This window comes from Ranitomeya imitator, chromosome 4 (assembly GCF_032444005.1).
Source record: "Ranitomeya imitator isolate aRanImi1 chromosome 4, aRanImi1.pri, whole genome shotgun sequence".
In the NCBI taxonomy this organism is placed as follows: domain Eukaryota; kingdom Metazoa; phylum Chordata; class Amphibia; order Anura; family Dendrobatidae; genus Ranitomeya; species Ranitomeya imitator.
In genome coordinates, this window is record NC_091285.1 from 624,569,264 (window position 1) to 624,641,352 (window position 72,089).

At 42.8% G+C, this 72,089-nt stretch overlaps 1 protein-coding gene across 1 annotated transcript; it reads left to right on the forward strand.

The window, feature by feature from the left end:
- Positions 1 to 7,746: 7,746 nt before the first annotated feature.
- LOC138674620 (snake venom metalloproteinase atroxlysin-1-like) lies at positions 7,747 to 50,893 on the forward strand. Its single transcript, XM_069762436.1, has 6 exons — positions 7,747 to 7,953; positions 15,257 to 15,319; positions 35,768 to 35,839; positions 35,941 to 36,110; positions 36,475 to 36,556; positions 50,756 to 50,893. Exons 1-6 carry the CDS (start codon positions 7,747 to 7,749, stop codon positions 50,891 to 50,893), a joined length of 732 nt encoding a protein of 243 aa, XP_069618537.1.
- The last annotated feature ends 21,196 nt before the right edge of the window (positions 50,894 to 72,089 follow it).

Below are 72,089 nucleotides of genomic sequence, written 5' to 3' on the forward strand. Positions count from 1 at the left end.
CCCCCCCGCTGTATATTGGGGGGATTATTACTAGTACATGGTCTCACCCCCCCGCTGTATATTGGGGGATTATTACTAGTACAGGGTCTCACCACCCCCGCTGTATACTGGGGGGATTATTACTAGTACAGGGTCTCACCACCCCGCTGTATACTGGGGGGATTATTACTAGTACAGGGTCTCACCACCCCGCTGTATACTGGGGGGATTATTACTAGGTCTCTCCGCCCATTATTACCTGCTATCAGGTATTATACGTCACTTCTTCTTATCTTCCAGGATAACGGTGATAAGACGTGTCTGGACCATGCTGAGACATCTTTTCCTGGTTCTGGTGCTCCTGGGTGAGGACAGTCACCATTTCTGGAGGTTTTCTATGAATGTGGCGTCGTTCTCCCCATGTGTTACTTCTGCAGGTTGTGGGATGTGTCTATTACTGCCATTCTGTAATATATGTGTGGTGGTCCTCACGTCTTGTCTGTGTACGTATAGACCCCGGTGTGCTGTATATAGCGCTCATACAGCCGCTGTACGGGAAGTGTAATCCCAGGTGGCGGCCGCTCCCGTCACCCACATCACCTGGTGCAGCCTATGATTTATAGGATTTATCCGGGATAATAAATCATGGCCGCGTCCTCCCTATTACACTTCATTCACTTCAATGGGTCCGAGCTGCAGTACCAGGCACAGCCTATTACCGGTCTGTGGTGCTAGTGTAGGAAGAATGTAGCCATGTTTTTTGTCAGACAGTAACCAGACGGCCCCGGCACCAATTGTCTCCAAATAACATAGGATCTGTGATTCTGACAGTAGATATCAGGGTACAGTCAGGCCGCCCCAATACACACCCGGTTATTGAAATCTGCCACTATATGATATGTTTTAGATCCCCTATATCTATAATCTGTGCCCGGTCATGGTATATGTTGACCCTTTGATGACAAACGCCCCGTATAACCTACCCTCAATGCGACAACTCCATGTGTGTCCAGATCACATTTTGCCCCCAAGCCCAATAGTCCTTGGCACCTTCCCAGCTTTGCCCGATGCAGATGCCGGCCCCATTACTTCTACTTGTTAATGTCTTTGTATTTTTCCCTTTTAGTATTCGCTCAGTTACCAGGAGGACAGACATATGAGGTCGTCTTTCCTCGGAGGTTGCACACTGTCTACAAGAGAGACACCCAGGTATCTCCCACTCCATGTGCCCAATAATTATGGAAGAAGCTTCTAATCAAGGGTATCACTGTCATAAAGTGACGGTGGTAAGAAGTCCGTTCACATCTTCATCAGAGCCTCCATCGCAGATACCATCATATTTCAAAAGAATAATATTATTTTTACTTTCTTTTTATGTTAAGAATATATTTTTATCTTTTATATTGATTTATTTTCAGTCAAAATTATGGACATCTTGGCAGAACCCAATATTCCCCATTATTAGTGAATGGGATTTGTCAGGCTGGGTGGTATCCATAATGCAATTGATATGGCAGAGGTTTTGCTTTTATTTTAAATGGAAGTTACAACCCAGATATGAACTTAGCCGTATACATATAGACAAACTTACCATTGCCTTCAATTAGTCAGAGTGAAGAGAACGAAAGTCTCTTGATTTTAATATAACCCGTGTAGTACCCGATTTCTCCTTTGGGGGTGCTGTGGGTGAATTGAACTCTTTCTGATTGGCCCTCCAAAAGAATAGAGCTGATCTATTTAAGTCCCATTATTAGGGGCAGCCTGCAATCAATTAGTCTTCAAGAGACTTATCTAATATGTAAAAATGTAAAAAAAAATCTTTATTGAATTATTAAAATAGTATTTTTATCTGTTTATCTAGAGCATTTATCCAGATGTTCTTCAATATGAGATCCACCTGCGTGGGAAGCCAACAGTCATTCACATTGAGAAGACAGAGTGAGTGGTCACAGTGTGGGTTATGTATATCTCGGGTGGTGAGATGACCGTATATACTTGTACATATCCCTTATAACAAAGGACGTAACTATAATAGGTGCAGGGGATGGAGTCGCACCCCAGTCCTGGAGCCTACGTGGGCCCAATCGATCCCTTTGACCTATATTAGTGGACCAATATTGGAGATTTTGCATTTGGGCTCACAAGTTACGCCACTGCTTATAGCAGGAGGATGTACTGCAGATTTCCACTGACGTCATGATACATTAATACTGACTAACTTCTCTGTTTCTGCAGGGGTCTGTTTGCGGAGGATTACACAGAAAGCAATTATCTAGAGGACGGCACTCTGGTCACCAGGCGCCCTGAGCACCAGGTACCGTAAGTCACCAGTCTTCAGGCACAGATTTATTAAAAGCTTGAAAAAGGATGATAAAAATATCACAAGGGGAACTTTTTTTTTAAAATTTATTTGCATTAAATTTAGAAATAGGAGGAGTTATTTCTCCTCTGTACAATGACTTTTCTCTATCCAGGACTGGGACGAGGGGTAGGCAGGGTAGGAGAAAATGCTACTACCTTCTGCCTACCCAAGAGGGGTGCACTTTGAAGAAAAAATTGCTGAATGTCTGTGGTCGCGCTACGTCTTCACAGATATTCAGCACCGTGACTGTTGGGGCACAGGCATGAAGGTGAGTGATGTCACTGACACTGATCACCGATCTCTCCTGCACCCTGGGCGTCACTCCCTCCCTGCTTTCAATTGCCTTTGCGTCTATCAAATGCAAATGCAATTGCTGTGTGCACCGCCCGGGACAGGAGTAGAGGAGCTGTACTCTCCCCTGCTTTGCCGAAATCTCCAGCAAGACATAGGCCACTTCCGGCCTGCACCTTGTTAAAGAAGGCGCACGCAGGGGACTTTGGATGGCGAGTTACAGTGACGTCAGTGCACCATCCAGCGTCCAGTGCGGCACTTCAAAGAAGAGGAGACGGTGGACCGGGAGCCGGAATTAGGTGAGTATGACCTTTTTTTTTTTCCTTAATTCTTATATTACTGTGCAGGGGCCATAAAATGAGGGGCTATGCAGCTGGGGAGCAGATAAAATGAGGGAAGGGGCTGTGCTGATGGGATGATAAACTGAGGCACTGTGCTGATGGTGCGGGAACAAACTGAGGGCTTGTGCAGATTGGGAGAGTAAACTGAGGGGCTGTGCTGATGGGGGGAATAAAATGAGGGGCTGTGCAGATCAGGGGAATAAAATGAGGGTCTGTGCAGAGGGGGGAGAATACAATGAGAGGCTGTGTAGATGGGGGAATAAACATAGGGGATGTGCAAATGGGGCTGAATAAACAGAGGGCTGCGCAGTTGGGGGCATAAACTGGTGGGCTGTGCAGACGGGAATAAGTTGAGGGGCTGTACAGAGGGGGATAAAATTGTGGGCGGTGCAGATGGGGGGAATAAACAGAAGGGCTATGCAGATGGAGATAAACTGATGGGCTGTGCAGATGGAATAAATTGATAGGCTGTGCAGATGTGGGGAATAAGTTGTGGGGCTATGCTGATGAAGGAATAAAGTGAGGTGCTGTGCAGATAGGTGTGTATAAACAGAGGCTGCTGATGGAGGGAATAAATTGACTAGCTATGCAGACGAGGGAATAAACTGACAAGATTGTGCAGATTGAGGGAATAAGCTCAGGGGTTGTGCAGATGGGGGGATAAAATAATAACCTGTGCAAATGGGGGTAAAAACAGGCTGTGTATTTGGGAATAAACAGAGGGGCTGTGCAGATGTGGGGAATAAACAGAGGGGCTGTACAGATGGAGGAATAAACTGGAGGGCTGTGTAGATGGGGGACAAACTGAGGGGCTGTGCAGATGGGGAGAATAAACTCAGGGGCAGTGCAGGTGGGGGAATAAATTGAGCGGCTGTGCAGAGAGGGAACAGCACTCACTCTCGGGGCCGGATAGTAGCCTCCTCCTGGAAATGCCATAGCTGCAGGCTGGAGAGAGAGATGAGGACTGGGTGCACTGCAGCTTCCGGTCCCAGGGTTGGTATGAGCGCAGGACCTGTGATGACGTCGCGGTCACATGACCGTGACGTCATGGCAGGTCCTTCTCGCATACCATCCTTAGCACCGGAACTTGCCACTTGCACTGCCAAGGACAGGACGACACGTCGGAGGGTGAGAATAATGTTTTTTTCTTATTATTTGTAACATTAGATCTTTGTACTATTGATGCTGCATACGCAGCATCAATAGTAAAGAGTTGGTCACACAGGGTTAATAGCTGCGTAACCAGAGTGGGTTACACCGCGCTCCGGTAACGCTGGCATTAACCCTGTGTGAGGGCTGACTGGATGACTGGAGTGGAGTATGCAGCGGGCACTGACTGCGGGGAGGAAAGGACGGCCATATTGCCGCCGGTCTGTTGCCGTCGCTGATTGGTCGTGGCAATGGTCGTGGGCGTTTTGCCACGACCAATCAGCGACTTGGATTCCATGACAGACAGAGGCCGCGACCAATGAATATTCGTTAAGACGGAATAAAACGGAAGTGACCCTTAGACAATTATATAGTAGATATGAACAAATATTTTTATGCAGTGGGCATTTTAATAACACTCTTAACGCTGTGTCGGGATGTGCTGCTAAAGACCGGAGAAGAGAGAGGTCTGCAGAGAACAGCTGTGAATGTGAAAAGTCATCAAGAAATCTAGACAAGATGGAGATGAAAAGAAAGAGACGACTGTAAGATGTAATCCATAAGGTAGCTGGATGTAAATGTTTATTTGTGATACTGACTAATTCTAATCAGTGCTGTGGTTCCTGTATGGTCCATGGTCTGATGATGGCTGTTAATAACAATTCCCAGTATCTCCTTACCATTGTTAAGGACATACTGGGAGTTGTAGGGTTATAGATTCATGCAATAAAATTTTTTATGGGGTTGACTTGATATTACAATTGTTTGTTGTACTAAGCTTGGTTCTTGTATTCAAGTACTCTTGGTTCTAGTCATGTATTTATGTACTTATGGTGGTCCCGGTAATGTATTCATGTACTGTTGGAGGTTCTGGAGACGTATTCATGTACTGATGGTGGTTCTGGTGACATAGTCAAGTACTAATGGTTGGTCTGTTGATGTATTCATGTACTGATGGTGGATCTAGTGATAATGTCACGGCCACAAGTGTCGGTCCAGCGGACGGTACCACAAACACCAACAATGGGATGGGAAAAGGGGGAGGAAGGCCCTAATAGTAGGGACGAGGGATGGGGCACCTCCCAACTCAGCCTGTGCCTATCCCTAAGCTCCAAAAATACCTTATGCGGGCCCCCCCCCCGCCGCTATCATGAACCTGGTCCCTAGTTGTCACCTCACTTAACCCTGGCTAGTGCAAAGGCCAGCAAGGATGGCTCACCACTGCAGATGGTACAAATACAGGGGGTAGTGACAAGTGCGAGACAGACAAGGTAAATACACAACTAACATAGCTCCAGGTGCAACATCCACTAGGGCTGTGGTGCACTCGGAAACGAGTCGCACGGCTCTTAAAGGGGTGGTCACAGTAGCAGTGACCCGATCTGTGGCCCTGGGCGCGCAATAAAAGAGAATGTTTGTAGGGGATTGGGATTGAGGCCTTCCTACTGTGCTGTTCTCTAGGTGCTTGGTGTTTTTAGTTCTCCTCAAGTCCCTTTCTCAGTCTGTCCACTAAGTGAAACACCACCCGCATGGCAGGCAGCTTGAGCCTGTTCCTCGTGGTGACTCCGGGTTCTGGTATGCTGCTGTGCCTTTGGGTGACATCTAAGGCCAGGAGATTTGCAATCTACACAGAAGTAGCAGATTCAGAGTTGACAGAAGAGAGCTGCAACTCCTCGGCTGGTCTCCATAGAAAACTCTATCACCAATAGTCAGCTGATGCATCAGGTGGCTATTTAAAGGATGGTGGGAGTGGTTACCACTCACATCAGCTGACCAGCTACACATCAGCTGCCAGCAAGGAAACTGACATTAACCCTTGCTGGCAGGAAAGCAAAAACAACGTTTAAATTAAATCAGAGCCAGACTGTCACGAATACAAAAATAAATCATTATACTAACCCCCCCTTTCAATGAGGGGCTTCCTTAACACCAGACCTCACCAGAAATGTGGTACGATGAAGACGCCTCAACCCACAGAGGTTTTCCCCCGTGTCACCAAACACATACCCTCATTACATTCAGGGGGAACCACCACTCTTCCCTGATCCCTCCTCCTGAGAGGACACCAAGACTCAGGGTTTACTTGTGGTGAGGGTTGAATCCTGCCCTTATTCCCTGGTAGCACCTTATCTGCCTACGTACACCGGAGAAGAAGGGGCAGGTTTGAGAAGGACGGCAGAGACAGTAGCTCCCAGGCAACAGTCTTTATAAGACTGGTCCCAGCTCACTACTTTCTTGGACTGCCAATCTATGACTGAATTGTGTCTCTTCAGCCAGGGAAGACATAAGATAATGGGAGTTTGCGTACCTTCCAGATGTAGCACGACATGGACTCTTCATGAAGAGTCCCTATATGCAGGTTAATATTGTCTGCGACTTGGGTCAGACTCCTCTGACTGAGAGGAACAAAGTTAATCGCATGAATGGAAATGGGTCTCACCAGCATCCTACCAATCAGACCATGGGTCTGAACAAAGTGAGAATCCACCAGATTGACCCCAGCTTTACTATCAACAGGAACCGGTACCGTCTCAGTCTCCCCACCAATCACCACTTCAGAAGAAATGGAAAACTGAGACGTGAAGGTGGAGTAAATGTACACACCCTTGTCGCCTCTCTCCATACGACCAGGGGAATGCGGCTTCCTATGACCCAGGAGTAGCATAATGCACCAGTGTATCCTGAAGCCTAGCTGACAGAACCTTACAAAAATGGCCATAAGAGCAGGGTCGTTCCACTGTGTGTCAGTGGCCCATCTCTGAAACTCTGAGCAGTACTCCTCAGCTGGCCGGCCGCCTGCTTGATCTTACAGAGTCAAGACTCTGCCAGGGAGATGCCATCAGGATCCCCATACACCAGCGCCAATGCCGCAAAAAAACCTATCCAACGACTACAAAGATGGTGAATCGGTCCTGAAGAACAAGGGCAAAGCCTGAAATATAACTTACAGGCCTCCTTAAGACCAAAGATTTATATCTCCCTCCAGAGAACCTGTCAGGGAGAGATATCTTGGGCTGCAGTTGAGCCAAGACATGAGCCGAGACCATGAACCCAGACAAGACACCTGCTGAAGCTGCTGTACCACCTGAGACCACAGATCCGTTAACTCATCTGTGAGGGTCTGGATCAGGTGAGCCAAAGCCTCTGCTTGTGCCATAGGTTCACCGGAAGAATTGTACAGTTGGTGATAATGTCACCACCACAAGGGTCGGTCCAGCCGATGGCACAGCAAACACCAATAACGGGATGGGAAAAGGGGGAGGAAGGCTCTAATAGTAGGGAACAAGGGATGGGGCACCTCCTAACTCAGCCTGTGCCTATCCCTTAGCTCCCCTAATGTCCTATGCCGGTCCTTCCCCCTGCCACCATCTTGAACTTGGTCCCTAGCTGTCACCTCACTTAACCCTGGCTAGTGAACTGGCTGTCAAGGATGCTAGCCTCACCACTGCAGATGGTACAAACACAGGGGATAGTGACAAGCGCGAGACAGACAGGCCCTGCGCCATCTTCCTGAAGCTGTGGGCCACCAGAAGCTGCGCATGTGCAGATTGAGATCTCGGCGGCCATTTTCCTGAAGCCGAGGGCTGCCAAGATCTCATTCTGCACATGCGCGGCCTCAGGAAAATGGCCGCCAAGAAACCAGTGATGTACTGCGCTCTGTTCGCCGTGGACACCGGGCCACAGCGTCGCCACATTTCTGCAGCTGGTATCCTGAGGAAGGGAACCTGCTCCATGCTTTGTCTCACCGCCGACACCAGACCCACAGCATCGCACCGCTGGGATACCCCGGGACTGCAGCATTGCCCCACTTCTACCACCGCCAGCCCTCATGTAAGATACCTTAAATTCAGACAATAAGATGGACCCCCATCTTATAAAAATCTTTTTTCTGCTATTTTCCACCCCAAAATGTGGGGTGCGTCTTATGGTCAGGTGAGTCTTATAGTCCGAAAAATATGGTTCTAGGTAGAAAGGCAAAATGAGCAATTGTTAGCACACAGTGCTATATAATATGATGACTTCAGTATATTAAGAGATTAGAAACTGTGATGGGAAAGCTTTTTTAAGATCAGACTCATTGATCTCTACAATCATTATAAACTGACAAAATCTAAGATAGAAGTAAAATGAGCATATACCCTGCTGTAGCTAAATAAGTAAACAGAAATAGTGCATATAAATAAGTGTACTTAGTAAACACTGTTTTTGATTTAAAAAAAAGCGAAGCCATCACACAAGTGACAATGGATCGATTGGTCATTTCCTAGTAGCACCCTCCTTTGCAATTAAGAGTTTTCAATACTTCGTAAATTCTTCCAGTTCTGTGAGATTCCTGGGTCGTCTTGCATGCACTGCTATTTTGAGGTCTAACCACAGATTTTCAATGATGTTCAGATCAGGAGACTGTGAGGGCCATTGTAAAACCTTCAGCTTGCGCCTTTTGAGCTAGTCTATTGTGGATTTTGACACGTGTTTAGGATCATTACTCATTTGTAGAATCCATCCGCTTTTTAACTTCGTTTTTTTTTTACCAATGGTGTTATGCATTAACGTCATTAACTTCATTAACGTTCCCGATGCCTGCGCTGTAAGTTCCTTTTTCGGGCATGCGCAGTTTGCGCTGCCCTTCTACTACATCACATGATGGGAACTTACAGCGCAGGCGCCGGGGACTTTAATGAAGACACAGGAGGCGGTGCCCGGCACATGGAGGGGCCGAGTGATGGCTGGGAGGCATTTGTGTCAGGGGGGAAAAGACGTGCCCCCCGGACAGACTACAGGTATGGCGGGCAAATAAAAAAAAACGAATATTGCAGGGTTGGAAGGGACCCCAAATCAAAGAGCCACCTTGACAGAATGCAGCATTAGTGCTGTATAAGTGGCTCTTTTAGTTGAAAACGCCAGGGGGAGAGGGGGGGTGACAGGTTCCTTTAAGCACTTTTAGGATTCCACCAAGGTCAACATCTGCAAGGAGCTTGTATGTTCCCTATTTTTGCGTGGGTTTCCTCCAGCTTCTCCGGTTTCCTCCCACACTCCAAAGACATACTGATAGGGATTTTAGATTGTGAGCCCCAATGTGGACAGTGCCGATAATGTCTGTAAAGCGCTGTGGAATTAATAGCACTATATAAGTGAGTAAAATAACTAAAAAATAAATAAACATATTTACTGTATATAAATAAACAAATATACTGTATATACATATAGATTTCTAAAAATCTCTCTTTCTCTAGGATCATTGCAACTACCAAGGGTATGTAAAGCATGAGAACGACTCAATGGTTATCCTCAGTACATGTAACGGGTTAAGGTATTTATCTCATCTAATTTGTCTATCTACACTATATGGACAAAAGTATTGGTACAAACATCTGTATAATATCCATGCCATCTGAATTTACTAATATATGACAGAATGGCGGGTGGTAAAGATCTCACTGATACCAGCGCGGTCCTGTAATAGGAGTCACTGGTGTAACAAGTCAGATCGTAACATTTCTTTCTCTTAAATATTTCACTATCATATATATTATTGAAAATTGGAAGAAACAGCAGCAACCCCGCCACGAAGTGGAGACCATGTAAAGTTCCAGAGTGGGGTCACCGATTGCTGAGGAGCAGAGGGAAGAAGTCACCAATGCTCTGCTGGCTCCATAAGTGCAGAGTCCAAACCTCCTCTAGTGTTATCATTAGGACAAACTGTTTCCTAGGAGCTTTATTGTTTTGCATGGGTTTCCATGTTCTAACATCTGCAAGCCTTATATCAACAAGCACAATGTCAAGCATCAGGTGGAGTAATGTAAACCACGGGGCGGGGTGACGGATAAACTTCTCTATCTGGCCTCTGATGAGCAAGTCTTGGTTTGGCTAATGCCAGGAGAACGTTACCAGCCTGATTGCATTGTGCCAGATGTAAACTTTGGTGGAGAAGGGATAATACTATGCTGACGTTTTTTGGGGATTGTCCTAGACACCGTAGTTCCAGTGGAAGGAGATCGAAATAATTCAGCATACAAGATATTTGGATAATTCTAGCTTCCCATTTTGTGGGACCAGTTTGAGGAATACATTTTTTGATCCCCATGACTGTACCCCAGTGACTCAAGTGAGGTCCATATAGACACGGTTGGGGGAGTTTGGTGTAGAAGAACTTGACCAGCTGCACGGAGCACTGACCCCAGCCCAATCCAACACATTTGATATGAACTAGAACGGAGATTGTGAGCTCGGCCTCTCCTCCAACATCAGTGGCTGACCTTTTAAATGATTGTTTGAATAAATAGTCAAAAATTCCCACAGAAACCTCAAAAATATTGTAGAAAACTTTCCCAGAAGAGCAGAAGCTGTTATAACTGAAAAGGGGGGACTGACTCGATATTACCTATGAATTTAGAATGTCATGCCATAAAAGCTCCTATAGGTGTCACGTGTAATCTATCTATGTATGTATCTAAAGGTTTAAAAATGCAGGACTCCAAAAGTAGTATTATGCAAAACAGCGCAAAACTTTATTAGCCCGTGTGAACAAGGCAACATTTTAAGTAAAAAACACAGAGCCTTTCTCAAGCCTTGAAAAATACTTTGTATTTTTGAGCCGCCATGTTGCCTTTTTCACACAGGCTAATAAACTTTATCACTTTTTTTTCACAATACAACTTTTGGATTGCTGCCTACATGTTTGGACTTTTAGATTACACAGGCATTATAGACTGTCTGCTAATCTTTTATTTACATATCCTTTCTGTAATACTTATCTATCTCTTATAAACTGAATAACTCATGTTTTTGTGATTTTTTTCCATGTTGTTCATCTCACAGCGGTCTTATCCAGACACAGGGGCAGAATTTTTTTATTGAACCGCTGATGTTCACAGAAAGTCAAGAGCACGCAGTATATGAGCAAGTGGAAATGCCCATGAGAAGCTGCGGTGTCAGTGAGAACTCTACAAAACAGAAACCACCATCCATTGCATCATTTCGGGTTTCAGTTAATGAGGTGATATTATCCGTTTAGTCTCCTCTACTACCCTATCTGTCTCAGTATATCCTATGTGATCGTATACCGCAGTCTAGTCTTAGTGTATGCTGTGTGATATAAACAGTAGAGTCTCAGTGTATCCTATGTGATGTAAACAGCTGTCTCAGTGTTTCCTATGTGATATACATACAGCAGACTTGGTGTATCCTCTATGATGTTGTCACGGTTCCCTACTCCGTGGTGTCACCTATTCGTCACGTGCCCGCTCTCACACGTGACTTGGGGTTGTGCCTACAAGGGTTAATCTATCTCCCCCCTCTCAGTCCAGTATTCAACCTCTGTCCTATGCTGTAATGGGAGCATAAATCACACACCGACCCAGGCCCACACACCTGCTCATACACGCTGCCACCACTCATCGAATACACGGGCGATGAGTCCCGGAACTAATAATACTAATAATGTCTATCGCTCATAAGGCTCTCACTCCTTAGGCTATGGATTCTTTTAGAACATTCAAGGTTCAACTTGTTGAAGTTTTATACTTTAATAACAAAAGGTTCAATGCTTACAATAAGAAAAGGTATAAAAATCTGATAATAAAAAGACATACAACTTATGCAAAACAACTTTCTGCTCCCTGAGGGTAGGAAGAATATAGATTGGATCACACCAGCTTCTCAGGCTGCCCCCATCATTTGAACACAATTCTCTGTCTGCAGCCTAAATTTATAACTTTGGTCTGGAGGTCAGGTTTCTAGACCGGCCCCTCAGGTTAATATCATAATTGCTGGCTTTTTGATTGGCCGCGCTACTAATGAATATATTATTTTCTCTTGTGAAAAGGTTCTCAGGAATAGATAACTGTTATGACCTGGTGGTTAGGAGCACCCGGCACAACCTGATAGTTAAACTCACACAGGACAAGCTCTGGGATGTGGGAGCTCTGCTGACCGCAGGCCCTAATCCTATCACAACAACTAGAAATAGCCGTGGAGCGTTCCTGACTCTCCCTAGACGCCTCTTCACAGCCTAAGAGCTAGCTAGCCCTAGAGATAGAAAATAAAGCCTACCTTGCCTCAGACAAATTCCCCAAAGGAAAAGGCAGCCCCCCACATATATTGACTGTGAGTAAAGATGAAAGTCACAAACGCAGAAATGAAACAGGTTTCAGCAAAGGCAGGCCAGACTTACTAAACAGACAGAGGATAGGAAAGGTATCTTTGCGGTCAGCACAAAACTACAAAAGACCACGCAGAGTTTGCAAAAAGACCTCCGCACCGACTAACGGTGCGGAGATGCCACTCTGCATCCCAGAGCTTCCAGCTAGCAAGACAAAATCATGAAAACCAGCTGGACAAGGAAACAATGAACAAATAATAACTATCAGGAACTTAGCTTCCGCTGGAGAAGACAGGTCACCAGAAAGATCCAAGAGCGAACTGAACCAATGCAGGAACATTGACAGCTGGCATGGAGTAACGATCTGAGTGGAGTTAAATAGAGCAGCCAACCAAAGGATAAACCACGTCACCTGTGTAAGGAACCTCAGAAGCAGCAGCTTCACTCACAGCCACCAGAGGGAGTCCATGGACAGAACACGCCGAAGTACCATTCACGACCACAGGAGGGAGTTCGACAACAGAATTCACAACAGATAACCTCAGGCCACAATTAGCATCTCCCCTCCAAGACCTAGGAGGTGCCAAATGTTCCCTTTCTTCTTGGCCCTAGCTAGACCTCATGGTGAGATATGGAGACACAATTTCTACTAGTCCCAAGGAAGTACCTATTAACACCTAGGTTCGACTTGCCTTCAGGACAGATGTTACATTATCACTAGTCACACATATAACCCTAGACATATGTCACTACACACATATAGATATATATACACATATTTCACCACAGATGTATATAGAGCAGTCTCAGTGTATCCTATTATTATTATTATTTATTTATATAGCACCATTGATTCCATGGTGCTGTACATGAGAAACGGTTACACACATTATAAGTGAAATCTGTAATTTGTGTGTAACCCCTTCTCATGTACAGCACCATGGAATCAATGGTGCTATATAAATAAATAATAATAGGATACACTGAGGCAGTGAGACTGCTCTATATACATCACATGGGATATACTGAGAATGCTGTGTGCATCACATAGGGAGAATGTAAGCTCGCAAGAGCAGGGTCCTCACCCCTTTGTATCAGTCTGTGATTGTTAGTTTGCTTACTATAAGTGATATCTGTAATTTAAGCAAACTAACAATCACAGACTGATACAAAGGGGTGAGGACCCTGCCCTTGCGAGCTTACATTCTCCCTATGTGATGCACACAACATTCTCAGTATATCCCATGTGATATATACTGTATAGAAGTCTCAGTGTATCCAAGTTGATGTATACGACAGTCTCAGTGTATCCTAGGTTATGTATACAGAAGCCTCATTGTACCCTATGTGATGTATATACAGTAGCCTCGTTATATTCTACGTGATGAATATGGCAGTCTCAGTGTCTCCTATGTAATGTTTATACAGCAGTCTCAGTGTATTCTATGTGATGTATACAGCAGTCTCAGTGTATCCTATGTGATGTATGCAACAGTCTCAGTGTATCTTATGTTATGTATACAGAAGTCTCATTGTATCCTATGTGATTTAGATACAGTGGTCTCATTATATTTTATGTGATGTATATGGCAGTCTCGGTGTCTCCTATGTGATGTTTATACAGCAGTCTCAGTGTATCCTATTTAATATATACAAAAGTCTCAGTGTGTCCTATGTGATGTACATTATATAAAGCAGTCTCAGTGTACCCTATGTGATGCAGCTAGTCTCTCCTGCTATATCACTGCTCTCTTATATAAATCAGAAATAATAAGACACATTAATGAAATTATCTAACAGAGAAAGCAGCCAATCACAGTCATCCAGCTTTCATTTTACCAGAGCAAAATATAGAAAGAAAGCTGTCTTATGATTGGTTGTTGGAGGCAGCAAAGGCAGTAGTTCATTTAGAGTTTCATAAGTCTTCAGCTTTATCTTTACTTTCATGGTAGGATGTATGGAAGGATGGGGGTGGAGCTTGTGGGGAGACGAGGAGTCTGGGAGCTGTCAGGAGGGATCTGATAGGTGGTGATGTTATCCAGTAGTTTACCATTGTCATGGCTTGGCTCCGTGGCTCAATCCGGTGACCTTTGGCTGGTAGTCAGTTTCCCTCTGCTTGTTTTTTTCTCTGTTCAACTGCTGATAATAAACTTGTCTTTGCTTTGCTGTGTTTGCTGTCGGGTGACCCTGGACCAGGGGCTCCTTCCCTGTCCCTACCGTTAGGGGGTGCCGTGGCTTGCCCAATTTCCAGGGACACTTCTCAAGGTGAAGATTCTGGGGTCACCACTCTTGCCTTATCTCCTGAATCAGCCCTCCGTCTGTTCTCTTCCCCCACCCAGGGAAGAGGGGCGCTACTGTGCACCTCAGTACTCTACACCAACCCGACGAACAAGGCAACACAAACAAGGGCAAACTGAAAATACCAAGCATACAAATATTCACCCACATATAACAAAGGAATGCACCAGGGAGTGGAGGAAGGGGAAATAACCAAAGTAAGAGGATGGAAGGAAATTATCACACTTACAAACCATGCAACAGTCACAGAAAACTCCTCCAAAGCTCCTTGTCATATAAAACTCCTCTCCTCCAAGACATGCAGCAAAAGCTAGCTTTGACATGAGTTTGAATCAGGACCCCGACTATAATGGGGATGGGAGTGGCTAACCGAGCTCAGCTGAGAGCTCATACTCCCAGAGTTTCCAACATGGCCTATTAACCCCTGTTATGCCAAAAGAAATAAACACTATTTAAAAAGAAGTGATTTTTTTTCAGCACAGGAGTAGGAGCAATCAGACGCTGCGGTCTTCTGTCTTCTCTCTGTTTCAGTAACCCTGTGACATCCTCCTTCTACTCATCACATGACAAGTAGAGATACAAATGTATTTTCCCATTGGTATGGCTTAGTGGACATGCACTGTGTTCATGAGATATGTTGCAGACCTGTCCTGTAAGTTACTGACGTATTTAGAATGTTAGCTTTGCCTCTTGTTATTGTACCTGTACTGAAATATTATATGATCTTGTTTTCAGAAGGAAAATCTGTGGATAACAAAAAAGTACGTTGAGCTCTTTTTAGTGGCAGATCTGAGTATGGTAAGTGGGATCTTATATGAAATCCCTGATAAAGTCATTGTATTATGTGTACTAGCAAATCAATGTGCTATAATATAGCAGATACTGGGCAGTCACTCATTATAGGAGATAATATAAGTACAGGATGTCTTCCATGCCCAATAACAATTATCTCATAAAGAGCATAACTGGACGAGTGGGAAGATGACCTCATATAGCCTATAGAGATAATATGCTAGGATCTGCAGACCACCAGCTAGTTAGCTGTGAACTGAACAGGCAGAAGATACAGTCATGGGAAAAACTAAGTACCGGTATACCCTCTTTGACGTCTATGGTTTCACTTATCAGGACGCTATAATAAAAATATGCTCCCTGAAAAGTGTTAAAATTAGGTAACTACAACACCAAATATATGTTGAATTTCTTTAGATTTGCTGAGTATGGCAGGTTTTCTGTCGGGCCCAATTGATACTAATTGATGGTTGAAGGAAGGTTTTCTGCACGCAGGATTATTCTATGGGGTGAACTGATACGCCCTCTTTGAAAACACTCTTCAATGATCTAGTTAAAAATGTGATATAAAAACAATATTAAATCATGGTGGGAGATTAAGAATTCTATAAAACACCACATTGTCCCAAAGGGTCTTCACATTAATATTTATCCATCACCAAGGACAACTAATCCAGAACTACAAGTGGCTTGGTTGAAGGAATCGGCGTCTTCATCAGTCAGGTTTATGAATATCCTCCTTGAGGATGAAAAAACATTTTTGAGTGGAGCTCTACTAAACAACTAAATTAATTCATTGAGCGTACATTGAAATTTAAGTGTGATCCTTACTTTAATACACGAGGGAGATCTCGGTTCAGAGATATCAAACGCTATTAAAGGAGAAAAATCATGCTCAATTCCTGAGATATCTAGGATGATTTAAGAATAATCTTATAATTTCTCAACCAACAATAATAAAATGACAGATATCTCCTCATCTGATGGTGACATCAGGCAAAGAGAGTTCAGATAATAAAGGATGGTGTACGTTGGGACTAAAGAGATAGGGAGGCCATTTAAAACAAGATGGCAAGGTCAAAGAGCCAGACAAGGTCAGGACTTTGTAATCACAAATACAAAAACAATACAGGGCGGCATTCCTGGCATACCTCAATCCCATTGTCATGCGTCTGGGTTCAAACCCTTGAGCCTGTGTTTTGTGGTCAGCTTCTCTGTCTGCCAAGCCACCGGAGATACATTTTTTTTCTGGTTGTTTAGTTTCTGCCATCCTTGCTTCAATCTTGTTAGGATAACAGGTGTTTTCCTTTACTCATGTGACTGCCCTATCACCTTTCTGGTGCGGCTTTATTTACTTTCCCCCTGCTTTTGTATCCTGCTGGTGATAGTCTTATTTGGCTGTCCAGCCTTACAGCTGTAGTTTAAGCCAGTCAGTGATAGTCCAACTAGGGTTTATCGCTCTGCTGTTTATGTTCTGTACCCTGCACCTATTTTTATTTTTAGGAGGTAGGTGGCATATTTTCTAGCAGTACATACTTCATCCTTTGTTTTGTACTTCGTGATTTCTGTTACTCACTCTGGGATCTTTCTATTTCAGCACACTTTCCCTTCTGTAGGTAATTTGCACTCTTCTTTGCCCTGCGGTTCATTAGGAGGAATGTGAACCACTTGACAGCCTTTCATGCAGTATTTGTCCAAGTTGCCTTCATCTAATCTGTGGTTAGCGCTATCTCAGCTCATGCAGGAACCACTATGGTCTGCGGGAGGCAAAATCTCTAGACTGTACAGGAACTGGCAGGCTTAGTTGCAGTTTTTAGTATGTCTCCAATTTTCCCAAGAGAGTTTATTTTGTCCCATCATTGTCACATTCCTCTTCCGTTTTTTTAGAACAAAGAGCTCCAGTCAGTTCTCAATTGAGGAAAAGCTTATAACAAATCATAACCAGATTATTAACCTTTCTTACTATAGACGGTCAAGAAAAGATTGCAGAATATTACAGAAGAGATTGAATTTTGTACCCACCACATCATTTAAAGGGGTCTGTCTAGTTCAAAATGTTAACTCTGCAGTCACTCAAAAGGAGAGCCTTTTGACTTTTGGAGCAAAACATTGGCTGGAAGAGATAGCCGTGTCATGTTTGCAGGACCCCTGATGTGCCTAAACAGTGGAAACTGCCCCCAAATTGACCCCACTTTGGAAATTACACCCCTCAAGAAATTTATCTAGAAGTGTGATGAGCACCTTTAACCTACAGGTGCAGTTTGTTGTGCAATTTCTCCTCAGTACACCGATACACCTTATATGGTGGAAAATTACTGTTTGGGCACACGGTATTGCTCGAAGGAGTGAGAATTGAATTCTTGAGCACCATTTTGGCTGGAATAGATTGCAGATGTTATGTCACATTTGAATAGTTCCTGACATGCCAAAATAGCAGAAACACCCACAAGTGACCTCATTTTGAAAACTACACCTCTCGAGGAATTCATCTTGAGATGTAGTGAGTATTTTTGCCTTCAAGTGATTCACAGAAGAGTATAACATTGGGCTGAGTAAATGGAATATTACATTTTTTCCACTAAAATGTTACATGGGTCCCAAGTCTTAAATGTTCAAACAGAATAATAGGAGAAAATGAGCAATACAGTTTGTTATGCGATTTCTCCTGAGTACGCCAATACTCTATATTTGGTTGAAAACTACTTTTAAGGCACAGTGCAAAGCTCAAAGGGAAGGAGCCCCATATTGGAGTTCAGATTTTGCTGGAATGGTTAGAGGGTGCCATGTCGCATTATCAGAGCCCCTGAGGTGCTGAAACAGCAGAGTCTCCCTTAGTGACCCCATTTTACAAACTACAGCCCCAATGAATTCATCTAGGGGGTGCAGTGAGCATGTTGACACCATATGTGCCTCACGGAATTTTATACCATTGGGCAGTGAAGAAAGAATAAATTTTTACCAATAAATGTTGTTTTATCCCCAATTTCTTAATTTTTTTAAGTGCTAATTCGAAAAACTCACTGCATGTAATTGGGGAAATACTTTTCAGAAAGCTCAAAAGGGAAGGAGCACCATATTATAGCGCAGATTTTGCTCTTTACCTCTCAATGAATTCATCTAGGGGTGCAGTGATCATATTGACACCACAGTGAAGAAAAAATACTTACATTTTTCCCACAAACGTTTTATTATAGCCCAAGATTTTACATATTCACACAGGGAAATGGGTAAAAATGGCACCAAAATCTGTCATTATCGTAGAATAGTTTTTGGACTCTATATACAGTCTCGGAATCACACCTCAAATGACCCTATTTTGGAAATTACACCCCTATGAGAAATTATCTTCTTTGGTGTAGTCACAATTTTGACTCCATGTTTGTTTTCCAGAAATGAGCAGCAATGGATGTTGCCGAGTGAAAATTGCAAATCTGCCAGTTTAGTGCCCTTTACATTGTAGCCCCAATACATTGTAGTGCTCAGTACGTTGTAGTTCTCATACATTGGGCTCAGCTCATGTTCTGTTCTGTGTAAGTTATGTTCTTCAGTTTTATGTGTATCTTCATGCTATGAATGTTCTTACATTTCTGCTCTACTGCCACCCAATGGCCTTTTTCCGTATGGCAGCTTGTTATTTATTTCTTGTGGGCATGTCTTCCACTTCCAGTTCAGGGGTCAAATCTTCTCTTCCTCTGGCAGCCATTTCATTTTCAATTTACATGCTGTTGTGAGAGGACACGCTTGAACCGGGCTTAGGAAGGCATCAGTCTTTTGACCTCTTGCTGTTCACTCGCTGTCACAAATACACTTGCTGTACTTGGCTCAACTCTGGAGAAGTTACTGTATACCTACCATCGTACGCAGTATGTCCAGATTTACAATTAAATAAGCCTGAATTTCACAATCCCTGGTGTGCATCATCTCTCCGGACGCTGAACAGCATAGGTCCTGTCTGCCCTGCATCGAGGAAAACTGAAGGTACAAATCTTTCACAACACCTATTAGTCAACCACACCTCTACTCGCCTCATGTAGGGACAGAACAGCTCATGCTTCTGGATGCATGTACCTGTAAATTATGTGGGCTCTCTTCGCTGCAGAGCCTTTGTGCTATCAGTAACATGGATGCCCCTTATATTTCCAATGACAGATGACAGACCTGAGTGGGACTTGCTTTTGTTGTGGATTGACTTGAAGCTTGTATTGGGATCATTTTGGATCACATTTGTCCTATGCTCTAATCTGAGCACTTACTTCGGGGTTTGCATCAAAATCTCCGATTCACGCGATTCAGATGAAACCACCATGGGTCCTTTCACTTATGAGGCAGCAGCGTTACTCTTGAGTCCGTCTGACCTCTGTTTGGCGGTGTCCTTTTTAGAGGTGCACAAAACTGTAGCCAACCGCACTTTTATGCACACTTAAAAAGAAGGACACTGCTGGATCATAGGCCAGGCGGCGTCCACAGTGCCTCCATCAGCCTCAGCATAGGGAATCTTCTGTCGGGGGTTTCATCTGAATCATGTATTTCAGAGATTTACACAAAAATCCAAATGTAAGTGCTCAGCATAGAGCACAGGATAAATGTGAGCCGAGCCGAGCCAAGCCTTACTGCGATCTTAGGGAGGCAGAACGAACAAATCAACAGCAGATCAAGAATTGTTTTTATTTATTTTTTATGTTGTTTCTCTTGCGATATAAGTGGTTAGATGACTTTATTCTTCGGGTCAGTGCAATTACAGTGATACCAGATTTATATTTTTTTTTTTATGTATGGCTGCTGTCACACACCGAAAGACGCATTTTTTGGAATAATAAGTTTTTGCATAGTCATATTTTTAGAGCTAGAATTTTTCTATATTTCTGTCAATAGAGTCATGAGAGTCCTTTTTTTTGTGGGTCGAGTTGATGTTTTTATTGGTGCCATTTTCAGGGACATTTTTGATTGCTTTCTATTATGATTTTTGGGAGGCTGAATGAACAAGAATCAGCAATTAAGGAATTGTTTTTTATGCCTTCCACTGTGTGGTAAAAGTGATAAAGCAGCTTTATTCTTAGGGTCAGCACGATTACAGTGATACCACATTTATACAACTTTTTAATATTTTGGTGCTTTTACACAATACAACTATTTATTGAAAACAAAAATTGTTTTTCGCATCGCTCTGTTCTAAGAACTATGACTTTTTTATTTCTCTTCTGATGGAGCTGTGCGGCAGCTTGTTTTTTGTGGGACAAGATGACGTTTTTATTTACATTCATTACATTATTTTTGATCGCGTTTTTTCCACTATTTTTTCAGTGGTATGAGAAAAAGCATAGTTTTTAGGCAAGTTTTTTTTTATGTGGGTTCACTGAAGAGGTAAACTAGTGTGATGGTTTTACAGGTCAGGTCGTTCCAGATGTGATGACACCAAATATGGGTACTTAAAGGAGCCCCAACCAAGTATTGAGTGCATTTACTGAACATACTTTTCAGTAGGCCAACATTTCGGATTTTAAAATAATTTTTCAAGCTGGTGTTATAGAGTATTCTATTTTACTGAGATAATGACTTTTGGGTGTTCATTGGCTGTAAGCCATAATCATCAACTCATCAACATTAACAGAAATAAACACTTGAAATAGATCACTCTGTTTGTAATGACTCTATATAATATGAGTTTCATTTTTTATGTTGAAGAACTGAAATAAATTAACTTTTTTATTCTAATTTTGTGAGAAACACCTGTATGTATTGGTATAATACTTTTTCTATTTTTTGTTGTTTATTTTGGGATTTTTAAAAAATATTTTTAAATTTTTTTTAACCCCTTTACCCCCAAGGGTGGTTTGCACGTTAATGACCGGGCCAATTTTTACAATTCTGACCACTGTCCCTTTGTGAGGTTATAACTCTGGAACGCTTCAACGGATCCCAGTGAATCTGACATTGTTTTCTCGTGACATATTGTACTTCATGAAAATGGTAAAAATTATTTGATAGTACCTGCGTTTATTTGTGAAAAAAATGGAAATTTGGCAAAAATTATGAAAATTTCGCAATTTTCCAACTTTGAATTTTTATGCAATTAAATCACAGAGATATGTCACACAAAATACTTAATAAGCAACATTTCCCACATGTCTACTTTACATCAGCACAATTTTGGAACCAAAATTTTTTTTTGTTAGGGAGTTATAAGGGTTAAAAGTTGACCAGCAATTTCTCATTTCTACAACACCATTTTGTTTTAGGGACCACATCTCATTTGAAGTCATTTTGAGGGGTCTATATGATAGAAAATACCCAAGTGTGACACCATTCTAAAAACTACACCCCTCAAGGTGCTCAAAACCATATTCAAGAAGTTTATTAACCCTTCTGGTGCTTCACAGGAATTTTTTGAATGTTTAAATAAAAATGAACATTTAACTTTTTTTCACAAAAAATTTAATTCAGCTCCAATTTGTTTTATTTTACCAAGGGTAACAGGAGAAAATGGACCCCAAACATTGTTGTACAATTTGTCCTGAGTACGACAATACCCCACATGTGGGGGTAAACCACTGTTTGGGCGCATGGCAGAGCTCGGAAGCGAAGGAGCGCCATTTGACTTTTCAATGCAAAATTGACTGGAATTGAGATGGGACGCCATGTTTCGTTTGGAGAGCCCCTGATGTGCCTAAACATTGAAACCCCCCACAAGTGACACCATTTTGGAAAGTAGACCCCCTAAGGAACTTATCTAGAGGTGTGGTGAGCACTTTGACCCACCAAGTGCTTCACAGAAGTTTATAATGTAGAACCGTAAAAATAAAAAATCATATTTTTTCACAAAAATTAACTTTCCGCCCCCAATTTTTTATTTTCCCAAGGGTAAGAGAAGAAATTGGACCCCAAAAGTTGTTGTACAATTTGTCCTGAGTACGCTGATACCCCATATGTGGGGGTAAACCACTGTTTGGGCGGATGGGAGAGCTCGGAAGGGAAGGAGCGCCGTTTGACTTTTCAATGCAAAATTGACAGGAATTGAGATGGGACGCCATGTTGCGTTTGGAGAGCCCCTGATGTGCCTAAACATTGAAACCCCCACAATTGACACCATTTTGGAAAGTAGACCCCCTAAGGAACTTATCTAGAGGTGTGGTGAGCACTTTGACCCACCAAGTGCTTCACAGAAGTTTATAATGCAGAGCCGTAAAAATAAAACAAAAAATTTTTCCCACAAAAATTATTTTTTTAGCCCCCAGTTTTGTATTTTCCCGAGGGTAACAGGAGAAAGTGGACCCCAAAATTTGTTGCCCAATTTGTCCTGAGTGCGATGATACACCATATGTGGGGGGAACCACTGTTTGGGCGCATGGGAGGGTTCGGAAGGGAAGGAGTGTCATTTGAATGCAGACTTAGATGGAATGGTCTGCAGGTGTCACATTGCGTTTTCAGAGCCCCTAATGTACCTAAACAGTAGAAACCCCCCACAAGTGACAACATTTTGGAAAGTAGACCCCCTAAGGAACTTATCTACATGTGTCGTGAGCACTTTGACCCACCAAGGGCTTCACAGAAGTTTATAATGGAGAGCCGTAAAAATAAAACAAAACATTTTTCCCACAAAAATTATTTTTTAGCCCCCAGTTTTGTATTTTCCCGAGGGTAACAGGAGAAATTGGTTGTCCAATTTGTCCTGAGTGCGCTGATACCCCATATGTGGGGTGGGGAACCACTGTTTGGGCGCATGGGAGGGCTCGGAAGGGAAGGAGCTCCATTTGGAATGCAGGCTTAGATGGAATGGTCTGCAGGTGTCACATTACATTTGCAGAGCCCCTAATGTACCGAAACAGTAGAAACCCTCCACAAGTGACACCATTTTGGAAACTAGACCCCCTAAGGAACTAAGATGTGTTGTGAGACCTTTGAACCCCCAAGTGTTTCACTACAGTTTGTAACGCAGAACCGTGAAAATTAAAAAAAAAATCTTTCCCCCCAAAATTATTTTTTAGCCCCCAGTTTTGTATTTTCCCGAGGGTAAGAGGAGAAATTTAACCCCAAAAGTTGTTGTCCAATTTGTCCTGAGTACGCTGATACCCAATATGTTGGGGGGAACCACCGTTTGGGTGCATGGGAGGGCTCGGAAGGGAACGAGTGCCATTTGGAATGCAGACTTAGATGGAATGGTCTGCAGGCGTCACATTGCGTTTGCAGAACCCCTAATGTACCTAAACAGTAGAAATCCCCCACAAGTGACCCCATATTGGAAACTAGACCCCCCATGGAACTTATCTAGATGTGTTGTGAGAACTTTGAACCCCCAAGTGTTTCACTACAGTTTATAACGCAGAGCCGTGAAAATAAAAAATCTTTTTTTCCCACAAAAATTTTTTAGCCCCCAGTTTTGTATTTTCCCAAGGGTAACAGGAGAAATTGGACCCCAAAAGTTGTTGTCCTATTTGTCCTGGGTACACTGATACCCCATATGTTGGGGTAAACCCCTGTTTGGGCACACGGGAGAGCTCGGAAGGGAAGAAGCACTGTTTTACTTTTTCAACGCAGAATTGGCTGGAATTAAGATCGGACGCCATGTCGCGTTTGGAGAGCCCCTGATGTGCCTAAACAGTGGAAACCCCCCAATTATAACTGAAACCCTAATCCAAACACACCCCTAACCCTAATCCCAGCAGTAACCCTAACCACACCTCTAACCCTGACACACCCCTAACCCTAATCCCAACCCTATTCCCAACTGTAAATGTAATCTAAACCCTAACCGTAACTTTAGCCCCAACCCTAACTGTAGCCTTAACCCTAGCCCTAACCCTAGCCCTAGCCCTAGCCCTAACCCTAGCCCTAACCCTAACCCTAGCCCTAACCCTAGCCTTAACCCTAACCCTAGCCCTAACCCTAGCCCTAGCCCTAACCCTAACCCTAGCCCTAACCCTAGCCCTAATGGAAAAATGGAAATAAATACATTTTTTTAATTTTTGCCTAACTAAGGGGGTGATGAAGGGGGGTTTGATTTACTTTTATAGCGGGTTTTTTAGCGGATTTTTAGGATTGGCAGCCGTCACACACTGAAAGACGCTTTTTATTGCAAAAAATATTTTTTGCGTTACCACATTTTGAGACCTATAATTTTTCCATATTTTGGTTCACAGTCATGTGAGGTCTTGTTTTTTGCGGGACGAGGTGACGTTTTTATTGGTAACATTTTCGGGCACGTTACATTTTTTGATCGCTTTTTATTCCGATTTTTGTGAGGCAGAATGACCAAAAACCAGCTATTCATGAATTTCTTTTGGGGGAGGCGTTTATACCGTTCCGCGTTTGGTAAAATTGATAAAGCAGTTTTATTCTTTGGGTCAGTACGATTACAGCGACACCTCATTTATATCATTTTTTTAAGTTTTGGCGCTTTTATACGATAAAAACTATTTTATAGAAAAAATAATTATTTTTGCATCGCTTTATTCTCAGGACTATAACTTTTTTTCTTTTTTGCTGATGATGCTGTATGGCGGCTCGTTTTTTGCGGGACAAGATGACGCTTTCAACAGTATTATGGTTATTTATATCTGTCTTTTTGATCGCGTGTTATTCCACTTTTTGTTCGGCTGTATGATAATAAAGCGTTGTTTTTTGCCTCGTTTTTTTTTTTTTTTCTTATGGTGTTTACTGAAGGGGTTAACTAGTGGGCCAGTTTTATAGGTCGGGCCGTTACGGACGCGGCGATACTAAATATGTGTACTTTTATTGTTTTTTTTGTAATTTAGATAAAGAAATGTATTTAGGGGAATAATATTTTTTTTTTTTTCATTATTTAGGAATATTTTTTTTTACATTTTTTTTTAACTTTTTTACATTGTCCCAGGGGGGGACATCACAGATCAGTGATCTGACAGTGTGCACAGCACTCTGTCAGATCACCGATCTGAGAGCAGTGCAGGCTGCTTCACAGTGCCTGCTCTGAGCAGGCTCTGTGAAGCCACCTCCCTCCCTGCAGGACCCGGATCCGCGGCCATCTTGGATCCGGGTCTGGAGCAGGCAGGGAGGGAGGTAAGACCCTCGCAGCAACGCGATCACATCGCGTTGCTGCGGGGGGCTCAGGGAAGCCTGCAGGGAGCCCCCTCCCTGCGCGATGCTTCCCTGTACTGCCGGCACATCGCGATCATGTTTGATCGCGGTGTGCCGGGGGTTAATGTGCCGGGAGCGGTCCGTGACCGCTCCTGGCACATAGTGCCGGATGTCAGCTGCGATAGGCAGCTGACACCCGGCCGCGATCGGCCGCGCTCCCCCCGTGAGCGCCGCCGATCGCGCTGGACGTACTATCCCGTCCGTGGTCATGGGGGCCCACCCCACCTCGATGGGATAGTACGTCCGATGTCAGAAAGGGGTTAATTTTTGTACTTAGTCCCTCTATGAGACTTTAGCTTTTATTATTCTGATCTCTGGTATAATTTATTGCAATGCATTGTACCTGTCAGTTTTACCATGACAAAAGCCTATGACCAAGCTCCTGGGAGTTATTGAACTTAGCATTAAGGGGGTTAAACATCTGGGATGTAGTGCGGGGACTGCCTCTGGCTGTGACAGCCGTGTCTCAGCTTTCACTTAAAGGGAACCTGTCACCCCCAAAATCAAAGGTGAGCTAAGCCCACCAGCATCAGGGGTTTATCTACAGCATTCTGGAATGCTGTAGATAAGCCCCCGATGTATCCTAGTGTGCCCGCGCGGTCGCCATGACATACCCACACATCATTGATCAGGAACACCTTCCCAACCATGACGTATGGGTACATCAAATGTCGTGAAGGGGTTGAACATCATTTTTATTATTATTATTATACATTTTTATAGCGCCATTTATTCCATGGCGCTTTACATGTGAATACGGGGCAAATATAGACAATTACATTAACCATGAGCAGATAACAAGGCACACGAGTACATAAGGAGGGAGGACCCTGCCCGCGAGGGCTCACAGTCTGCAGGGGGTGGGTGAGGATACACTAGGAGAGGGAAGAGCTGGCTGTGCGGCTGTTCAGTAGGTTGAGGATCACTGCAGGCTGTAGGCTTGTCGGAAGAGATGAGTCTTCAGGTTCTTTTTGAAGGTTTCTATGGTAGGCGCAAGTCTGATGTGTTGGGGTAGAGAGTTCCAGAGTATGGGGGAAGCACGGGAGAAGTCTTGGATGCGGTTATGGGAAGAAGAGATGAGAGGGGAGTAGAGAAGGAGGTCTTGGGAGGATCGGAGGTCGCGTGTAGGTAGGTACCGGGAGACCATGTCACAGATGTATGGAGGAGACAGGTTGTGGATGGCTTTGTATGTCAGTGTGAGGGTTTTGAACTGGAGTCTCTGGGCGAAAGGAAGCAGTGAAGGGCTTGACACAGGGGAGAGGCTGGGGAATAGCGGGGGGACAGGTGGATTAGTCGGGCAGCAGAGTGTAGGATGGATTGGAGTGGTGCCAGAGTGCTAGAGGGGAGTCCAGAGAGTAGGAGGTTGCAGTAGTCGAGGCGGGAGATGATAAGGGCATGCACTAGCGTTTTTGCAGTGTTGCGGTCAAGGAAAGCACGGATCCGGGAAATATTTTTGAGTTTGAGACGACAGGAGGAGGCAAGGGCTTGGATATGTGGCTTGAAAGAGAGGGCAGAGTCGAGGATCACCCCGAGGCACCGGGCGTGTGGGACTGGGGATAGTGAGCAGCCATTGACATTGATGGATAGATGTGGTGGAGGGGTAGAGTGAGATGGGGGAAAGATGATGAATTCTGTTTTGTCCATGTTCAGTTGTAGAAAGCGAGCAGAAAAGAAGGCTGAAATGGCAGACAGACAGTGCGGGATTTTGGTAAGCAAGGAGGAGAGGTCAGGTCCGGAGAGGTAGATCTGCGTGTCGTCGGCGTAGAGATGGTACTGCATACCGTGGGATTCTATGCGCTGTCCCAGGCCGAAAGTGTAGATGGAGAAGAGTAGGGGTCCTAGAACAGAGCCTTGAGGAACACCGACTGACAAGGGGCGAAGTGAGGAGGTGGTGTGGGGGAGGGAGACACTGAATGTTCGGTCTGTCAGATATGACGAGATCCAGGAAAGGGCCAAGTCTGTGATGCCAAGGGATGAGAGGATTTGTAGCAAAAGGGAGTGGTCAACAGTGTCAAAGGCAGAAGACAAGTCCAGGAGAAGGAGGACAGAGTAGTGTCGCTTGCTCCTGGCAGTTAGTAGGTCATTGGTGACTTTAGTTAGGGCAGTTTCAGTTGAGTGATGGGAACGGAAGCCTGATTGTAACCAATCAAAGAGGGAGCAGGAGGAGAAGTGGGAGGACAGTTCAAGATGGACGTGTTGCTCCAGCAATTTGGAGGCATAAGGGAGAAGAGATATTGGGCGATAGCTAGACACAGAGGATGGGTCGAGGGAGGGCTTTTTGAGGATGGGTGTGATCTTGGCATGCTTGAAGGATGAGGGAAAGACACCTGTTGTGAGTGAGAGGTTGAAGAGGTGCGTTAGGGTTGGGATGAAGACCGTGGAAAGGTTAGGGATGAGGTGGGATGGGAGCGGGTCAAGCGTGCAGGTGGTGAGGTGTGATCTTGACAGGAGGGTGGAGAGCTGATCTTCTGTCATGGTGGAGAAGCTGGTTTTGGAGGAGCAGGGTTGAGCAGCTAAGAGGGGCAGTGGGCGCTGTGGGCCAAAGCTTTCTCTGATCGTATTGTCATAAGGTACAATGTTCAAAATTAAGATTATCTGAAGAATATTGGGAAGGGGTCCAAACATTGGTAGAACTACTTAATGAAAATGATAGATATAGGACAGGACCATTCACCAATCTTAAAGATAAAAGCACTAAAATGCCCCTTATAGAAGACGTGACAAGCATTGATCTCTTCCTTATGGTGGTAGAAGAAGACCTATGGAAAATTTGTTGTAGCAATCCAGTACATATATAAATCAGATATTATTTTAAAGATATTTTAGATAATGGAGGTAATCTGACTTTGTTAGATCATTGCAAATATTTGTCTAGGTGCTATTCCATCTTGAGAGATGTGGAAACTTATCAAATTGTAGATTTGGACCCTACATCAGCGTACAGTGAATCTCTTCACAAAATCTTTGTGGAGTGTCTGGTCAAGGCTCAATCTCAAAAACTGAATTTAAGTTTGTGGAACCTTACTTTCCCACTATACCCACTCTTTATCGCTCCCGAAGATCCATAATGGCTTACACCTACTCAAAGGACGTCTGTTATGAAAGGTAATTCAGTACCACAATGGACATAGAGGTCAGCGCACATACAGTGACCTGGCAATAACCCAAAAAACAAGAACGAGCTCTGAGACGTGGGAACTGTGTTGACCGCAATCCCTAATCCTCTCCAACCACACTAAAGGCAGCCGTGGATTGCGCCTAACGCTCCCTATGCAACTCGGCATAGCCTGAGAAACTAGCTAGCCTGAAGATAGAAAATAAGCCTACCTTGCCTCAGAGAAATACCCCAAAGGAAAAGGCAGCCCCTACATATAATGACTTTGAGTTAAGATGAAAAGACAAACGTAGAGATGAAATAGATTTAGCAAAGTGAGGCCCAACTTTCTGAACAGAGCGAGGATAGGAAAGGTAACTTTGCGGTCAACACAAAACCCTAAAAAAACCATGCAAAGGGGGCAAAAAGACCCTCCGTACCGAACTAACGGCACGGAGGTACACCCTCTGCGTCCCAGAGCTTCCAGCAAGCAGTAAAAAACAAATTGACAAGCTGGACAGAAAAAAACAGCAAACAAATAGCAAAGAGAAACTTAGCTATGCAGAGCAGCAGGCCACAGGAATGATCCAGGAGGAAACAGGTCCAATACTAGAACATTGACTAGAGGCCAGGATCAAAGCACTAGGTGGAGTTAAATAGAGCAGCACCTAACGACTTCACCACATCACCTGAGGAAGGAAACTCAGAAGCCGCAGTACCACTTTCCTCCACCAACGGAAGCTCACAGAGAGAACCAGCCGAAGTACCACTTGTGACCACAGGAGGGAGCTCTGCCACAGAATTCACAACAGACGTCCCATCGTCTCGGCGGTGATGTCAGTTAGCCAAAATGGTGGCATACACATTGATAGGATTTTACGTTCATTTGTTACTGCACTTCCATCATATATCAGAGAAACAACAGATTTTCTTATCAAACTAGAGGGCATAACGATTGAGACGGGTACTCTCTTGACACATGGAGGTGTTATACAGCAGAATTCCACATGGAGCTGGTATAAAGGTTTTTTATTCTCTGAAATCTAAAGCAGTGCAGTGTAAACTGCATTATCAATTCCTTAGACGTCTGCTTCTTTTTGTACCCACTCGCAACTATTTTCTTTTTTATGGCAAATTCTTCCACCAGCTCAGGAAACCATTATGGGAATCCCCTGTGGCTCGTCTTATGGCAACCTCCTCCTGGGCTGGTGGGAGGAAGCTGTGGTCTTTCAAGAGGATGAGTTGTGGTGGAATCCTAAAATTATATTTTGGGCCAGATACATAGATGACATTTGTTTTATCGTCTGGAACCGATTATGATTTTATCACTTTTCTTAATTTCTTAAATACAAATAATATAGGACTGAGATTCACATCCAAATGTAACAAAAATGAGCTACCCTTCCTCGATTTGATTGAAAAATGAGGTTTGGATGGTAACTTGACAAAGTTTACATATTGTAAACCAACAGCGAATAATAACTTTTAAAATGGAAGAGTTATCATCCCGTCCCTCTAAAAACAGAAATATCATAGGGCCAATATCTCCAAATCAGGAGCAACTGATCTAGGGATGAAGTCTTCCTGGTACAAGCCACCCATTTAAAGACTAGGCTCACTCAGAGAAGATACCCTCATCAAATTCTGGATTCTGCCATTTTTCATACCTTATATAGTGAAAGGAAATCTCTCCTCTACTACAAGATAAAGGGAATAATTGCACCTATCACAATCAGACTAATCAGGTATACCGGGTCCTAAAAAACACTGTGCTAATCCAGATCTTAAGAGTTTAATCAAGCCCAAATATTACCTATAGGAAAAGTCGTTCCATTAGAGATCAACTCGTTCTCAGTTTATACATGGTTGAAGATCTGTAGTACGTTCACATGCAGTGATTGTGGGTTTTGCTATAGGATCAAGCTGTGTAAAGAGTTCACTAATGTATCTTTGGGCAATTAGTTTTAATGTTAGAGATTTTGCCAACTGCAAAACTTTTGGGGTATTGTACATGGCCACATGCTCCTGCCTTTTAAACCCTTCAGCCCCAAAGCCAGTTTTCACCTTCATGACCAGGCCAAATTGTACAATTCTGACCAGTGTAATTTTATGTGGTAATGACTCTAGAAAACTTCTTTCATACGGCTTGCGTTTATTTGTGAAAAAAAATGGAAATTTGGTACAAAATGTAGAAAATTTAGCAATTTCACATTTTTTATTTTTATGCCCTTAAATCAGAGAGTTATGTTGCACAAAATAGTTAATAAATTATATTCCCACATGCCTATTTTACATCAGCACAATTTTTTAAACACAATTCTTTTTGTTAGGAAGTTCTAAGGGTTAAAAGTTGACCTGCGATTTCTCATTTTTTCAACAAAATTTACAAAACAATTTTTTTAGGGACCAGATCACATTTGAAGTGACTTTGAGGGGTCTATATGACAGAAAATACCGAAACGTAAATGTAGAAGGAAAAAATTAACAATTAACTTCACAAAAATTTAACTTCTGTCCCAATTTTTGTTTATTTTCACAATGGTAATGTGAAAAATTGTACTCCAAAATTTGCTGTGCAGTTTCTCCAGAGCATACCAATACCCCTTATGTGAAAGAAAACCACTGTTTGGGCGCATTGCAGTGCTTGAAAGCACCATTTGACTTTTTGAAAGCAAAATTTGCTGGAATAATTAGCGGATACCATGTCCCTTGTGGAGAGCCCCTGATGTGCCTAAGCAGTGGAAACCCCCAAAAAGTGACACCATTTTGGAAACTAGACCCTTCAAGGAATGTATCTAGAGATGTCTGATGAACACCTTGAACGCCAAGGTTCTTCACAGAAGTTTATAACGTAGAGCCATGTAAATAACAAAATCACATTTTTCCCACAAAAATGTTCTTTTAGTCCCAAATGTATTATTTTCACACAGTAATGGGGAAAAAATGTACTCCAAAATGTGTTGTGCAATTTCTCCTGACTATGCAGGTACCCCATGTGTGGTGTAAAACTGGGCTCACGGCAGGGCTCAGAAAGGAGGTGACGTTTTGGAAAGCAGATTTTGATGGAATGGTTTGCAGGTGTCATTTCGTGCTTGGAGAGCCCCAGATATGGCTAAACAGTGGAAACCCCAAACAAGTGACCCCATTTTGGAAACTACACCCCTCAGGGAATTTATCTAGATGTATGCTGAGCACCTTGAACCCACAGGTGTTTCACAGAGTTTTACACCGTTGATCTGTGGAAATGAAAAAATATATATTTTTCACCCCAAAAATGTGGTTTAGCCTCAATTTTCTTCATTTTCACAAGGATAGCAGGAGAAAATGGGCCTGAAAATTTCTTATGCAATTTCTACTGAGTATGGCGATAACCCATATGTGGTCAAAAACAACTTTTGAAGCACAGTGCAAAGCTCAGACAGGAATAAGCACCATAATGGAGTTCAGATTTTGCTGGACTGGTTTCAGGTGTCATGTCACATTGGCAGAGCCCCTGAGGAGCCACAACAGCAGAACCCACATAAAAGACCCCATTTTACAACTACACCTCTCAATTAATTCATCTTGCGGTGCAGTAATCATATTGACACCACAGGTAGGTCACAGAATTTTCTTTACCATTGGGCTGTGAAAAGAAAAGAAATATATTTTTACCACCTAAAATTTGTTTTAATCCCCAGACTTTACATTTTAACATGGGAAAATGTGTAAAAATGGCACCAAAATTTGTCACCAAATTTCTGCTGAATGTGGAAATACCCCATATGTGGCTATACAGAACTGCTTAGCCACACGGTGAGACTTGGTAGAGATGAAGCGCTATTTGACTCTTGGAGAACAAATTATAGTAGAATAGTTTGCAGAATCCATATACAGAGCCCCTAAGTGCCAGAAGAGCAGAATTCCCCTCTCAAGTAACCACATTTTAAAAATTATACCCTTCTGGGAATTTATTAACCGGTATAGTGACAATTTTGACTCCATCGGTGTTTTCCACCTACAAGCAGCAATGGATGTTGCTGAGTGAAAATTGCAAATCTGCTATTGTTGTGTCCAGTATGTTGTGCTTGTGCTTCTGGAAATATGGACCCCATAAATTAAGTGTGTCTCATTGCTACAGAAAAGACAAACGAAATGCTAACTGCAGTTTGTGCACACTTGGGGCATTAGGATTTGGGAGAACAGAATTCGCTGGATTTCTTTTGGAGGGTGAGGTGCCATTTTGCTTTTCAGAGCCTTTGTACTACCATTAACGTGGAATCCCTCTACAGTCATGTTTGAGAATGACACCAAAATTATATTTTCACATGATCTGCTGCCCTCTGGTTTTTATTAGTGTTTGTCTGATGTTTATATCACATACAGAAATATAATTGCAATCATATTATGAGTACCAATAGGTTATATTGACAGAATGAGTTAATGCAGCAAGTCAATATTTGCAGTGTTGACCCTTCTTCTTCAAGACCTCTGCAATTCTCCCTGGCATGCTTTCAATCAACTTCTGGACCAAATCCTGATTGATAGCAGTCTATTCTTGCATAATCAATGCTTGCATTTTGCCAGAATTTGTTGGTTTTTGTTTGTCCACCCGTCTCTTGATGATTGACCACAAGTTCTCAATGGGATTAAGATCTGGAGAGTTTCCAGGCCATGGACCCAAAATCTCTATGTTTTGTTCCATGAGCCATTTAGCTATCACCTTTGCTTTATGGCGAGGTGCTCCATCATGCTGGAAAAGGCATTGTTGGGCGCCAAACTGCTCTTGGACGGTTGGGAGAAGTTGCTCTTGGAGGACATTCTGGTACCATTCTTTATTCATGGCTGTGTTTTTAGGCAAGACTCTGAGTGAGCCGATTCCCTTGGCTGAGAAGCAGCCCCACACATGAATGGTTTCAGGATGCTTTACAGTTGGCATGAGACAAGACTGGTGGTAGCGCTCACCTCTTCTTCTCCGAATAAGCAGTTTTCAAGATGTCCCAAACAATCGAAAAGGGGATTCATCAGAGAAAATGACTTTGCCCCAGTCCTCAGCAGTCCACTCCCTGAACCTTTTGCAGAATATCAGTCGGTCCCTGATGTTTTTTCTGGAGAGAAGTGGCTTCTTTGCTGCCCTCCTTGAAACCAGGCCTTGCTCAAAGAGTCTCCGCCTCACAGTGCTTGCAGAAGCACTCACACCAGCCTGCTGCCATTCCTGAGCAAGCTCGGCACTGCTGGTAGTCCGATCCCGCAGCTGAAACAGTTTTAAGATACGGTCCTGGCGCTTGCTGGTCTTTCTTGGGCGCCCTGGAGCCTTTTTGACAACAATGGAAGCTCTCTCCTTGAAGTTCTTGATGATGCGATAGATTGTTGACTGAGGTGCAATCTTTGTAGCTGCGATACTCTTCCCTGTTAGGCCATTTTTGTGCAGTGCAATGATGGCTGCACGTGTTTCTTTAGAGATAACCATGGTTAACTGAAGAGAAACAATGATACCAAGCACCAGCCTCCTTTTAAAGTGTCCAGTGATGTCATTCTTACTTAATCATGACTGATTGATCGCCAGCCCTGTCCTCATCAACACCCACACCTGTGTTAATGGATCAATCACTAAAACGATGTTATCTGCTCCTTTTAAGGCAGGACTGCAATGATGTTAAAATGTGTTTTGGGGGTTAAAGTTCATTTTCTGGGCAAATATTGACTTTGCAAGTACAGTAATTGCTGTTAAGCTGATCACTCTGACATTCAGGAGTATATGCAAATTGCCATTAGAAAAAATGAAGCAGTAGACTTTGGAAAAATTAATATTTGTCTCATTCTCAAAATTTTTGTCCATGACTGTATATTTCCATTGGCAGATTTAGGACCTGAATGGGTACTAGCTTTATTTGTGGATTGAGTTGAAACTTTTATTGCGAACATTTGACATAATATTTCGGATCACATTTATCCGGCGCTCTACGCTGAGAACTTACATCGGGGTTTCCAGCTAAATCTATTAATGATGTGATTCAGATGATATCCCTGAGGGATCCATTCACTATAATGAGGCAGCAGAGTTACTCTGGACTCCGGCTGGCCTCTGTTCAGTAGTGTCCTTTTCAGAAGTGCACAAAACTGTGGCCTACCACTCTTTTGTTTACTCTTAAAAAGACGGACATCGCCAGATCATAGGCCAGACGGCGTCCACAGTATGTCCATCTGCCTTATTATAGGGAATCTTCCGCTGAGGGTTCCGTTTTGTTTCAGAGATTTACATGGAAACCCCATTGTAAGCAGTCAGTGCAGAGTGCAGGATAAATATGTGATCTTTGGGGGGCAGAATAAACAATTCAACAGCAGTTGAATAATTGATTTTATTCAGGTTGGTGATTACAGCGATGCCAGATTTGCAAAAAAGTTTTTGCATCGCCACATTCTGAGAACCATAATTTTTCTATTCTTCTACAGAGTCATGTGAGGGATTGTTTTTGCGGGTCGAGTTGATGTTTTTATTGATACTATTTTCGAGCATATAATATCTTTGATTGTTTTTCATTCCAATTTTGAGAAGCAGAATGAACAAAAAGCAGAAGTTCAGAAGTTGTAGTTGTTTTTTTTATGCCGTTCTCTTTGTGGTAAAATTGATAAGGCAGCAATACCACATTTATATAATTTTTTACAATAGAAAAAATGTATTGTTTTTCCATCTTTATATTCTGCGAGCTATAACTTTTTATTTCTCCACTGATGGAGCTGTATGGTGGCTTGTTTTTTGCAGGACAAGATGACGTTTTCAGCTATATCATTTTTTATTTCCAACTGCATTTTATTCCACTTTTTGTTCGGCGGTATGATAAGAAAGCATAGGCATTTTTGCCTTGTTTTTTATTTATTTTTATACAGTGTTCACTAAACGGGCTAACTATTGAGACAGTTTTATAGGTTGGGTCGTTCTGGACATGGCAATACCAAATATGTGTACTTTTTTGTTTAGTTTTATTTTTACACAAATATAGGTATTTATTAGGTTAATATTTTGTCTTTTTTTTAACTTTGTGGTTTGTTTGTTTTTTACAATTTTTTTTACGTTGTGGCGGTGCCGATCAATATAATGATTGGTATTGCATTACATTTTTCTTCTCCTCTTTTGCAACTTTGTGGTGGTAGAGCCCATTTTGGGTACGCTCCTAACTAAAGCTCTGGATGTGTTCATATATTACTAATTTTTATGACAGAAAGTTATTTGTACAACTATTATCACATCTTAATAACTCTTTATCTTCCAGTACAATAAATATGGACGCAATATAGACAATGTTAAAATGCATCTTTTTGGAGTGGTGAACTATATGAATAAGGTAAGGCCGCTGGTATCATTTACACTTCTACAGGAAATACTAGAATATCTTCATAATCTTTGCTGTTTCTAATAAAGACACCTCTCTTCTTTCCTACTCAGGTGTATAAAACCATCAACATTTTTGTCGCCCTCATTGGGATTGAAATCTGGGACTCTACAAATCAGATTAACGTGGTTTCCGACTGCAATGTGCTGCTGCAAAGATTCCAAGAATGGAGAAATCAGAACTTGCTGCCCAGGAGACCTCATGATAATGCCCAGTTTATCACGTAAGCCTCCAGGGCTGGGTTTCCATCACCTGGCCTGCGGCGTTAAACATGTTGCTGATCAGCGGTTGTTTAATAGCCTAGGCAAGCAGATTGATTTTTTTTACTTCGCCTGAAAAGTAATTTCATCCATTGAACAACTGTTTTGCTCGCTCGTTGGGTGATCGGCAGCCTGTTTATACTGCACAAATATTGGGAAACAAGCTTTTATAGGAATACTCTTTCCCAGTAATCAGGAAGATAAAATCCAGTTTAATAATCTTAATATCTGGATTCCTGTTGAATACATATTTTCACTGTACAGTTTTAGGTACATAGAGTGCATATTCTCCAAATATTTAGGCACAGGTTTTTTTTGTTTTTTTAGGAATGTTGACTTTGATGGAAGTACAATCGGATCTGCAACTTTGTCTGGGATGTGTGGAGCATATTCTGCTGGAGTTATCCAGGTAAGTTGAGTTTCTCCAGCTGGGCCACACAGTCTGTTGGTTGTATGTGTAGCCCTTTGTGGATAAACAATGTATATCTATACAGAGATGGCCCTGATAAATGAAGAACAAGTGGAAGTTAATTGCTCAGCATCTTAAAGCGGTAGTTTGGCTTAAAAGAGTAGGGTCCCTCACATGGTAACTTCATCCTAACTGTGAACAAGGTATGCCCTTGTAATATTAAGGGCTTACTTGGTGAGATAGATTTTCTAAACCATAGGTTTGGGTGACTGGGTGAAGAGCGTGATCTGGAGGCGATGATGCTGGATAACAAGTCTTGATAGAAACAGGTGGATCAACGACGACTAGGACAACAGGGTAGCCATGACAAATAAGTAGATCGGGTAGCACAGATGAATCAGAATCAGGTGTGCGGATACACATGGGAACAGTAACTGCATAGGAAACTAGTATGTTTGAGCATGGAAGACGTTAATCACAGGAATGCAATCCGGTTAGACACAGGATTAGCCAAGAAGAACATGCAGTCTGTTATCTTCTAGAAGGGCAATAGCTAATAGAAGCTACATAACAGGGAAGTAAACGCGTCTGGTTTCTTCCTGCAGTGCAACGGTTAATAGCAGTTTAACAGAGAAGTAAATGGAAACCAGAGAAAGTTTGAAGAAATGTATTACATTTATTGCATAGGCCTGATGTGAATATGAGTGTGAAGAGTTGTGAGGAGTTGTCAACTGGTGTGCTGAGAGCCTAGTGTAGACATCAGCTAATAAGTTGGACTGAGCTTGCAAATAACATTGGTTGCGTTATTCAAGTTGGGGATAGGAACGGAGACAATTTATTTGAGCTCCAGCCAGGTGTCGATTAAGTATATTATTATAATAAAATAAATTAATCTAATCGGTAAATGGCATAACAGGAAAAAAAATCTAAATGCCACAATTGTTTTTTTTCAGCTGTTGCAACAGAGCAAATAAATGTAATAAGAGATCAAAACATTCTATCTATCCCAAGATGGTATTAATAACATCAGCTCATGACACAAAAAAAAATCAAGCCCTCACACATCTCCATATCCTGAAAATTGAAAACTTTATGTCTCTCGGAAAATGGCGGCACAAGCAATTTTAAAAAAAAAAATATTTCCAATTTTTTTTCACCACTTAAGTAAAAAAAAATAACTTGTTTGGTATGACCGTAATACTATTTACTTTGAGAATCATCTTTCCAGGTCATATTTCCAGGTCAACAAAATAATTTTGCTATTTTAACATACTTATTTTTTTTTCCCCGACATTCCTGTACATCACATGATAAAATGGATAGTGTTGTTCAAAAATTCAACTAATCCCTAAAAAAACAAGCACTCACATGGCTATTTCGACAGAAAAATTAAAAAAAGCAGTAAAGGGAGGAAAAAAACAAAGCACAAAAACAGAAATTGGCCGCGGCTGGAAAGGGTTATTAAAAGGATCTAGGTTTTCCTAAAATTCAATATGATGACATTCCCCAGCCCTGCTCAAGTAGTTTGTGTACTCATGTGACGACTCATATGTGATTTGCATACAGACAGTCACATGCAGTCGAGCTGCTCTTCCTAATTCTCTTGATGGGCAGTGAAAAACTACAGCTTCATTGAGAAAAGCAGGAACAGAAGTCACATGACTGTACGTATGAATATTGCATATTAGTGGTTATGTGAGGATAGATGGAACCAGCAAGCCTGCTACAGTGCTTAGTTGTTGTGAATTCCGCTCTTGGGCTCCCTCCGGTGGTTGTAAGTGGCACTTTTGTGAGTTCTGCTCTTGGGCTCCCTCCAGTGGTTTTAAGTGGAATGGCTGCTCCTTGGATTTAGCTGTCTGCAGCTGCTTCCACTGATTGTCTATTCTGCTCGGCTATTTAGCCTGGCTCTTTCCTTCAGCTTGTGCCACTTGTCAATGGTTCCTGGTTGGATTCACATCTCTTTGGATTTCCCTGTTATCCTGACCAGTTCAGCAAAGCTAAGTCCTTGCTTGCTCTTTTCTGTCCACAGGTTGTAGACTTATCTATTCTGTGATTTTTATGTTTGTCCAGCCTGTCAGTATGAATTAATTCAGTTATGCTGGAAGCTTTGGGAAGCAGATTTACCCTCCTCACCTTTAGTCAGGTGTGGAGATTTTTGTAAACTCTTTGTGGATTTTTTGTAGTGTTTTATACTGACTGCACAGTATTCCATCCTGTCCTATCTATCTAGCTAGACTGGCCTCCTGTGCTCATCCTGGTTTCATTCTGTGTATGTCTTTTCCCTCTCCACTCACAGTCATTACTTGTGGGGGGCTATCTATCCTTTGGGGATTTTCTCTGAGGCAAGATAGTTTTCCTGTTTCTATCTTTAGGGGTAGTTAGTTCTCAGGCTGTGACGAGGTGCCTAGGGAGTGTTAGGAGCATCCCACGGCTACTTCTAGTGTTGTGTTGAGCTTAGGGACTGCGGTCAGTACAGGTACCACTTCCTTCAGAGCTCGTCCCATGTTGCTCCTAAACCACCAGATCATAACAGTACAAGTGGCCAAAAATGAATTAAATGCATCTCAAAAGAAGGAAAAAATTCTGAGCCATTTTTTTTTCTGCGCTCTCTTTTGTCTTTTTTTCCTCTTGATCTCTGGGTGGTTCAGGATTTATGCTCTGGCATGGATGTTCAGGGTTTGTTTTCTCGTGTGGATCAACTTGCTGCAAGAGTACAGAGTATCCAAGATTATGTTGTCCAGACTCCGGCTTTGGAGCCTAGAATTCCTACTCCTGATTTGCTTTTTGGAAACAGATCCAAGTTTTTGAATTTTAAAAATATCTGCAAATTGTTTTTTGCTTTGAAACCCCGTTCTTCTGGTGATCCCATTCAGCAAGTTAAAATCATCATATCCTTGCTGCGTGGTGACCCTCAGGACTGGGCATTCTCCCTTGAATCAGGGGATCCGGCATTGCTGAATGTAGACGCATTTTTTCAAGCGCTCGGATTATTGTATGACGAACCTAATTCTGTGGATCATGCAGAGAAAACCCTGTTGGCCTTGTGTCAAGGTCAGGAAGCGGCAGAATTATACTGCCAGAAATTTAGGAAATGGTCTGTGCTCACTAAATGGAATGAGGATGCTCTGGCTGCTATTTTCAGAAAATGTCTTTCTGAAGCCCTTAAAGATGTTATGGTGGGCTTACCTACGCCTACTGGTTTGAGCGAATCTATGTCTCTAGCCATTCAGATTGATCGGCGTTTGCGCGAGCTCAAAGCTATGCACCATATGGCAGTGTCCTCTGAGCAGAGTCCTGAACCTATGCAATGTGATAGGATTTTGACTAGAACAGAACGGCAGGAATTCAGATGTCAGAATAGGCTGTGTTTTTACTGTGGTGATTCTGCTCATGTTATTTCTGATTGCCCTAAACGTACTAGGAGGGTCGCTAGGTCTGTTACCATTAGTACTGTACAGCCTAAATTTCTTTTATCTGTGACCCTGATTTGCTCATTGTCGTCCTTTTCTGTCATGGCATTTGTGGATTCAGGCGCTGCCCTGAACTTAATGGACTTAGAATTCGCCAGGCGCTGTGGTTTTTCCTTGCAGCCTTTGCAGAGCCCTATTCCTTTGAGGGGCATTGATGCTACTCCATTGGCCAAGGATAAACCTCAGTACTGGACGCAGATGACCGTGTACATGGCTCCTGCACATCAGGAAAATTGCCGTTTTCTGGTGTTGCATAACCTGCATAATGCTGTTGTACTGGGTTTTCCATGGTTACAGGAACATAATCCGGTGCTGGATTGGAAAACTATGTCTGTGACTAGTTGGGGTTGTCAAGGGGTACATAGTGACGTTCCTTTGATGTCAATTTCCTCTTCCCCCTCTTCTGAGGTCCCTGAGTTTTTGTCGGATTTCCAGGATGTATTTGATGAGCCCAAGTCCAGTTCCCTTCCTCCACATAGGGACTTTGATTGTGCTATTAACTTGATTCCTGGTTGTAAGTTCCCTAAGGGCCGACTTTTCAATCTGTCTGTGCCAGAGCATGCCGCCATGTGGAGCTATGTTAAGGAATCTTTGGAGAAAGGGCATATTTGGCCGTCTTCGTCACCATTGGGAGCGGGTTTCTTTTTTGTTGCTAAGAAGGATGGCTCCTTGAGACCCTGTATAGATTATCGTCTTCTTAATAAGATCACGGTCAAATTCCAATACCCCTTGCCTTTGCTTTCTGATTTGTTTGCTCAGATTAAGGGGGCTAGTTGGTTTACTAAGATTGACCTCCGAGGGGCATATAATCTTGTTTGTATTAAACAGGGTGACGAATGGAAAACTGCATTTAATACGCCTGAAGGCCATTTTGAATACCTTGTGATGCCATTCGGGCTCTCTAATGCTCCATCTGTGTTCCAATCCTTCATGCATGATATTTTCCGCAATTATCTTGATAAATTCATGGTTGTATATTTGGATGATATTTTGATTTTTTCCGATGATTGGGAGTCTCATGGGAAGCAGGTCAGGATGGTGTTCCAGATCCTTCATGATAATGCTTTATTTGTGAAGGGGTCTAAGTGCCTATTCGGAGTTCAGAAGGTCTCTTTTTTGGGTTTTATTTTTTCTCCCTCGTCTATGGAAATGGATCCTGTTAAGGTCCAAGCTATTCATGACTGGATTCAACCCACATCTGTGAAGAGCCTTCAAAAATTTTTGGGCTTTGCTAATTTCTATCGCCGTTTCATTGCCAACTTTTCCAGTGTGGTTAAGCCCCTTACTGATTTGACGAAGAAAGGCGCTGATGTGACGAATTGGTCCTCTGCGGCTGTTGAGGCCTTTCGGGAGCTTAAACGCCGATTTACTTCTGCTCCTGTGTTGCGTCAGCCAGATGTTTCTCTTCCTTTTCAGGTTGAGGTTGACGCTTCTGAGATTGGGGCAGGGGCTGTTTTGTCTCAGAGGGATTCTGATGGTTCTTTGATGAAACCGTGTGCTTTTTTTTCCAGAAAGTTTTCACCTGCGGAACGCAATTATGATGTCGGCAATCGGGAGTTGTTGGCTATGAAGTGGGCGTTTGAGGAGTGGCGACATTGGCTTGAGGGAGCTAAGCACCGCGTTGTGGTCTTGACTGATCATAAGAATCTGATTTACCTCGAGTCGGCCAAGCGGCTGAATCCTAGACAGGCTCGATGGTCCCTGTTTTTCTCCCGTTTTGATTTTGTGGTCTCGTATCTTCCGGGATCTAAGAATGTTAAGGCTGATGCCCTCTCTAGGAGTTTTTCGCCTGATTCCCCTGGAGTCCTTGAGCCGGTTGGCATTCTTAAGGAAGGGGTGATTCTTTCTGCCATCTCCCCAAATTTGCGGCGGGTGCTTCGGGAATTTCAGGCTGATAGGCCTGACCGCTGTCCAGTGGGGAAGCTGTTTGTTCCTGATGGATGGACAAGTAAGGTGATTTCTGAGGTTCATTGTTCAGTGTTGGCTGGTCATCCTGGGATTTTTGGTACCAGAGATTTGGTTGCTAGGTCCTTTTGGTGGCCTTCCTTGTCGCGCGATGTGAGTGCTTTTGTGCAGTCCTGTGGGACTTGCGCCCGAGCCAAGCCTTGCTGTTCCCGCGCTAGTGGGTTGCTTTTGCCTTTGCCGGTCCCTGAGAGGCCCTGGACGCATATTTCCATGGATTTTATTTCGGATCTTCCTGTTTCCCAGAAGATGTCTGTTATCTGGGTTGTTTGTGACCGGTTCTCTAAAATGGTCCATCTGGTACCTTTGCCTAAGTTGCCTTCCTCCTCAGATTTGGTTCCATTGTTTTTTCAACATGTGGTTCGTTTGCATGGCATGCCGGAGAATATTGTGTCTGACAGAGGTTCTCAGTTTGTCTCTAGGTTTTGGCGGGCCTTTTGTGCTAGGATGGGCATTGATTTGTCTTTTTCTTCGGCGTTTCATCTTCAGACAAATGGCCAAACTGAGCAAACTAATCAGACCTTGGAGACCTATTTGAGATGCTTTGTCTGCTGATCAGGATGATTGGGTGGCTTTCTTGCCGTTGGCCGAGTTTGCCCTTAATAATCGGGCTAGTTTGGCTACTTTGGTTTCACCTTACTTTTGTAATTTTGGTTTTCATCCTCGTTTTTCTTCTGGGCAGGTTGAGCCTTCTGATTGTCCTGGTGTGGATTCTGTGGTGGACAGGCTACAGCAGATTTGGACTCATGTGGTGGACAATTTGACGTTGTCTCAGGAAAGGGCTCAACGTTTTGCTAACCGCCGTCGGTGTGTTGGTCCCCGGCTTCGTGTGGGGGATTTGGTTTGGTTGTCTTCTCGTCAAGTTCCTATGAAGGTTTCTTCCCCTAAGTTTAAGCCTCGGTTTATTGGTCCTTATAAAATTTCTGAAATTATTTATCCGGTGTCTTTTCGTTTGGCTCTTCCAACCTCTTTTGCCATTCATAATGTTTTCCATAGATCTTTGTTGCGGAGATATGTGGTGCCCGTTGTTCCCTCGGTTGATCCTCCTGCCCCGGTGTTGGTTGAGGGAGAGTTGGAATATGAGGTTGAAAAAATTTTGGATTCTCGTTTTTCGAGGCGGAGACTTCAGTATCTTGTCAAGTGGAAGGGTTATGGCAAGGAGGATAATTCTTGGGTTGTTGCCTCCGATGTCCATGCCACCGATTTGGTTTGTGCTTTTCACTTGGCTCGTCCTGATCGGCCTGGGGGCTCTGGTGAGGGTTTGGTGACCCCTCCTCAAGGGGGGGGTACTGTTGTGAATTCCGCTCTTGGGCTCCCTCCGGTGGTTGTAAGTGGCACTTTTGTGAGTTCTGCTCTTGGGCTCCCTCCGGTGGTTTTAAGTGGAATGGCTGCTCCGTGGATTTAGCTGTCAGCAGCTGCTTCCACTGATTGTCTATTCTGCTCGGCTATTTAGCCTGGCTCTTTCCTTCAGCTTGTGCCACTTGTCAATGGTTCCTGGTTGGATTCACATCTCTTTGGATTTCCCTGTTATCCTGACCAGTTCAGCAAAGCTAAGTCCTTGCTTGCTCTTTTCTGTCCACAGGTTGTGGACTTATCCGTTCTGTGCTTTTTATGTTTGTCCAGCCTGTCAGTATGAATTAATTCAGTGATGCTGGAAGCTCTGGGAAGCAGATTTACCCTCCACACCTTTAGTCAGGTGTGGAGATTTTTGTAAACTCTGTGTGGATTTTTTGTAGTGTTTTATACTGACCGCACAGTATTCCATCCTGTCCTATCTATCTAGCTAGACTGGCCTCCTGTGCTCATCCTGGTTTCATTCTGTGTATGTCTTTTCCCTCTCCACTCACAGTCATTACTTGTGGGGGGCTATCTATCCTTTGGGGATTTTCTCTGAGGCAAGATAGTTTTCCTGTTTCTATCTTTAGGGGTAGTTAGTTCTCAGGCTGTGACGAGGTGCCTAGGGAGTGTTAGGAGCATCCCACGGCTACTTCTAGTGTTTTGTTGAGCTTAGGGACTGCGGTCAGTACAGGTACCACTTCCTTCAGAGCTCGTCCCATGTTGCTCCTAAACCACCAGATCATAACACTTAGTATTATAAATAAAGGGGTTGTCCAGGTTTGTGATGAGTCTGTACCAACTTTATGTGACTGTATAGAGTGCAGACTTTCACCACAAACCTTGACAACCCTTTTAATGTTACAAGTTATGAAATATTACATCTGTGCAGAATCAAAACCAATAACAGCACATAAATATATTACCATATCCCCATCAGTAAATAATTACTTCACTATAACCCCCATCAGTACATGAATTTATCACTAGAATCACCAAAAGTTCAGAAATACAATGCCAGAACCTCCATCAGTACAGGAATACATGACCAGAACCACAGCAGCACAGAAATAAGTCACCAGAACCTCCTTCAGTAAGTACATGGATACATCAACAGAACTACCATCAGTACATGAATGCAACACCAGAACCACAATCAGTACATGAATAAAGCACCAAGCTTAGTACATCAATCAATTGCAATGTCAGGTTAGCCCTATTTACAATTATATCACATGAACCTACAATTCCCAGTATGTTCTTAACAATGGTAAGGTGATACTGGGAGTTGTTGTTAGTCATCATCAGGCTTTGGACCATACAGGAACAACAGTACTGATGAGACATAGTCAGTATCACAAGTTTACATTTACATCCAGGTACCTTATAGGTGACATCTTCTCTAATTAGAGTTGTTCTCTTTAATTTTTTTCTTCATTTTGTTCAGACGCCATGGTGTCTTTGAACGTCAACAGCTCGTATATGTAAACTTCTCTCTTCTTCAGTCTTCTGCAGCACATTTCGACATGGTGCCCTTAAAAATAACAGTGTGATTATTTTGCCTCTGAGGAAAAATATCTGCACTACACTGAGCCCTTAACCCCTTAGCGACCGCCGATACGCCTTTTAACGGCGGCCGCTAAGGGTACTTAAACCACAGCGCCGTTAATTAACGGCGCTGTGGAAAAAGTACATAGCGCCCCCCACAGGCCGATTTTCTCCGGGGTCTCGGCTGCCGGGGGTAGCCGAGACCCCAGAGAACATGATTCGGGGGTTTTTTAACCCTCCCCGCATTTGCGATCGCCGGTAATTAACCGTTTACCGGCGATCGCAAAAAAAAAAAAAAAAAAAAAAGCGATCTCTTTTTAATTTCTCTGTCCTCCGATGTGATCGCACATCGGAGGACAGAGAAAAGGGGTCCCAGGTGGCCCCCCAATACTCACCTAGCTCCCCCGATGCTCCTCGTGTCTCCCGGTGGGCGCCGCCATCTTCAAAATGGCGGGCGCATGCGCAGTGCGCCCGCTGGCCGGCACCGGGAGAATCTTTGGGGTCTCGGCTGCCAGGGGTAGCCGAGACCCCAAAGAGCATGATCGGGGTCGGTATTACCGACCCCTGTTTTGCGATCGCCGGTAATGAACTGTTTAGGCCTCTTTCACACTTCAGTCTTTTGGCGTCAGTCACTACCGACATAGTGACGGATTGACGGATCCGTCACAATTGTTGCGAAAACGGTTCTAACGGATCCGTTAGAACCTTAGGCCTTAGGCCTCTTTCACACTTCAGTTATTTGGCGTCAGTCTAAAACCGTCATTTTCCTCAAATAACGGATCCGTCATTTTTTTTGACGGATCCGTTATTTTCCCATAGACTTGCATTAGTGACGGATTGTGACGGATGGTCGTCCGTTCCATCCGCCATGCGACGGATCCGTCGACATTTGGCGGACGTTTTCTGAAAATAGACGGACATTGGAACGTTTTTTGTCAACGCCGAAATGGCGGATCGCGACGGATCCGTCGCGTCCGCCATTCCATAGAATGGGCGCCTATGGGCGACGGATCCGCCGCAACCGTTTTTTCGGCGGATCCGTCGCCCCAATCCGTTTTTTCAATTGCGCATGCTCCAAAAAGTAGATACTTCTCCCAGACAACCCCCAAGTAACGGATCCGTCAAAAAAACGGATCCGTTAGAACCGTTTTCGCAACAATTGTGACGGATCCGTCAATCCGTCACTATGTCGGTAGTGACTGACGCCAGAAGACTGAAGTGTGAAAGAGGCCTTACCGGCGACCGCAAAAAAAAAAAAAAAAGTAAAGTGTAATTCTCTGTCCTCTGATGTGATCGCACATCAGAGGACAGAGAAATAGGGGGATTCGGGGACCCTAGCATACTCACCTAGGTCCCTGGATCCTCTTGCTGCTCCTCCTGGCCGCCGGCAGAAGAACATGGCGGACGCATGCCCAGTGCGCCCGCCATCTGTCTCCATCTGCCGGCCGGCAGGAGAACAGCAGTTAGGGCTAAAATTAGGGTTAGGGGTAGGGTTAGGGGTAGGGTTAGGGTTAGGGGTAGGGGTAGGGTTAGGGGTAGGGTTAGGGGTAGGGTTAGGGGTAGGGTTAGGGGTAGGGTTAGGGTTAGGGTTAGGGGTAGGGTTAGGGCTAGGGTTAGGTTAGGGGTAGGGGTAGGTTAGGGTTAGGGGTAGGGCTAGGGTTAGGGGTAGGGTTAGGGGTAGGGTTAGGGCTAGGGTTAGGTTAGGGGTAGGGTTAGGGTTAGGTTAGGGGTAGGGTTAGGGGTAGGGTTAGGTTAGGGGTAGGGTTAGGTTAGGGGTAGGGTTAGGGCTAGGGTTGGGGCTAAATTTAGGGTTGGGGCTAAATTTAGGGTTAGGGTTGGGGCTAAATTTAGGGTTAGGCTTCTTTCACACTTACGTCGGTACGGGGCCGTCGCAATGCGTCGGCCCGACATACCGACGCACGTTGTGAAAATTGTGCACAACGTGGGCAGCAGCTGTAGTTTTTCAACGCATCCGCTGCCCAATCTATGTCCTGGGGAGGAGGGGGCGGAGTTACGGCCACGCATGCGCGGTCAGAAATGGCGGATGCGACGTACAAAAAAACGTTTCATTGAACTTTTTTTGTGCCGACGCTCCGCCAAAACACAACTGATCCAGTGCACGACGGACGCGACGTGTGGCCATCCGTCACGATCCGTCGGCAATACAAGTCTATGGGCAAAAAACGCATCCTGCGGGCACATTTGCAGGATCCGTTTCTTGTCCAAAACGACGGATTGCGACGGAATGCCAAACGACGCAAGTGTGAAAGTAGCCTTAGGGCTAGGGCTAGGGTTGGGGCTAAAGTTAGGGTTAGAGCTGGGATTAGGGTTAGGGTTTGGATTAGGGTTGGTATTAGGGTTAGGGTTGGCATTAGGGTTACGCTTGGGATTAGGGTTAGGTTTGGGATTAGGGTTAAGGTTAGGGTTGTGATTAGGGGTGTATTGGGATTAGGGTTAGGTTTGAGGTTAGGGTTGAGATTAGGATTAGGGGTGTGTTGGATTTAGGGTTTTGATTAGGGTTATGGTTAGGGTTGACATTAGGGTTGTTTTGGGGTAAGGGTTGTGATTATGGTTAGGGTTAGTGATTAGGATTATGTATCAGGTTGGGATTAGGGTTAGGGGTGTGTTGGGGTTAGGGTTGGAGCTAGAATTGGGGGGTTTCCACTGTTTAGGTACATCAGGGGGTCTCCAAACACGACAGCCAATTTTGCGCTCAAAAAGTCAAATGGTGCTCCCTCCCTTCTGAGCTCTGCCGTGCGCCCAAACAGTGGGTTACCCCCACATATGGGGCATCAGCGTACTCGGGATAAATTGGACAACAACTTCTGGGGTCCAATTTTTCTTGTTACCCTTGTGAAAATAAAAACTTGGGGGCTACAAAATCTTTTTTGTGAAAAAAAAAATATTTTTTATTTTCACGACTCTGCATTCTAAACTTCTGTGAAGCACTTGGGCATTCAAAGTCCTCACCACACATCTATATAAGTTCCTTGGGGGGTCTAGTTTCCAAAATGGGGTCACTTGTGGGGGGTTACTACAGTTTAGGTATATCAGGGGCTCTGCAATCGCAACATAATGCCCACAGACCATTCTATCAAAGTCTGCATTCCAAAAAGGCGCTCCTTCCCTTCCGAGCTCTGCCGTGCGCCCAAACAGTGGTTTACCCCCACATATGGCACATCAGCGTACTCGGGATAAATTGGACAACAACTATTGCAGTCCAATTTCTCCTGTTACCCTTGTGAAAATAAAAACTTGGGGGCTACAATATCTTTTTTGTGGAAAAAAAAATATTTTTTATTTTCACGACTCTGCATTCTAAACTTCTGTGAAGCACTTGGGCATTCAAAGTTCTCACCACACATCTAGATAAGTTCCTTGGGGGGTCTAGTTTCCAAAATGGGGTCACTTGTGGAGGGTTTCTACTGGTTAGGTACATCAGGGGCTCTGCAAACGCAACATAATACCCACAGACCATTCTATCAAAGTCTGCATTCCAAAACGGCGCTCCTTCCTTCCGAGCTCTGCCGTGCGCCCAAACAGTGGTTTACCCCCACATATGGGGTACCAGCATACTCAGGACAAATTGGACAACAACTTTTGGGGTCCAATTTCTCTTGTTACCCTTGTGAAAATAAAAACTTGGGGGCTAAAAAATCTTTTTTGTGGAAAAAAAAAATATTTTTTATTTTCACGGCTCTGCATTATAAACTTCTGTGAAGCACTTGGGCATTCAAGGTTCTCACCACACATCTAGATAAGTTCCATGGGGGGTCTAGTTTCCAAAATGGGGTCACTTGTGGGGGGTTTCCACTGTTTAGGCACATCAGGGGCTCTCCAAACGCGACATGGCGTCCAATCTCAATTCCAGCCAATTCTACATTGAAAAAGTAAAACGGCGCTCCTTCACTTCCAAGCTCTGCGGTGCGCCCAAACAGTGGTTTACCCTCACATATGGGGTATCGACGTATTCAGGAGAAATCGCACAACAACTTTTGTGGTCTAATTTCTCCTGTTACCCTTGTGAAAATAAGAATTTGTGGGCGAAAAGATCATTTTTGTGTAAACAAAAGCGATTTTTTATTTTCACGGCTCTACGTTATAAACTTCTGTGAAGCACTTGGGGGTTCAAACTGCTCACCACACATCTAGATAAGTTCCTTAAGGGGTCTAGTTTCCAAAATGGTGTCACTTGTGGGGAGTTTCCACTGTTTAGGCACATCAGGGGCTCTCTAAACGTGACATGGCGTCCGATCTCAATTCCAGCCAATTCTGCATTGAAAAAGTCAAACGGCGCTCCTTCACTTCTAAGCTCTGCGGTGCGGCCTATCAGTGGTTTACCCCCACATATGGGGTATTGGCGTATTCAGGAGAAATTGCATAACAAAATTTATGGTTACATTTCTGTTTTTACACTTGTGAAAATAAAAAAAATGGTTCTGAATTAAGATGTTTGCAAAAAAAAGTTAAATGTTCATTTTTTCCTTCCACATTGTTTCAGTTCCTGTGAAGCACGTAAAGGGTTAATAAACTTCTTGAATGTGGTTTTGAGAACCTTGAGGGGTGTAGTTTTTAGAAAGGTGTCACACTTCATTATTTTCTATCATATAGACCCCTCAAAATGACTTCAAATGTGATGTGGTCCCTAAAAAAAAATGGTGTTGTAAAAATGAGAAATTGCTGGTCAACTTTTAACCCTTATAACTCCCTAACAAAAAAAAATTTTGTTTCCAAAATTGTGCTGATGTAAAGTAGACATGTGGGAAATGTTATTTATTAACTATTTTTCGTGACATATCTCTCTGATTTAAGGGCATAAAAATACAAAGTTTGAAAATTGCAAAATTTTAAAAATTTTCGCCATATTTCCGTTTTTTTCATAAATAATCGCAAGTAATATCGAAGAAATGGTACCACTATCATGAAGTACAATATGTCACGAAAAAACAATCTCAGAATCAGCAGGATCCGTTGAAGCGTTCCAGAGTTATAACCTCATAAAGTGACAGTGGTCAGAATTGCAAAAATTGGCCTGGTCATTAAGTACCAAATTGGCTCTGTCACTAAGGGGTTAAATAATTGCACTTAATGTGCTCCCACACTGTCCCTGTTATGGTACATGCCCTCCACACTGTCTGCTCACACTGCGTCCATCCCTGCCCAGTCACTATACTAAACCCCCTCTTCACACTCCCCCCTCTGTATACTGTCCCCCAATGCTGCCCCCTCTCTATTCTGCACCTCCACACTACTCAGTCTCTACACTGTGCCACCTCCCACTTTTCCTTCATCTAAATATTCTACCAATACTATCTTCTCGCATATCCCCTCTCAGATTCCCATACTGTCTCCTATCACGCTAGCCCCCACTACCCCATATTGAGGAAGGACCATTTTTAACGGGTCCGAAACACATCAGGCGGTGGGGTTACCCCCTCATGTACTGTTTTTATTGATGAAGATGTCTGAATAAATAAAATTATTTTTAAGAGAAGGACTCCTGTGCCGGAAAAATCTCTTGTTTCTATATTCACAGTAATGTCTACTGACATATGAAAATATTTTAATACTAGAGGTTAGGAGTAGGACCATCCCAAATAGGGTCACCTTGACATGGTTGATGAGTTTTACTTTTTTTTTTTTTAATCAAAATTATGTTAAATAAGTATCCTATGTTATTTTCATGCACTATTGCTATGTATTTATTGCAGGTTATTTGCTCACTTTGTTTTTATCGGTTTGGTGGTTTAGTGAATAGCATGTGTAGTGTGACGGTCCAATCTATTATTTTTTTTCATTTTATTTTTAAGAATACTTTTACTGTAACCCTGAATAATTTTTTTCTCATCAATCACATTAGTTACCTAGCTATTTTTTCCTCCAGGATCACAATACTAATGCTGCTTCCGTTGGTTCCACTGTCGCACATGAGATGGGTCATAACTTAGGAATGGATCATGATGACTTAAATAGCTGCACATGCGGAGGTCCAGCCTGTGTCATGACTCCAGTCCTCAGGTAAAAGCATCAACTTCAATTCATCCCACGCCTTATAGATGCTTCTGGATTAAAGAGAATTGATTATATTCTAATTAATGTTGATTAGTTAATAAATTATTAGTGAAATCTATGCCAGCTCATTGTTGACCTAGATTTCGAGGGAATCTGTCAGCAGGTTTTTCTATGTAGTCTGAGAGCAGCATGATGTAGGGGCAGAGACCCTGATTCCAGGAATGTGTCACTTACTAGGCCATGTTTTGTTGTTTCAATAAAATTAGTGTTTCATCAGCAGGAGATTATCACTAGAGGACTAGGTGTCTGGGCGCTTTCAGTCAATATACAGTGTCTTGTGAAAGTATTCAGCCCCCTGGAACTTTTCATCCTTTTCCCACATGTCATGCTTCAAACATAAAGATACCAAATGAAAACTGAAAAGTGGGACGTGCAATATTATTCGGTCCCTTTAACTTAATACTTTGTTGCTCCACCTTTTGCTGCGATTGCAGCTGCAAGTCGCTTGGGGTATGTCTCTATCAGTTTTGTACATTGAGAGACTGAAATTCTTGCCCATTCTTCCTTGGCAAACAGCTCGAGCTCAGTGAGGTTTGATGGAGATCGTTTGTGAACTGCAGTTTTCAGCTCTTTCCACAAATTCTCAATTGGATCAAGGTCTGGACTTGTTGCAAACTTTAAACAACACTTTTCATGGATATCTTTGAGAAATGGCTTTCTTCTTGCCACTCTTCCATAAAGGCCAGATTTGTGCAGTGTACGACTGATTGTTGTCCTATGGACAGACTGTCCCGCCTCAGCTGTAGATCTCTGCAGTTCATCCAGAGTGATCATGGGCCTCTTGGCTGCATCTCTGATCAGTCTTCTCCTTGTTTGAGATGAAAGTTTAGCGGGACGGCCAGGTCTTGGTAGATTTGCAGTAATATGATACTTCTTCAATTTAAATATGATCACTTGCACAGTGCTCCTTGGGATGTTTAAAGTTTTGGAAATCATTTGTATCCAAATCCTGCTTTAAACTTCTCCCCAACAGTATCACGGACCTGCCTGTTGTGTTCCTTGGTCTTCATGATGCTCTCTGTGCTTCAAACAGAACCCTGAGACTATCGCATAGCAGGTGCATTTATACGGAGACTTGATTACACACAGGTGGATTATATTTATCATCATTAGGCATTTAGGACAACATTGGATCATTCAGAGATCCACAATGAACTTCTGGAGTGAGTTTGCTGCACTGAAAGTAAAGGGGACGAATAATATTGCTCAGTTTTGTACAGTTTTCAGTTTTTGAATTTCCACAAAAATGTTAAATAACCAATAAATTTCGTTCAACTTCACAATTGTGTTCCACTTGTTGTTGATTCTTCACCAAAAATTTTCATTTGGTATCTTTATGTTTGAAGCATGATATGTGGGAAAAGGCTGAAAAGTTCCAGGGGGCCGAATACTTTCGCAAGGCACTGTACAGTCTACACAGAAAGCAGCCAATCAGTGGTGTGGGCGCGGCTATACAGGGCTCAGAACTCCAGGTTCTCCTAGATCTGCAGCAGAGAAAACTGTAATTCTATCACAACTACTGCACCCAGTAAATTAACCCCTTCCCGCCGCGGCCCTTTTTCATTTTTGTGTTTTCGTTTTTTGCTCCCCTCTTTCCCAGAGCCATATCTTTTTTATTTTTCCGTCAATATGGTCATTTGAGGGCTTATTTTTTTGCGGGACGAGTTGTACTTTTGAAAGACTCCATTGGTTTTACCATGTCTTGTACTAGAAAATGGGAAAAAAAAAACAAGTGCGGTGAAATTGCAAAAAAAGTGCAATCCCACACTTGTTTTTTGATTGGCTTTTTTGCTACCTTCACTAAATGCTACAACTGACCTGATATTATGATTCTCCAGGTCATTACGAGTGGTGAAAAAAATTCCAAACTTTGCTAAAAAAAAAAAAAAAGTGCCATTTTCCGATACCCGTAGCGTCTCCATTTTTCGTGATCTGGGGTCGGGTGAGGGCTTATTTTTTGCGTGCTTAGCAGATGTTTTTAATGATACCACATTAGTGCAGAAACGTTCTTTTGATCGCCCGTTATTGCATTTTAATGCAATGTCGTGGCGACCAAAACAACGTAATTCTGGCATTTTGAATTTTTTTTCTCGCTACGCCGTTTAGCGATCAGGTTAATGCTTTTTTTTATTGATGGGGTGATTCTGAACGCGGCGATGCCAAATATGTGTAGGTTTGATTTTTTTTTTATTGTTTTATTTTGGATGGGGCGAAAGGGGGGTGATTTAAACTTTTTATATATTTTTTTTTTTTCATATTTTTAAAAACTTTTTTTTTAACCTGTGCCATGCTTCAGTAGCCTCCATGGGAGGCTAAAAGCTGGCACCACTCGATCGGCTCTGCTACATAACAGCGATCATCAGATTGCTGCTATGCAGCAGAAATGCAGGCTTGCTATGAGCGCCGACCACAGTTGTTTGCTGCCTCATCTGAGAGCAGCATAATGTAGGGAAAAAGACCCTGATTCCAACAATATAGAACTTAATTTACTGGGGGCAGAAGTTGTGGCAGAATCAGATTTTTTAAATGTAGCAGAGCTCAGGAAGCTGGCCCCACCCACACCACATATTTCTTTGTAAATTGTCTATTGATAATAAGCTGCTTATCAGAGGATGGGGTGTGGTCAGACCAGGACTCACTTGAACTGTACTGCAGGCAGTGATAATCTCCTGGTTATAAAACTTTCATTATATTGAAACAGCACAAAGCCTAATAAGTGACACATTGCTGAAATCAGTGTTCCAGTCCCTTCCTCATGCTGCACTCAGATTACAGCAGATTACAGAGCAAAGACCTGCTGAAAGATTACCTTTAAGTGATACATTGATGGAATCCGGGTCTCTGCATCTACATGATACTGCTGTCAGATTACATAGAGAAAATCTGCTGACAAATTTCCTTTAATATTCTGGCCCACAGGCAACTGAAAACATAAGACTGAGTTATTAAGAGGGGTGCTAATTTTAACAAATCTTGCTCACCTTTCTCCAGTAGGCTGTAGGTTCAAGACTATGAAACACCCTTGTTAGTAAGCTTACCCTTTTACAGAATAAAGGCAGCTATGGATACAAAACTCAGTCACATGTGATCCTGTCATGGATGGCAGACATTACACCTACCATTGGGCCACCAGACTTGTTGATAAGGGTCAATATTCAGTGTGATCCCTTTTAAAGTTTTTCTATAATACTCATGTACTTTTCACATATGCTAATGGTTGTTTTTCTTTCTTAGGCTGGTTTCACATTTGCGGTTTTTTTTTGCGTTTTTGCGGTAAAAAACGCAAAAAAACGCATGCGTTTTTTCCTATATTTAACATTAAAAATGCATGCTTTTTTTGCATGCGTTTTGACGCGTTTTAGCAACGCATGCATTTTTCTCTGCATGCGTTGTATTGCAGAAATGCAACATGTAGTAATTTTTGCGGCTTTTTTTTTCCGCGAAAAAACGCATGCGTTTTTTCGCGGCAAAAAAACGTATTGATGTCTATGTAAACGAATGCGTTTTTAAGCACATGCGTTTGCATGCGTTTTTATAGAAAAACACAAGAAAACACCCTAACTCTAAACCAAACTCTAACCCTAACCCTAACACAAACCCTAACCCAAACTCTAACCCAAACCCTAACACAAACCCTAACCCTAACACAAACTCTAACACAAACTCTAACACAAACCTAACACAAACCCTAACACAAACCCTAACACAAACCCTAACACAAATTCTAACACAAACCCTAACACAAACTCTAACACAAACTCTAACACAAACCCTAACCCTAACCCTAACACAAACCCTAACCCAATCTCTAACACAAACTCTAACACAAACCCTAACTCTAACCCTAACACAAACCCTAACACAAACCCTAACCCTAACCCAAACTCTAACACAAACTCTAACACAAACAATAAAACACAAACCCTAACCCTAACCCAAACTCTAACACAAACTCTAACACAAACAATAAAACACAAACCCTAACACAAACCCTAACCCAAACTCTAACACAAACTCTAACCCTAACACAAACCCTAACACAAACCCTAACACAAACCCTAACACAAACTCAAACACAAACCCTAACCCTAAGGGATCCTAACTCTAACTCTAAGGGTTAGGGTTAGGATCCCTAGGGTTAGGATCCCTAGGGTTTGGGTTAGGGCTAGGGTTAGGGTTAGAGTTTGGGTTAGGGTTTGTGTTAGGGTTTGTGTTAGAGTTTGTGCTAGAGTTTGTGTTAGGATTAAGGTTAGGGGTTGTGATAGAGTTTGTGTTAGAGTTTGTGTTAGAGTTTGTGTTAGGGTTTGTGTTAGAGTTTGTGTTAGAGTTTGTGTTAGAGTTTGGGTTAGGGTTAGAGTTTGTGTTTTAGGGTTAGGGTTAGAGTTTGTGTTTTAGGGTTAGGGTTAGGGTTAGAGTTTGTGTTTTAGGGTTAGGGTTAGAGTTTGGGTTAGGGTTAGAGTTTGTGTTTTAGGGTTAGGGTTAGAGTTTGTGTTTTAGGGTTAGGGTTAGAGTTTGTGTTAGAGTTTGTGTTAGGGTTAGGGTTAGAGTTTGGGTTAGAGTTTGTGTTTTAGGGTTAGGGTTAGAGTTTGTGTTTTAGGGTTAGGGTTAGAGTTTGTGTTTTAGGGTTAGGGTTAGAGTTTGTGTTTTAGGGTTAGGGTTAGAGTTTGTGTTTTAGGGTTAGGGTTAGAGTTTGTGTTAGAGTTTGTTAGAGTTTGTGTTAGGGTTAGGGTTAGAGTTTGGGTTAGAGTTTGTGTTTTAGGGTTAGGGTTAGAGTTTGGGTTAGAGTTTGTTAGAGTTTGTGTTAGGGTTAGGGTTAGAGTTTGGGTTAGAGTTTGTGTTTTAGGGTTAGGGTTAGAGTTTGGGTTAGAGTTTGTTAGAGTTTGGGTTAGGGTTAGAGTTTGGGTTAGAGTTTGTGTTTTAGGGTTAGGGTTAGAGTTTGTGTTAGAGTTTGTTAGAGTTTGTATTAGAGTTAGGGTTAGAGTTTGTGTTAGCGTTAGGGTTAGAGTTTGTGTTTTAGGGTTAGGGTTAGAGTTTGTGTTTTAGGGTTAGGGTTAGAGTTTGTGTTAGAGTTTGTTAGAGTTTTTGTTAGGGTTAAGGTTAGAGTTTGCGTTAGGGTTAGAGTTTGTGTTTTAGGGTTAGGGTTAGAGTTTGTGTTTTAGGGTTAGGGTTAGGGTTAGAGTTTGTGTTAGAGTTTGTTAGAGTTTGTGTTAGAGTTAGGGTTAGAGTTTGGGTTAGGGTTAGAGTTTGGGTTAGGGTTAGGGTTAGAGTTTGTGTTTTAGGGTTAGGGTTAGAGTTTGTGTTTTAGGGTTAGGCTTAGGGTTAGGATCCCTAGGGTTACTAGGGATCCTAACCCTAAGCCTATCCCTAGGTATTTCTGTTTATAGTGGGTTTTCTAGTTGATTTTGATGATTGGCAGCTGTCACACACTTCTCATCATGCGTTTCAAAAACGCAAACGCAGGAAAAAACGCTTGCAAACGCGTCAAAACGCCGCATTTGCGTTAAAACATGCAAAAACGCATGCGCCTAAAAAACGCGTTTAAATGCATTTGCGTTAAAAACGCTGCAGATCAAAACGCAAGTGTGAAACCAGCCTTAGTAAACCTTTAGGTGCGCCCCTGAGTTCCCAGCCTGCAGATTCGTGGATAGCACCGTTGTCTGCAGATCTTGTGCAGTCACTATCAGTCACCCATATAATCCCATGTGCTTTTATCATTCCAGTTATCCGCCTCCGCTCACCTTCTCCAGCTGCAGCACCGCAGACATGAGGAGCTCCATCTATATTTACTTTCCAGACTGCTTATTAAATATTCCGCAGCCCTCACAAGTGCTGACTCCCCCCGTGTGTGGTAATAAATTAATTGAAAATGGGGAGCAGTGTGACTGTGGGGAACCCCAGGTAAGGACAACGCTAGTGTCAGCTGCTATGTATGATGTGGAAGGCTGCTGTCACCAAGCTTTATTTTTTTTTCTTTTGTGATGTCTGTCTTATTTTGAGCAAAAACTGTGACTGGAATCAGGCAAACATCTGTTCATGACGATTGCCCATTGTAACCTGATCAAGGGGGAACAAATACAAGTTTGTTGAGTGCACTTGTTACGTGAGCATAAAAATGACCTGCGATTGACTTCCTATCTCGTCAGAAGAGATGAGTGAATATATTGGCAAAATGTTTGCACGTGTCACACCACAATAATGACATCATGCCAGACCTAGAAATCCGAAAAGGTGCCTAAGATTCTGGAAGGTAGAAGGTGGTTCTCAGGGCTGCAAGGCTACTGATGTGCCTGTTACACGAGGGTCTTGCAAATTTATTTGCTCATCTCCATCAATCAGTGATCATTATGCCTGTGTATAGGAAGGATTCTTGAAATGGGTTGTTGGGTCTTCTGATAAAAGTCTGCAATCACTCTGACTTCAGATCTCTGAGTCATGACAGCGTGCATTGTGAACGCTGTCAGGATTCACCGGTATTGCCTGTGAGAGCGGGTGGTCACATTCTGACTAGACTTTCTCTGCTCCTCTCAATGCAAGTGAATTAAGAGAAGCCAAGCATGTCTAGTCCGCCGATGCAAATTGCATATTTGTAGTCGCATGACTGCCCGTCCTCATTGACAAGACTATTGGAATTATGACAGTGTACTCACTGCTTGCTCTCAAGATACAGAAATCTGCAGTCTGCAGTGACTGCAAACTTTTGGCAGAAGACCGGATGAACCTTCAAGGCCTTAATACATGTAATCTGAAAGTCTGTCAAACAGCAGTTGGCATTTCAATGCAAGATCCTTTTGTTTTCAGGGAAGATTAGCCATTGGCAAACATTTTTGCCAGTGGCTTTCTCTTCTTTTCACCTTGAAAACAAATTAATGTATATGGAGGAGTCAGAATAGAGAACTGTGCACTGAACCAATGTTTGACTGACATCTTTCTGACACGTATGGCCAGCTTCTTCTTTCAGACAGTTTTGATAAAGCATTGTTTTAAAAAAAGTCATGTAGTTCACGGCTGCTTAGAAGCATTTTTTCCTTTTTTTTTTGGTGTTTTTTGTTCACTTATCCTTTTGTTAATGCTGTGTTTCCCTATAAGAATATATTGTTATAGGAGAATGCTTGAAAAAGGGAATACTCCTTAATAGCATGGGTATACATTCTGCCACTAGCAGGCTTGACACTAGCTGAAAAAAAGTGTTGGTTTTGTCTACTGGGCTCTTCCCTCTCTTCCGACACCAAATAGTTCAGTTTTAGCCTAGTATCAATTGTAGGCAAGAAGAAGATTTGTTAGGGTGTCAGCATAATTGCACAAAATTCCCAAGGTTCACTAAAGAAGTGATATAATTAAATAATTGAAAAGTTAAAATCAGAAATGATGGCTCTCAAATATGAGAAACCAGAAACATGACAACCGAGCACAAAAACAAAGGTATATGAAACGGTAATAGAATAATACTAGTGTGTAATGTTATATAGCATGTAAAAGCTGTCATATATAGTATCTCTAATATTGGCGGTTCAGTAGAGATAACAGGAACAGCCATAACATAGCGCAAAGTATTGATGTGTATAGACCAAATGAACACTGTTAGTAAGCTGTACCAATATATATCACACTTATTATCCCACTTATTAGTATACGAGTTATATGTAGATAGCTATAGAGTTTTTTCACTATCTACATAAATTCTATTAGACATGATTTACTGTATATACGTATCTCTAATTTGTGCTACAATATTGGCCCTTTCTCTGTTATCATAAAATTGGGACATTCATATTGGGGAGCATCTCCACTTTTGCCTACTCCTGTGAATTTTGATGGAGACTCTAAGGTCTGCTGGGGTTTTGTGAACTATTGCACCATACATTTTGAACTTTGTCCCCAACAACTTTTTTCTGACCAGTCGAAAGTAGCTTATATTTTTTCTTTATTATCTGGAGATGCGTAGGCTTGGACACCATGTGAACGAGATGATCCTTTGATGTATTCTCTACCTTCTCTCCTGATCACCTTCGGTAGAATCTTTGACGAACAAGTTCACATTCAGTCAGCCACTGACTCTGTACTTTGCCTTAGGCGGGGGTGACACTACCGTAGAATCCTGATTGCTATGCTAGAAAACATCGCGCATCATAGAAAAATTAGTTGGCGCACCACAATGATATCAAATAAATAAATATATATTGGGGGTGCAAAACAATGGCTAATACGCAGAGCAGATAATAAACAAGAAAATAAAAGCCACTATAATGTATGCACACCACCAAAAGTTACAATAAGTCAAACAAGCTTTATTGGTAACATATAAAAACAATTAAAACCATACACAAAACTCCCTCCATATATGTGTGCCCAACACTGCCCAATACACAATACTTCCATATAGTAGTGGAAAACATGCATCAAAACATCGCATAGTACTCGGACCAGTGTTAATCTATGGGGCAGCTCACATCACCGTATTTTTTCCCAGGCGTATTCGACGTGCATGTATAATTGCAGCATGTTATTATCTCGTATATCATCCGAGACTCGCCAATGCAAGCCTATGGGTGCGAGAAAAAAATCGCATTGCACTGGGACCATGCGAGTGCTGTCCGATTTTTACGCACCGGTGTTCTTTCAAAAGCCGGTAATTCATGTGCCGCATACAGTAAAATCACACTGACGGGTTAGAATAGCATAGATAGAATAGATATATACACATAGAATACATAGATATATAGATGTCAGAGACACACACATCTTCTTAATATATACTTACCTTCTAATGTCTTCGCATCCTGTTCCATCCAGATGTGTCCGGATCCCAGAATTCCAAGCGGCGGAAGTTCACCGACCGCCATATTGGGACAATATATGTGTCTCAATATGGAAACTGCTGGTGGTACCAGCCTCTTGCGCGGTACCGCCAGCGGAACACCGTCGCACCACACACACACACTGTATATGCCGTATGCTCCATACACACACAAACACACACTGTATATGCCATATGCACCACACACACACACACTGTATACGCCGTACGTACCACACACACACGCACCACCAGCAGAACACCGTCGCGAACACGCCTGTTGTGAGTTCTGTTTTTGGGCTCCCTCTGGTGGTTACTGATGGTACTGGGTGATTTGTGTTCTGCTGTCTCTGGTGTCCACCTGTTCTATTAGGATTTGGGAGTTTCCTATTTAACCGGGCTTTCTTGTCATTTCCCCGCCGGCTATCAAGGTTATCAGAGTGTTTTGTTACCTCAGCTTCTGGCTTCAGTAATCTTCAGGACAAGCTAAGTTTTTGATTTTCTTGTTCCACGTTTTGATTTATTTTTGTCTTGTCCAGCTTGCATATAATTGTTTCTTTGCTGCTGGTTGCTCTAGCGGGCTGTAATTGCTCCTCATGTTCCATGAGTTGGAACATGAGTTCAAGTAATTACAGGATGGTTTTTTGAAGGGTTTTTTGCTGACCGCGCAGTTTACTTTTGTATCCTCTGCTATCTAGTTTTAGCGGGCCTCATTTTGCTGAATCTGATTTCATACTGTGTATGTGCCTTCCTCTCATTTCACCGTCATTATATGTGGGGGGCTGCTATTTCTGTGGGGTATTTCTCTGGAGGCAAGAGAGGTCTGTGTTTCTTCTAATAGGGGAAGTTAGATCTTCAGCTGGTGCGAGACGTCTAGGATCAACGTAGGCACGTTCCCCGGCTATTGTTATTTGTGTGTTCAGGTTTAGGGTCGCGGTCAGCTCAGGTTCCATCACCCTAGAGCTCGTTGGTGCTTGTCCTTTTGTGATTCCCTGCCATTGGAATCATGACAGTATAGCCGGCCCAAAAATGTTTGGGCTGAAGTAGGAGGAAAAGTAGTCTGAGGAAGTTTTTTTTTTTTTTTTCTCCTCTGAGGTTGCTGCCTAGCCCTAATTGCAGCCTGGCTGATTTTTTTTTTTTTCCTCCTCTTAATCCTTGAATGGCTCTGACCTTAGCTGTTTATCATGGACGTCCAGAGTTTAGCTTCCAGCTTGAATAATCTTGCTGCTAAGATTCAAAATATACAAGATTTTGTTGTACATGCTCCTATGTCTGAACCTAGAATTCCTATTCCAGAGTTCTTTGCTGGAGATAGATCTAGTTTTCTGAATTTTAGGAACAATTGCAAGCTGTTCCTTTCTTTGAAATCTCGCTCTTCTGGAGACCCTGCTCAGCAGGTTAAGATTATTATATCTTTCCTGCGGGGTGACCCTCAAAATTGGGCATTTGCATTGGCACCAGGGGATCCTGCGTTGCTTAATGTGGATGCGTTTTTTCTGGCATTGGGTTTGCTCTATGAGGAACCTAACCAAGAGATTCAGGCTAAAAAAGCTTTATTAGCTCTCTCTCAGGGGCAAGATGAAGCAGAAATATATTGTCAAAAATTTTGGAAATGGTCAGTGCTTACTCAGTGGAATGAGTGCGCCCTGGCTGCAAAGTTCAGAGATGGCCTTTCTGAGGCCATTAAAGATGTTATGGTGGGGTTCCCTGCGCCTACGGGTCTGAATGAGTCTATGACTATGGCTATTCAGATTGATCGGCGTTTACGGGAGCGCAAACCTGTGCACCATTTGGCGGTGTCTTCTGAACAGGCACTTGAGTGTTAAGTTTGCTAATGACAGGTGTTATGAAGGCAATCCAGAAACACAGTGTGCTTAGCGATCAGAGCGCACACAGTGATCTGACAAATACCCAAAAATACAAGAACGAGCTCTGAGACGTGGAAACTCTGTAGACTGCACACCTGATCCTATCCTAAACACAACTAAAAGCGGCTGTGGATTGCGCCTAACAACTACCTAGGCAACTCGGCACAGCCTAAGAAACTAGCTAGCCTGAAGATAGAAAAATAGGCCTGACTTGCCCCAGAGAAATTCCCCAAAGGAAAAGGCAGCCCCCCACATATAATGACTGTGAGTAAGATGAAAAGACAAAACGTAGGGATGAAATAGATTCAGCAAAGTGGGGCCCGATATTCTAGGACAGAGCGAGGACAGTAAAGCGAACTTTGCAGTCTACAAAAAACCCTAAAGCAAAACCACGCAAAGGGGGCAAAAAAAAACCCACCGTGCCGAACTAACGGCACGGCGGTACACCCTTTGTGTCTCAGAGCTTCCAGCAAAACAAAGACAAGCTGGACAGAAAAAAAGCAACAAAAAAGCAAAAAGCACTTAGCTATACAGAGCAGCAGGTCACAGGAACAATCAGGAGAAGCTCAGATCCAACACTGAAACATTGACAAGGAGCAAGGATAGCAGCATCAGGCGGAGTTAAGTAATGAAGCAGCTAACGAGCTCACCAGAACACCTGAGGGAGGAAGCTCAGAAGCTGCAGTACCACTTGTGACCACAGGAGTGAATTCAGCCACAGAATTCACAACACTTGAGACAATGCAATGTGATAGAGTTCAGTCTAGAAGTGAACGGCAAAACTATAGGCGGAAAAATGGGTTGTGCTTTTATTGTGGTGATTCAGCTCATGTTATATCAGCATGCTCTAAACGCACAAAAAAGGTTGATAAGTCTGTTGCCATTAGTACGTTACAGTCTAAGTTCATTCTGTCTGTGACTCTGATTTGCTCATTATCATCCATTTCCGTCGATGCCTATGTAGATTCAGGCGCTGCCCTGAGTCTTATGGATTGGTCATTTGCCAAGCGATGTGGGTTTAGTCTTGAGCCTCTGGAAGTCCCTATTCCTTTGAAGGGAATTGACTCTACACCTTTAGCTATGAATAAACCTCAGTACTGGACACAAGTGACCATGCGTATGACTCCCGTTCATCAGGAGGTGATTCGCTTCCTGGTGTTGTATAATTTACATGATGTTCTAGTACTTGGTCTGCCATGGTTACAAACTCATAATCCAGTCCTTGACTGGAAAACAATGTCTGTGTTAAGCTGGGGATGTCAGGGGGTTCATGATGATGCACCTCCGATTTCTATCGCTTCATCTACTCCTTCTGAGGTTCCTGTATTTTTGTCGGATTATCGGGATGTTTTTGAGGAGCCTAAGCTCAGTTCGCTTCCTCCTCACAGGGATTGCGATTGTGCTATAGATTTAATTCCTGGTAGTAAATTTCCTAAAGGTCGTTTGTTCAATCTGTCAGTGCCAGAGCATACTGCTATGCGGGATTATGTTAAGGAGTCCTTGGAAAAGGGACATATCCGTCCATCTTCGTCCCCTTTGGGAGCAGGTTTTTTTTTCGTGGCCAAGAAAGATGGGTCCTTGAGACCTTGTATAGATTATCGTCTTTTGAATAAGATTACCGTAAAATATCAGTATCCTTTGTCTTTGTTGACTGATTTGTTTGCTCGCATTAAGGGGGCTAAATGGTTCACTAAGATTGATCTCCGGGGTGCGTATAATCTTATACGAATAAAGCAAGGTGATGAGTGGAAAACCGCATTTAATACGCCTGAGGGCCATTTTGAGTATTTGGTAATGCCTTTCGGACTTTCTAATGCTCCTTCAGTCTTCCAGTCCTTTATGCACGATATTTTCCGTGAATATCTGGATAAATTTATGATTGTGTATTTGGATGATATTTTGGTTTTTTCTGATGACTGGGAGTCTCATGTTCAGCAGGTCAGGAAGGTGTTTCAGGTCCTGCGGGCTAATTCCTTGTTTGTAAAGGGCTCAAAGTGTCTCTTTGGAGTCCAGAAGATTTCTTTCTTGGGGTATATTTTTTCCCCTTCTACTATTGAGATGGATCCCGTCAAGGTTCGGGCTATTTGTGACTGGACGCAGCCTGCATCTCTTAAGAGTTTGCAGAAGTTCTTGGGCTTTGCTAATTTCTATCGTCGTTTTATAACTAATTTTTCTAGTGTTGTTAAGCCTTTGACGGATTTGACTAAGAAGGGTGCTGATGTTGCTGATTGGTCTCCTGCGGCTGTGGAGGCCTTTCAGGAACTTAAACACCGGTTTTCTTCTGCTCCTGTGTTGCGTCAGCCTGATGTTTCGCTTCCTTTCCAAGTTGAGGTTGATGCTTCCGAGATTGGAGCGGGGGCGGTTTTGTCACAGAGAAGCTCCGATTGCTCGGTGATGAAGCCATGTGCGTTCTTTTCTAGAAAATTTTCGCCCGCTGAGCGGAATTATGATGTGGGTAATCGGGAACTTTTGGCCATGAAGTGGGCATTTGAGGAGTGGCGTCATTGGCTGGAGGGTGCTAGACATCGTGTGGTGGTCTTGACTGATCACAAAAATCTGATTTACCTTGAGTCTGCCAGGCGTCTGAATCCTAGACAGGCTCGTTGGTCACTGTTTTTCTCTCGTTTCAATTTTGTGGTTTCATACCTGCCAGGTTCAAAGAATGTGAAGGCGGATGCTCTTTCTAGTAGTTTTGTGCCTGACTCCCCTGGAAATTCTGAGCCCACTGGTATCCTTAGGGATGGGGTGATTTTGTCGGCCGTCTTCCCAGACTTGCGACGTGCTTTGCAGGAGTTTCAGGCGGGTAAACCTGATCGTTGTCCGCCTGAGAGACTGTTTGTTCCGGATAGCTGGACCAGTAGAGTCATCTCTGAGGTCCATTCTTCTGCGTTGGCAGGTCATCCTGGAATATTTGGTACTAGAGACTTGGTGGCCAGGTCTTTTTGGTGGCCTTCCTTGTCTAGGGATCTGCGTTCTTTTGTGCAGTCTTGTGAGGTTTGTGCTCGGGCTAAGCCTTGCTGTTCTCGAGCCAGTGGATTGTTGTCACCTTTGCCTATCCCGAAGAGGCCTTGGACGCACATTTCCATGGACTTTATTTCGGATCTCCCTGTCTCTCAAAAAATGTCCGTCATCTGGGTTGTGTGTGACCGCTTTTCTAAAATGGTTCATCTTGTACCCTTGCCTAAGTTGCCTTCCTCCTCTGAGTTGGTCCCTCTGTTTTTCCAGAACGTGGTTCGTTTGCATGGGATTCCGGAGAACATCGTTTCTGACAGGGGATCCCAGTTTGTGTCTAGATTTTGGCGGACGTTCTGTGCTAAGATGGGCATTGATTTGTCCTTTTCATCTGCATTCCACCCTCAGACGAATGGCCAGACGGAGCGAACTAATCAGACCTTGGAAACTTATTTGAGGTGTTGTGTTTCTGCTGATCAGGATGACTGGGTTACCTTTTTGCCGCTGGCCGAGTTTGCCCTTAATAATCGGGCTAGTTCTGCTACCTTGATTTCTCCTTTCTTTTGTAATTCGGGGTTTCATCCTCGTTTTTCCTCTGGTCAGGTGGAGCCTTCTGATTGTCCTGGAGTGGACATGGTGGTGGATAGGTTGCATCAGATTTGGAGTCATGTGGTGGACAATTTGAAGTTGTCCCAGGAGAAGGCTCAGCAGTTTGCTAATCGCCGTCGCCGCGTAGGTCCTCGACTTCGTGTTGGGGACTTGGTGTGGTTGTCTTCTCGTTTTGTTCCTATGAAGGTCTCTTCTCCTAAGTTCAAGCCTCGGTTCATCGGTCCTTATAGGATCTTGGAAATTCTTAACCCTGTGTCGTTTCGTTTGGATCTCCCGGCATCGTTTGCTATTCATAATGTGTTCCATCGGTCGTTGTTGCGGAGGTATGAGGTACCTGTTGTTCCTTCGCCTGAGCCTCCTGCTCCGGTGCTGGTGGAGGGAGAATTGGAGTATGTTGTGGAGAAGGTCTTGGATTCTCGTGTTTCCAGACGGAAACTCCAATATTTGGTCAAGTGGAAGGGTTATGGTCAGGAGGATAATTCTTGGGTGGTTGCCTCTGATGTTCATGCTGATGATTTGGTCCGCGCTTTTCATAGGGCTCATCCTGGTCGCCCTGGTGGTTCTCGTGAGGGTTCGGTGACCCCTCCTCAAGGGGGGGGTACTGTTGTGAGTTCTGTTTTTGGGCTCCCTCTGGTGGTTACTGATGGTACTGGGTGATTTGTGTTCTGCTGTCTCTGGTGTCCACCTGTTCTATTAGGATTTGGGAGTTTCCTATTTAACCGGGCTTTCTTGTCATTTCCCCGCCGGCTATCAAGGTTATCAGAGTGTTTTGTTACCTCAGCTTCTGGCTTCAGTAATCTTCAGGACAAGCTAAGTTTTTGATTTTCTTGTTCCACGTTTTGATTTATTTTTGTCTTGTCCAGCTTGCATATAATTGTTTCTTTGCTGCTGGTTGCTCTAGCGGGCTGTAATTGCTCCTCATGTTCCATGAGTTGGAACATGAGTTCAAGTAATTACAGGATGGTTTTTTGAAGGGTTTTTTGCTGACCGCGCAGTTTACTTTTGTATCCTCTGCTATCTAGTTTTAGCGGGCCTCATTTTGCTGAATCTGATTTCATACTGTGTATGTGCCTTCCTCTCATTTCACCGTCATTATATGTGGGGGGCTGCTATTTCTGTGGGGTATTTCTCTGGAGGCAAGAGAGGTCTGTGTTTCTTCTAATAGGGGAAGTTAGATCTTCGGCTGGTGCGAGACGTCTAGGATCAACGTAGGCACGTTCCCCGGCTATTGTTATTTGTGTGTTCAGGTTTAGGGTCGCGGTCAGCTCAGGTTCCATCACCCTAGAGCTCGTTGGTGCTTGTCCTTTTGTGATTCCCTGCCATTGGAATCATGACATACGCCGCCAGGATCAGCCGAATGATTCACTGACCGCCGCCATCTTTGTACAGGAGGAGCGCATGCGCAGTTTTAGTGTGACCGCCGCTATCTGTCTGCACAAAGATGGTGGCGGTCTGATTTACTGCGCCTGCAGGCGCAGTGAATCATTTGGCTGATCCCGGCAGCAGATGCGCGATGTGTCTACAGGCAGGGAAAAAAAAAGGTTATAAAGGGGGCTCAGTGTCAAGAGGAAGGTGCTCTGGAGAAAATAAGTCCAATATAGTATAAAGAGACTCCGGCACACTAAAGTTGCTTTTTAAAGATGGATATTATTTTATTTAAAAAAAAATATATATGATGGTAGGATTCCTCTCAAAAAATTCTGCAATTTATATGATAGACATATGTGAAATTTTCCCAACGTTTCGGCACATTTAGCCTTTCTCAAGGGACATCTGTCTTTCTGCAATATATACAAATAAATAGAACTTAAACATAAAACAAGAACCATAACAATACATGATACATAAGAGAATCATATTCTATACAATATATAGGATCCAACCATCTATACAGATATCTGTATGGATATAAGATATTAACTACGTGAAAGCCTTTGCAGTATATATATATGGGATGTCTCATCTAGTATGTATTTTTCTAAATATATATACAAAACGAAGCATCTAAATAAAGAACCAACAGGAAAAAAAGGAAAATGGTGGCAAACTGAGAGAGTTCATCCCTTCTGTCCATAAGAAAAGAGACATGACCTATCCTAATTGTCCTAAAAAAAAAAAGGAAAATATATGAAAAATAAGAAAAATAAAATAATATCCATCTTTAAAAAGCCACTTTAGTGTGCCAGAGTTTCTTTATACTATACAGGCAGGGGAAGCCGGTCACATTAAAGAGGTTTTCCCACGAACGAAAGTTCATTTTAAAAATTGTCTGTGTCTGACCGTGTACGGAGCATACCACAGCTCCTAGGCAGGGGAGGAAGCAAAAGATAATACTGACATTACAGCAGGGGATCACAGAGGATTCATTTTGTCAGGTAAAATATTTCACTTGACTGTTTTTAAGCAATATATTACCTCACAAAATGTATCCTCTGCAATCTCCTGCTGTAATGTCAGTATTGTCTTTTGCTTCCTCCCCTGTCCAAGAGCTGTGGTATGTTCTGTACATGGTCAGACACAGACAATTTTTAAAATGAACTTTCGTTTGTGGGAAAACCCATTTAAAAAACAAATATCAACGCCAACATGGCTCCTCCTAAAACGTACGCAATGACAATGAAAGGAAAGCAGCAAAGGCACAACGTTGAAGACAACAATGAGTAAACGAGACTCTTGAAGAGCAATAGCATCGCTGAGACAAAAGCAATGCATATAAGCATAGGCGTCAAGCACATGAGTCCTCTGATGCAAAAGTCATTAGATTATCACAAGATGCCATTAGGAGCACAGACGGGAGAAGTCAGCACATGGGGAAAGAGAGAGTGAATAGGTGGGTGGGTGAGCACATGGGGGGGAGAAATCTCAACGCTGCCCCCATCATGACATTACCGCCCTCCGGATGCGATAGCATCGGGCCTCCATCTAGTACATATATACTGTATGTAATATTACATAGATAGATAGAAGAAAAGCCGGTAATTCATCTGCCATGTTCTGTAAAATCACTGCAGGAGCCAACAGGATAGAAGAGATGGATTACATACAGTTAATACAAATGGAATAGGTCGATATATAGATGTCAGTGACAAATACAATTAGTACACTGTGTGCAAACTACTGGACATGTATTTAATTAATAAAAGATTTTTTTTTTTTAAATGGCGTGGGCTCCCACGCAATTTTTGTAACCAGCATAGGGAAAGCCGATGGCTGGGAGCAGATGTTTATAGCCTGGGAAGGGGGTAATACCCATTACCCATGTAGCTTCCCAGGCTATTAATATCAGCTCACAGCTGAATAATTAGCCTTTACTGGCTTTTAAAAAAGGGGAACCTACAAAAATGACGTAGCGTCCCCCTATAATTAATAGCCAGCAAAGGCTATGCAGACATCTGCGGGCTGATAATAATAGCCTAGGAAGGGGCCATGGATACTGCCCCCCCAGGCTAAAAACATCAGCTCTCAGCCATCCCAGAAAAGTTGCATCTCTAAAATGCGCGAACTCTGGCACTTAACCTCACTCTTCCCACTTGCCCTGTAGCGGTGTCAAGTGGGTGACAGTTATGGGGTTGATGTCACCTTTGTATTGTCAGGTGACATCAAGCCCAGATGTTAGTAATGGAGATGCCCTGTCCAGTGTCCCTATTCAAACCAAATGGGACACTTTTATGGGCATCCTGAGTAGATCTGTGCACAATATATACCCTATGGGAATAAACAAGGTAGAAATAATCCAGCTAAATGGATATAAACAAATAGATCAGAGCAATTGCAAAGGTTGTAATAAAGGACCAAAGAGCCACCTAGAAATATCATAGGGCGACAGAACACTCCTATAAATATGCATAAAAACTTAGAAAGATGGAGTCATAAAGTCTGTCTATAATAAATAAAAAAAATATTTATAAAGGCATATGTACACATTTATCCTACATGGGTATATTTCTCAGGAACATATTTCCCCCGATCCTTTTACTATAATGTCTTGTGTTGACTCCCAGACTCGCTCTGCCTGAGTCCTTTACAATCTACCTGTTGTTCTGTACTACTATTAATTCTGGTGGAAAAATATTTTACTAAATGTTGTTGTATTATGAAACAAAGACTTTTTTTATATTTATTTTAGGCAGACTTTTTGGCTCCATCTTTCTAAGTTTTCATCCGACTAAATAGAGCAGTTAGGCGCACAATAAATGACAAAAAGAGAACATTTAGGGAATTAAAGGAAGAGGGTGGGTATGACGCATTAAATAATTCTAGAGAAAAAAATAAATTTTGTAAAAAAATAAAGTAGGGCAGCAAAGGTTGAGACAGAGAGACTCATTGCCAAAGAAAGTGCCACAAATAATTTACAACAACAGTAAGAAACTCAAAAATGATATTGTTGTCCCCCTCAAAAATAATGTGTGTGAAATGGTGGAAGAGGATGAGGTAAAGGCCAGTTTACTAAACGCTTTCTTTTGTACATTATGTACACAAGAAAATCCCATAACAGGTGACATGATCAATTCTCAGTGAAATGTCACCTGCTTATTAACCCCACAGGAAGTACAGTGATGTCTCAAAAATATAGTATATGAAAAAGTTTGGGCACCCCTATTAATCTTAACCTTAATGTTTTATAAAAATAGTTTTTTTTGCAACAGCTATTTCAGTTTCATATATCTAATAACTGTTGGACACAGTAATGTTTCTGCCTTTAAATGAGGTTTATTGTACTAACAGAAAATGTGCAATCTGCATTCAAACAAAATTTGACAGGTGCATAAGTATGGGCACCCAACCAGAAAAATGACATTAATATTTAGTAGATCCTCCTTTTGCAAAAATAACATGACTAGGGTACTGAAAGTGTCTATGGCAATAATGAATAAAGACATAACGCTGAGTGACGATGGAATATATATGGCCACAGCATATAACGTTATGTTGTGTCTTGCCTAGGAATGTACAAGTAACTCCTGTGATGCAAAGACCTGTACACTGAAGCCAGGATGTCAGTGTGACGAGGCTCATCTGTGCTGCCAAGATTGTAAGGTGAGTGTATAAAGTCAAGCAAAAGAATGACATAGTAATGTTCCTTATATGCCACATAGGGGAACAGCGATATTATATAGGGACAGTGGAGGGGAGATTGCGTATCAGGATAAGTCCCCTAGAATTCAATCCATGGAGGCACTTTGACATATATTTAAGTCAATTGTTGTGTCCCTGCCTGTAGTGCAGGCTCACAAGTATCGTTTAATCAGCCATCAAGTACCTCTAACAGTCGCTGGTGGAGCAATGCTCTGCCCACGAATGTTAATTAGTTAAATCCTGCTTTCAATCTCTGACATTGGGATTTAACACACACTGGCTGGAAGCACATCACAAATCCTGGCCATGGACGCACCTCCGTCATGTGATCGGGAGATGTTCATAGAAGAGAGTGATATCTGCTATACATAGCAGTGCTAAGTACTGAAGACAGTAAAAAGTTGAAAAAAAGTTTTTAAAAAATATATATATAAAAAAATGTAAAAAAACACAAAAGTTGAAATCACCCCCCTTTTGCCCAAATAAAAATAAAAAAATAATTAAAAATACACATATTTGGTATCAAAATATAAAATAAATATATCCAATCGGTAATCGGCGCAATGAGAAAAACAAACATCAGAATTACATTTTTTGGACGCTGCAACATTGCAATAAAATGCAATAAGAGGCGATCAATACATTGTATCTACACCAAAGTGGTATCAAGATTGCCTTGTGCAGGCATGTACTACGGAGGACAGAGAATGAACTTCAATCCAATATTGCAGCCAGCATGCAGCCAGCGGGTAAGGAAAGGGTGAATCAAAAACCCAAAAACCCCGCCTCCATGGCTGAAGATTGTTCCCTCCAAATTCAGGTGACAGTGTCCCTTTAAGTCTTTTTTAACCACGCATGTAGTGCCCACATTGCTATATACTACGTGGGCTGTGTTACATACTGCGTGGGCTGCGTTATATGCTACATGGCTGCTATGTACTACGTAGGCAGTGTTATATACTATGTGGGCAATGTTCAATACTGTGTGGGCTGCGTTATATGTTATATACTGTGTGGGCTGCGTTATATACTGCATGGCTGCTACATACTACGTGGGCAGTGTTATATACTATGTGGGCAATGTTATACACTGTTTGGGCTGTGTTATATACTGTGTGTCCACTGTTATATACTGCGTGGCCTGTATTAACGCATCGGGTATTCAAGAATATGTCGTGGCCTGTGCTATATACTATGTGGCTGCTATATACATACATATTCTAGAATACCCGATGCATTAGAATCGGGCCACCATCTAGTCAGTACATAAATACATCACCAGAAGCACCATTAGTACATGAATGCATCACTAGATCCACCATCTGTCCATGAATACATCACCATAACCACCATTAGTACATGAATGAATCACTAGATCCACCATCAGTACATGAATACATCAACAGACCCAGACTCCATCACCAGAACCTCCTTCAGTGCATGAATATGTCACCAAGACCACTATAAGTATACACATTCATGACCAGAACCAAAAGTACTTGAATACAAGAACCAAGCTTAGTAGAGCAATCAATGATAACAATGATGATAATTAGCCTGTCAGTTTATTTCCTCCATCTGCAAGCCCTTCTGCTTATTCCCCATCTACACAATACCTTATTATGATATTCTCCCCCCCCAATTGTCTTCCCTCTCCTCTGCACAGGTCTTCATTTTATCCCCCCTCCTCTGTACAGCCCCTTATATTATTCCCATCATCTGCACAGCCCCACATTTTATTCCCCTCCTCTGCAAAACCCTTCAGATTATTACCCTCAATTAGCACATTTCCTCAGTTTATTCCCCTATCTGCACAGACCCTCATTTTATTCCCCTTTTCCTGTTCA

Excerpts from the sequence above, each read along its gene's own strand:
- LOC138674620 (XM_069762436.1), top strand. The coding sequence starts at position 7,747 with ATGGCCGCCAAGAAACCAGTGATGTACTGCGCTCTGTTCGCCGTGGAC. Across the intron at positions 15,320-35,767 it reads TAGTGGCAGATCTGAGTATG|TACAATAAATATGGACGCAA; the intron begins GTAAGTGGGATC and ends TTTATCTTCCAG. Across the intron at positions 36,111-36,474 it reads GATAATGCCCAGTTTATCAC|GAATGTTGACTTTGATGGAA; the intron begins GTAAGCCTCCAG and ends TTGTTTTTTTAG.